At 49.8% G+C, this 72,089-nt stretch overlaps 3 protein-coding genes and 2 non-coding genes across 5 annotated transcripts; 1 reads left to right on the top strand and 4 right to left on the bottom strand.

The window, feature by feature from the left end:
* Positions 1 to 8,587: 8,587 nt before the first annotated feature.
* EI90DRAFT_3199693 (uncharacterized protein) lies at positions 8,588 to 11,790 on the bottom strand (the record flags this gene model as incomplete). Its single annotated transcript, XM_039066416.1, has 4 exons — positions 9,563 to 11,790; positions 9,268 to 9,435; positions 8,757 to 9,212; positions 8,588 to 8,614 (listed from the first exon to the last, which is right to left on the bottom strand). The coding sequence occupies exons 1-4, from the start codon at positions 11,726 to 11,728 to the stop codon at positions 8,588 to 8,590; spliced, it is 2,817 nt and encodes a 938-aa protein (XP_038915867.1). The 5' UTR covers positions 11,729 to 11,790.
* A 4,203-nt stretch (positions 11,791 to 15,993) lies between these two features.
* On the bottom strand, positions 15,994 to 16,067 carry EI90DRAFT_t130. Its single transcript has one exon. It is a non-coding gene; the product is annotated as a tRNA-Ala (tRNA).
* A 19,598-nt stretch (positions 16,068 to 35,665) lies between these two features.
* On the bottom strand, positions 35,666 to 35,924 carry EI90DRAFT_3123750 (uncharacterized protein; the record flags this gene model as incomplete). The annotated part of the gene is made up of 2 exons (XM_039063643.1): positions 35,666 to 35,749; positions 35,796 to 35,924. 2 exons carry the CDS (start codon positions 35,922 to 35,924, stop codon positions 35,666 to 35,668), a joined length of 213 nt encoding a protein of 70 aa, XP_038915866.1.
* A 5,150-nt stretch (positions 35,925 to 41,074) lies between these two features.
* Positions 41,075 to 41,148, bottom strand: EI90DRAFT_t129. Its single transcript has one exon. It is a non-coding gene; the product is annotated as a tRNA-Val (tRNA).
* Positions 41,149 to 70,064: 28,916 nt separating this feature from the next.
* Positions 70,065 to 71,120, top strand: EI90DRAFT_3123742 (uncharacterized protein; the record flags this gene model as incomplete). The annotated part of the gene is made up of 2 exons (XM_039063642.1): positions 70,065 to 70,542; positions 70,603 to 71,120. 2 exons carry the CDS (start codon positions 70,065 to 70,067, stop codon positions 71,118 to 71,120), a joined length of 996 nt encoding a protein of 331 aa, XP_038915865.1.
* Between the last annotated feature and the right edge of the window lie 969 nt (positions 71,121 to 72,089).

The raw sequence follows: 72,089 nt of genomic DNA, 5'->3' as shown, positions 1-72,089 counted from the left end.
GAAGGTGCAGGGAGCGTTGCAGTCTCCTTGCTGCATCGTGTTCGAGTTGTACGTCCCGTGGGGCGTGGAGAATGTCGTCCTATGGACGTCATCTGGATCTACGCGTATTTGTTCATACGTGTCCGACATATCGATTTTAGATCGGTATGTTGCTCTGGCGACTGATTCCTGGATCAGTCGCATGTCTGGCATTGGTGTGATGTCGAGGATCATGTTTGAGTTACGGTTCCTCGCGTCTATTACCGTGTGCAAAGATCCATCTGCTTTGCGGATGCACAGTAGCGGGCATGCTCGCTCGCTGTTCGCGGGATACCACCATCCTGCTTTTACATAGCGATCTATTTTGGTCGTTAGTGCTTCCTGCAGTGTTGTGGGACATCTTGGGGTGTTTTCCCGAAATTTCTTGTTCGGATCCTTCAACGGGATTCAATAGTTCACTTCCCTCAGGGGAGGCATTTCTAATGGCGCTGGTGCCATTACGGTTTCAAATTTTTCTCTCCACCACTCCCTGAGTATTTTGAACTCGGGGTTGTTCATGGAGAGACCTCCCAGGTGTGGTATGTCTGGAAGTTCTAGTCCTTCCGGACTAGGATTGGGCCAACCTTCAGGGTATTTTCTTGTGATTACCCTGAGGTGTGTTTCACTCCCACCTCCCTGTCAGGGGGGCTTCTTTTTTGGTTGTTCTCGGGCTCTTGCTCGAGTTTTCCATCCGTGTGATCTCGTCACACGGTCTTCGCTTATTCCAAGGGTGTCTATGTCGCCCTTGTTCGCCGTTCTCACTTTGTGGGACTGGAAGTCTAAGCTTACCTGGTTTTTGTTTAACCAGGGGGTGCTGAAGATGGCGTCGTATCTGTTGATGTTTATTACATCGAAGTAGTGTTTTTCTACGTGGCCGTTGATTTCAACGTCCACATTGGTTCCGAACAGGATCTGTGATCTTGTTCCTTTCATCCCCATTTGAAGGACAACTGGGTTCTCCAATTGGAGAATTGGGATGTGGACCACACGGACAAAGTCCGGCGATAAAGCGTCCATTTCGGCTCCACTGTCAAATAGCACATAGGCTTTTATGCCTGCTATTTTTATGTGAGCCGTTAACGTTCTCTTCGTTGAGAGCGGTCTGTTTGCGGGGTATTTTCCCGCGTCTTTTGAGATGCGGAATTTCGCATCGAACAAGGGGGACTGGGTTTCAATGGACTTTTGGTCCTTCTTCCCTTTGTCCTTGTTTTCCTTGGGTACTTTGGTGTATTTCCCCAAGGCGTCTTTTCTTGGTGCTTCCACCAAGGCTTCGGCAACTTTTTCGTCTGCCGTTTTTTCTAACTGGTGTGCTACAGCCAGTTTGATTTTATAATTTATGTCATCGTGGTCGATGACTGACATTGGGCCCATTCTTATGGTCCCAACGTTGACTTCCTCACCCTCTGAGTTGGGTGAGTATTGAGGTCCTTCGTATGGGTCCTCTACTTCGAAGCTTGATGCTTCGGAGTTGCCAGAGTTGTTCTCTGGTTTCTCATCTGATGAGTCTTTCGACTCTTCATCCATTGAGTTCGCGATTTCCATGGCAGCTATGCGCCTTGGTTTTTCATCGCTCATTATATTGTGTCTTGGGCAATCTTTTGTTTGCCCTATTTTGCCACATTTGCCGCAAATTGGAACTGACTTTTGGTCAGTTTTCCTCGAGTTTTTCGAGGGTGTATCCTCTTTCCATCTGGGTTTCGGCTCTTCCACCTTCTTTCCTGATGGGAGGGCTCTGCCGCGGCTCGTGGTTGCCGTGGTAGTTGTTCGGGTATAGTAACCTGATTTGTAGGCTGAAGACATCTTCAGCCCGTCGATTATCTCGTCTACACGAGATATTGCTTTTAACATCTCCTCGTTTGAGGAGAAGTCTGCTCTGATTTTATCATGAGCAATCATTTCCCTCTTCCATTCAAGGGGAATGTAGTTTAGGAACCTGGCGTTGAAAGACACCTGGTCTGGCGGCATCACCATCTGGGACGCTGCTTTCAACAGTTCTAAGTAGAACTGTTTTAGGCCTTTTTCCGCTTCGTATTTGACGTTGCAGTATTTCTTTGTCGCGTTCAACGCGGCGGAGGCTTTGATGAAGGTTCTCATCAATATGTTGAGAACTTCGAGGAACATGCCCTCGTCTCCTCTGAGGAGAGTTTCGTCTCAGAGTCTAATTCCGAGGTCAAACGCGGGCCCCCCTAATCCACGAATCAAGCAGTCCAGGTGGACTTCATCAAATTGGGGACCTTTGCATCCTTGCGAGGTGAGGAATCCCAGTAGTTCTGTGAACCACTGCCAGAATGATTCCATGTCGTTCTCCCCTGACCATTTCTTGTCAGGGAATGCCGGCCCATTCTTTAGGGCTTCTGGTTTCACTCCTTCTGGGTAGGGAGTGAGTATTCTCACTTCGGCCATTCTTATGGCCTTTTCGTACCATTTCTCCAGGTACTCTTCTTGCTCCCCTGCCTTTGTGGGGTCGCTATCCAATGGAGATCTCTCCTTTGGGGGGGTTTTTGCTGGGGGAAATCTTCCTCGCAGCATTTCTTTGGTTTCAGGTGTATTCACCTGAAGTTGTATTTGTATTCTCTCATTGTTTTGAGAGGGTGTGAATGAGTTACCTCTCTGTTTGAGAGGTCTGTCATAAGTGGACGTTTGGCCGAACCTTTGGTACGTGCCAATTCTCCTTCTAATTTCTGAACGATGCCTTCTTTCGGCATCGTCTTCTCCTATCCTTGGGAGAAGGATCTCCTTAGCGTCTCTGTCAAGTCGCTGATGATATTCCAGTGTGCTTTCACTGGTAGTTCTTTTCGTGAATTTTTCACGAGTTCTATTTATGTCCTGGACCGTGGTCCAGGGGTGTTTATTTGTTTCCTCACTTTTTTGTGAGAAATTTATTTCCTTCAGCAAATCTGTTTGTTCGCTGATTTTTTCAGTCAACGCGTCGATTGCATTGGCCATTCTTTCTAGAGTTATCTCTAGACGAGCCATGCTATTATGGTTCGTTTCCTCAATCTTTTTTTGGATCGAGTTTATCGCATTTATTATGCGTGATTCCTGGTTTTCCAGGAGGAAGTTTGGTTGGGCGAGCAGCGACTCTCCCCAGTTGACATTTCCGCTTCTGGGGGTTCCAGAATGGGTTCTTGGAGTGAACACTCCACGCTCGCTTTGTTTAGGCGAGGCCGTTGCAGAGGGTGCTTCCCTTTCATAGAGGGGTCTGTTCGCTGGTTTCTCCTTACTTTTACGTAAGGCTTCCTCCACGAACTCCCTCATTTCAGTTCGCCTCCTCTTCATTATCTTGGAGACCTCCTCCGAAGTTGGCAACCTTGCCTTGTCTGGCATGGTGTGTGGGAGTGTAAACAGTGGAAGTTCTTTTGGAGCTTCCACGCTCTGGGAGATCCTGCTCTCAGGGCGTATTTTCGTGCCTTCTCGGGCTTTCAGCCTGAGAAGAAGTTGATCTTCACTTTCCGTCCTCCATTCAGACGGAACCTGGAACAAGTCCAGTAGTTTTTCGGATAGCCGATGCGGGGGCTCTTCCCTTTGTTTCCCTTTGTCTGCCTTTGGGGCTTGACTTTGGGACGTGAGGGGGGACTCCAGGGGATAGTGGGGCCCTGGAGTTTCCTGCGACTCTATCCGATCAGCTTTTTGGGCTGATCGTTCGGTGCTTACGCGTTTTTCGCGCAAGTCGATCACCTCATGAGGAGGTGATGGATCTTCCCCAGCTTGGGTTAGATCGGTATGTTGTGGAGTTCTGGGGGTATTTCGCCCCACACTTACTCCACGTAAGTTTCTAGAACCTTCAGGGACCAGCCCTGAAGTGGTTGCTAATGCCAGATCATGTTGATCCTCGTCACCGTCTGATGACGGCTTTTGGTTTGAATCTCCCTTGATGGGAGATTGCGGTTTCTTTATAAACCGCTTGTTTCTTTTTAGTGTCGCTGCAGATGCGACCTTGCCCCGCAAGGGCATGTTTAGGCGCCATAGGCGCTTCCGAGTCAGATGTTAAGATTGTGTAGTTGTGGGTTGTGTTGTAAAACACACCTCATGCACTTAAAAAAGTGTGAGGTCTTAGGGTTGCTCAGCACACAAGGCCGTAAGTGATACAAGATAGTGTATTTTACGGTGGTGTGTAAGCGGTTGCCTGGAGGTTCCCGCTTGCCCACATGACTATGTGTATCTAATTTACATGTGACTCGGGGTTTGGGGCTATTGCCCTGACAGAGGGCCCAGTAGGGTGTGACACAGGCATGTGTGGCAGCGGGCCCGATACAGACAGACGTCCCTGGCCACTCAGGCTGAAGTGGGAAATGTGAGAAGAAGGCTACTTCTCAGTTCCCACTTAGGCTATGTTTATATACATGCAGTTGAGGCCATGTGGGAGGCACCATGTCATCTACAGACACAGCCATGCCCATCCAGGTATCTCTGCAAGAGATCCTAGGAGTGCCTGGTGCATGGGAAGTCACCCGGTGCACCCGGGTCCGGGCATGTTACATCGCAGTTGGGTCAATGGTACATTGATATAAGGAAAGTCGTCCATGTAATGAAAGAAGAGAAGGAAAAGGAAAGAAGAAAGAAGAGAAGGAAAAGGAAAGAAGAAAGAAGGGAAGAAGAAAGGAAGAAGAAGGAAGAAGGGAAGAAGAAAGGAAGAAGAAGAAAGAGGGGAGAAGGGAGGAAGCAGGGGAGGGGGAGGGTAGAGGTAGTGGGTGGAGGACAATGGGATTGGGTGGGTCCGGGCCAGGCAGAGCAGGGTCAGGTGGGTGTGCCCTGACAGTGTAGGGGAGCCTGCTGCCAAAAGTGCCTTGGTGCATTGTGTCACCCATGCCCCTGCAGTCCCTTCCTTCTTGTAAGAGAGGACAAACAGGACTTGGGAGAGGGTGCTGGGGAATTCGGCCGCACGGACATAGAGGTAAATTCTGCACTCAGCCCTGAAGCAGTCGAGGTCCTCGCTGACTCCTGAGAAGGGGGTGGGGGGGTGACCTTAGGTGGTCTGAGGGTGGGCGCAGGCATGGACATGGGTATGTGGGCCAGTTCCAGGCCTGGCTTTCCATGATGGCCTGGAATTCCTGGAACCGGGCCAGCAAGTCATCATATTGCTCTTGCATCACCATGGTAGGGAGGGTCAGTAAGGTTGAAACCTTCTTCTGCTGTCAGGGAGCAACCTGGGGTTGAGAGCGCCCGGATGTGTCGCCCAGGACTGAGGGCCCAATAGGGTGTAGCATGGGTGTGCATACTAACAGTGTTACAGGAATGGGTTCCGGGGAACCCAACCTGAGCCGTTCGGCTCACTAATGGAGGTGGCTGCGTAGCCATCGGAGGGAGAGCGGAATGGGATGAGTGTCTGGCAGTGTAACCTGTGTGTCGGCCAACGGTAACTTGGCGCTCCTGGGAGCGTACCGGTAGCGAGTATGATGTGGGCTCCTTGAGGGAGCCACCTGGCTGTCTGCTAACAGGGACTTGGCACTCCTGGGAGCGTGCCGGTAGCGGGTGTGCTGGGAGTGTGTGGCTAGCGGTGACTTGGCGCTCAATGGAGCGTACCGGTAGTGAGGGATACTGGGACTCCCAAAGGGAGTCACCCAGATGGTGGCTATCGGTGACTTGGCGCTCATGGGAGCGTACCGGTAGCGGGAGTTGTTGGGGAAAGCGGGCTGGTGGACCAGTACACGGTAGTGGGTGACCGTGGGAAGTGGGACCCGCGGGTGCGTGGCCAGGCATCCTGGAGCTGCCTGGACCGTATCCTTCTCCTGAGGAGGTGGGATAGGTTACTGTTCCTGATAGGGAACTTCTGGTTGGATGGGAGTAACCACTCGACCACCCGGTGGACTGGTGGGAGTGGGCAGCAGGAGGTTGGGTGTGGGAATGCCCACCTCGTTGCGGTTTTGTCATAGAGAGGAGGAATAGGGAGGTGGACATGGTTCCAGGGTTACAGGTTGAGTTTACAGTGGTGGCACAATGGTGAGGATGTTACAATTGCGGTACAAGGTTTTAGGGTTATGTATTCGATAATGAACAACATCCTCGGCATTTGCCTTTACATGTCATATGACTGGTTTCTATCTAATATCAAAGTCTCAATGGTCAAGGGAAGTCCCTTGAAACTTAACAATTCCCCCAGCCAGCACCAAAACCCAGTGGGAAAGCTTGGCATGGAGTTTGACAGAGAAATATAATGGAGGGCAGAGACAACCTACCTACTTGCAGTCACGGACCATAAGAATCTAGTCCATCTCTATAACATCACCCCCCAGACTCTTATGGGCCAGTGTGCAAGTCCAAAGGGGCAAGGTGGTAATGCCAGACTGGTACTCCATACTCTAGGTCACCGAGTGGAGCCTTGTCAATTTCATCTCTGAGGAAGGGAACTTGAAAACAGCATTGTGGGTGTGGGCTGGGCTCCAAATGGTTCCGGTTCTAAGGTGAGGCCTCACAACTGAGTGGCAGCACCTAGCCCAAGTCCACTGGTCAGCCCGGACTGTATGATCCTGTGTGAAATTGTGCTCTGGTCATCCTAGCTTTGAAGGAGGCAAATGGTTTGTAGGGCCGCTTGACCAGAAATCCTGCTCCTCATGTGGGACTTCCATGCAGGATCGGATTGACATGGATTATAACAGATAGGTAAGTCCGCCAGGCTAATCGACAGTTGACTACATCATATCTCAGGGGTCGGCTGTTCCAGCAGGCAGTGTAGCAGTGAGCGGAGTGAGTACATGTGCTTGGGAGATACCCTGAGAATGTATGAGATGTTATGATGAGAGGGCAGTGCATCATGGGATGCGGCGTATGCAGAGGTTTAGCCAAGGAGTGCTGAGAATGTCCGGGAATATTCAGCAGGTAGAGAGGACATATCGTGGTCAACCAGCACAAGAGCGTCGATAGTGACACCAACATAAACACATTGGCTTGAGTGTGAACTGTGGTTGGGTTTCCCATCGACCAAAGGACCCCTTCGCTACAGCCAGTCGCTTAATGATCCAGGTGGGTACAGGGATTGGCCACAACATTCCTTGGTGGGGCCGGGGATGACCAATAACTTGAGTGAAATCATACCGAAACCGGCGCAAGTAGCAATGTGAGTGGCTTGCATACCAAGATGCAGGGTGTATCGGGAAGGACGGCCAGATGTTGCTATGCATTGGGAGTTTCAGAACCGTGAATCGAACCAACCGGCATCCAGATCGAGACAATTTGGTGGCCCTAACAACGCATCAGGATGTCTCCCAACGAGATCTGCGAGGAAAGAGGGCATAGGCGGGTGACTTCCCTAGCCAGGCGGCTGCCAAAGGCATCCCCGACATTGCGAGGGTGCCGTAATGTCCCGCAAGTTGGGTAAACGACACTCGAGATACACCTCTACGACCTGGCTTCCCGGTTGGGTGCACAGAGAACTACGTGGCATAATAACTCCTCTTCAGCTGGCGGTGATCGCGACCCCTCCGGTTGACTGGAAACTCGGGTAGACGAGGTCCTCTCCACTCTACACCCACGTTTGTATGCCTGCGAACTATTGTCAGCAACAGAGTCCTTGATGTGTGTGTGGGCGAGGATGCAGATATGCGGCTATCACACATCTGTCCACAGACGCTAGGTCTCGACCAGGCTACCGAGCGACAGTGGGGACGTGTTGATACAGTCTAGTGCTAAGAGGTAGCAAACTGTGTCAGCAAGAGCAGGTGGTCCCCTCCAGACGAACGACTCGGAGGACATGAAGAGGCCGTCGGAACGAGGAGCCTTGCTGGCTTTCATGGATGCATTTGACAACACTCACTTTTGGTGGCGAATGTAATGAGGGCGCGTACGGGTTTTCATACTGTAATGGTGCGCATTCCTTTCCTCGTTGATATCCTGTCCTGTAAGGATCGTAAAATAGCGCGCAGACGAGCCTTTCGGTGCGCGTCGACTCTGGCATGGGCGGAAGGTTCATAGGGTTCGGAAGAAAGGCACTCTAGTATAAGACCGCCTGACCCAAGGGACATGGCAACGACTGGGTTAAGCGCTAAGATACGTGTATGGTACAATTTTGGGGTGGGATTAGCCTCCACCGGGAGGTGACCACCGATGGTTTGGGACTCGATGAGTCTGGTCGTAATTGAGACTGCGATGTAAGAATGTTTGGTGCAAGAAAGCACGGGAACTGCGTGACTGCTAATGCTGGATGCGGATAGAACGATAGCAATTGGGCAGCAGACAAAGGGTAGCCCACTGAGCTGGTGTCAGTCGAAGGTGCAGACAGCTCCCCTCCACGACCAGAGGTATGAGGGTCCCCAGGCCGTCGGGAATTGTGATCGGTAGCTCCTGATGCGTCTTGACTGTACTGCGAGGTCTAACTCCCATCCCAAACCACTGACGCTACCCAGCGAATTTCGATCGGCCATGGCTGCCTCCAGGGTTAGGAATGGGCGCTGAGAGAGAGAGAGCACGGAGAAGAACTATGACAGAAGGTTTCGAACTAAACATTGGTAAATGGGTTCGTGGGACCGCGTGTCCCTCCCTTCGCACAGCAACCCATGTGGGAACTGAGGTGGAGACCAGGGGTCTCAGCGGTAGCTCGGGGAGGAGGAGGGAGAGGTTAGTCCGTTTAATACACTTAATCCCAAGTTGGATCTTTCATCCCCTGTATTGAGCGAGTACGAAGACGGGGCCTTGCCTATGACTTGTCTGGTGCAAGTAACCTTTTGGGTGATCCTCTGGCGGTGGTCCCGACCTCCTGGGAACCCAGTCACTGAGCCTCGGGGACTTGACGCCCTTTCACACACACCGGGCCCACCTGGCAGGAATGCAAACGACCGAACGGTGGGTGAGTGTGCAAGGACACGGGAGGATTGTGCTAGTTTGGAGGCCGGTTGAGATGGGCCGGTCTTCTCGCAGTATGATGCTGGGGTAGCAGGAGTGACCTGACTGGGAAAGGGATTCTTCAGATTGATCGGACGATGAGACCCTTTCAGAGAGTGCATCGGGACAACTGGAATCGGCTGATATGATGACCTGGCTATGGGCACAAGAGTACCTGAGGGCGCTGAGATAAACAGGCGGTTTGCGCGAAAAAATAGGCACCACTGCAAGCCTTTGGGCTGAGTCTTGACGTAGGTTTTCTTGCCGGCCCTCGGGCTCGTACTGTTATGTCTATAATGCCCCATAGACGATATTGGTCTCCGGTCTGAACAGCTCCATGCAGCGCGTAATCCATCGGGCTTGGAGTAATCGGGAACAACCTGCAGGTGGGGACGTCCTTCCCACTGACATCATCGATCGGGCCCGACATATAACCATTTGCAGTGGTGGTCTGAGCGAAGATCTGAACTGCTTCGCATAACGGTTCAACGAGGGTACAAATGGGATGACATAACCCGTTGAGAAACCTGTCCAATGTGAATTTGGCTTCAGTTTGAGGACGCGAGGTTCTTCCTTTAGCGTATAATCGTTCCCACACCAATGCTGACGGCAGAGAAGCAGGCAGACATGCAGGAGACGACTGTCACGATGACTTGGAGGCGAGATGTACCAAGTCCGGTGGGTACAACATTTCACGTGGATGGTGCCACGGTGCACGCGTCGTGCTTACCATTTCCAAGCACAATGACAAGGTGTGTATCCATTTGTGAAGTCCAAGACGCGACCTGGGTGGCTGTGCCAGGAGTGGCTCCGTGTGCTTCAACTCATATTCTGGCTCCTTTTGCATATGCGAACACGAGTCCCAGCCGTCAATGGGTGAGGCAATTGTGAGATGGCCGCCCTTGACATCAGGGACGTAACCTAGCCACATCAGCGTCATAACCCGAGATCCGCCCAGACGGGGATCAGTCATGTAGATGTTGCATATGGGAACTTTGTTGAGAGCCTGAGTGCCTGTAAAGGTGGGGCGCGTAATCATTCGGCATGTCGTACCAGTAGGATTAGTCGCAATCAGTGACCCGGCACTGACTGAACGGTGCGGGCTGAGCGAGTGTCCCCGCTTGTGAGGGTGTCGTGAATAAGCTGCCAAGATGTCCAACAAACCCAGCGAGGGTAAGGGTCCGAATACGTGACATACTAATACGCATGCTGACTCTGGAGGGTGACCAACAGGAAGGTCCAGCTGATCATGCAAGGACACATTGACCCTGCGTCGCGCTGAACTGGCAGTAGACATTGCGAACGAAGTACAAACCACCACTGAACCAGGCAGACACTCTTGCTGGAGAAAATAGTACGTAACTACAGCTGGAGGGTCCGAACGGACGTATGAGGGAGCTGGCCCAGCCGCATGGTGCATCATCCCGGGGGAATGCCTCGCGATCGGCGGGGGGGGATTTGACCATTCGTGAGAGGATGCAATCTCGACGGTACGACACACTGAATTAATGAACTGCTCTGTGGTCAGTGAATGTGCTGCCGCTGGGCGATGTAACGCGAGCCAGCTCGCCAACTCGAGTGGGGAATGCAAGGGATCCGCTGGAGAGTCCGACTGAACTGGAGGAGACGTCCGCTCACGATTCCAACCGTCGATGGGCGAGGTAATTGGGAGATGTCCGCCCTTGACCTTGGGGTCGTAGCCAAACTGCATCGATATCTTTGTGGTTCTCTCGGAATTACTCGATTCCAGCCAATGAGAGTTCCCATTCTTATGCACAATCTGAGTTCCACCCAGCCAGAGGTCAGACGTGTAGGTTTCTTGGCTGGGACCTTTGTTGAGAGCGGGTTCACCTGTGAGGATGATGAGTTGCCCTTCAACCTGAAAGGATTGACATGCTGAACCGATGACGTGTATCGGGATTAGCGGATGGATTGCCGTCGAACGATATGGTCCGTTCAAGCGTGCTAGTCTGGGAAGTCGACGCTCAGGGGCAACTGGAGAATCCGATTGGTCATGCGATGATGCCAATTTGATTGCACAGTGCGTCAAATCGATGAAAGATGTCGTGGTTGGTGTGCATGTTGCCACCGGGCGATACAACACATGCCAGCTCGCTGACTCGAGCGTGGAGCACGAAAGGGCAGCTGGCTGACCAGGCGATGTCATTGGCTCAATCACTTGACCCACCAAACCGAAGGGACCCGTTGTAATTGGCAAACCAACCACGGCTGAGTAGCGCAATTCGCAAGAGTGTTTTAGCTCGCATGGGTGATGTGGAGGATTTTCCAGAGGATCCAACTGGGCAAGTGGGGACAACAGTTCATGGGTCCGGCCGTCAAAGGGCGAGATAATTGGGAAACAATTGTCCTCATCAGCAGCGTAGTCTGGCCACATTAGTGTCACGATCTGAGTTCTGCCCAGCTGGGGTTTGGACGCGTTGACTTTGCAGCTGAGAGCTTTGTTGTGAGCCTGAACACCCATGCTGACTGAACGTACGATCGCTTGATGCGTCGAAACAATAGAATTCGTCACAATTGGTGATCCAGCACTAGCTGGATGGTACGGATCATACCAGTGCCCCAGCTCGTGAGGGTGACGTGAATAAATCGATGGGTCATCTGCCCCTGAGAGATTCCGCGCATACAGGCATACCAGCTCAGTAGGACGACACAACTGATCGGCCAGGGAGTCCAACTGGAGAGACGCTATGGTCAACAGGCGGACCACCATTGAGTGTACTTGTGAGGGCGTCAGCTCGATCACCTGGCACGCTACAGTGTCGGTATGCATCATGCATGGTGAGTAGGCCATGGGTGAGTGTTGCAGTTCATGTGAAAACACTAGCTTGGGAGGACGACGCAAAGGGGTGAACGGAATATATGACTGGGCGACCATTAACGTTGATTTGACTACACAACCCGCCAAACTGATGTGGTGCGCTATGCTCAATGCGTGGACTGCCCCTGAACGATCCAGTACGGGCGAGCGCGAGGGCTTGGAAGGATGATGTGCAGGAGCAGCGGGGGAGTTTGACCAGACGAGCGATGACGTCGGCTTGGCCGACAGACACATCAAGCTGCCAGGGAACATCACCATGGATGAGCGGGTGGCAGTTAAGCTATCTGGCTCATTCAAACACACTGGATCCGGTGGGCGCCATGAGGGTGCAGCCGGGCCATCTGATTGGGCCGTCGGGGACTTGGATGATGACTCGACCACATGACATGTCAAACCAGCGACACACATCGCAGTCGATGACTTGGCAGATATTGAGCCGTCCGGCTCATTCGAGCGTGCCAGCTTGAAGGGGTACCATGAAGGTGTCACCAAGCAGTCCAACTCTGAGTGGTGCGGTGCACACAAGCGTTCTGGCTTGAGAGGACAATCCGATGGAGCGGCTGGACGGATTACCTGGGTGGATGTTGACGCCTGCTTGATTGTGTAACGTATCGTCCCGGTGGTGTGCATCATAGTCAATGAGCTAGTTGCAACTGATCTGTCTGGCTCATGCGGGCACTCTAGCTCACGTGGGTAATACGAAGGAGTAGCCAGACAATCTGACTGAACAATCGGGAACGTCGATTCAGCTATGCGACGTGTTGAACTGGTGGATTGCACCACACTCGATAAACAGGCCGCGACAGAGCAACGCAACTCGTCTGAATGTGTCAACTCGGGTGAACGCCGATCAGTAGGGAAACCTAGTTTCGATGGGCCAGCTGGTTGATCTGATTGAACAGGCAAAGAGGATGATTCAGCTTTGCAGTACGTCAAACTAAAGGAGTGAGTCGCGCTCGGTGAACCAGCCTGAACCGAATGAAGGGGTTCAAATGGGCATGCTGGCTGAAATGAGTGCTGCAAAGGGGCAGCGGGTCGACCCAACTGAGTGTATGAGGACGACGTTTCGGCCTTATGGTCGGTTGGACCAACGAAGTGTGTCGTGCTTGTTGAATGAACCACAGCTGGACAAAGCCACTCTGACGGACATGCCAGCTCCAGTGAATGCTGCGAAGAAGCAACCGGTTGGACTGGCTGGACAGTCAGGCGCTTGGACATCGGTTTTCGTGGGAGTGTTGGCTCCAGTGGGTGCTGCGAGAGAGCAGACAGTCGGTCCATCTGGATAGTCGGGAGCGTCGACTCTACCGCATGCTGTGTCAAGCCGTCAAGGTACTTTGCGCTCGATGGATAGGGTGCGATTAGATGGGACAACTCGTGTGAGCATGATAGCTCGGGCAGGCATTGTGAAGGGTCAGTCGAGAGGTTCGACTGAATGGGCAAGGACAAAAGCTCGACCTCGTGACGCGACGGACCAACAGAGCCCATGGTACTTGTTGAACGGTCTGCAGCCAGACAATGCCCGAATGGGGACATTGGACCAAATGAGTGCTGTGAGGAGGCAGCAAGTCGATCCAACTGAGCGGGTGATGACAACGATTTGGCCTTGCGACAAGTTGGGCTAACGAAGCGCCCTGCGCTTGATGAACGAGCCACAACTGGATGAAATTGCACGAACAGACGCGCAAGCTCAAGTGAGCACTGCAACGAGGCTGCTAGCTGATCTGACTGTACAGTTGGAAGCGATGACACAGCTGTGCGATGTATCGAAACATCAAGGTGTGCTGCACTCGTCAGACATGACACGTCTGGGCGGGGCAACTCCTGTGTGCGTGATGACTCAAGCAAATGTTGTGGAGGATCAGTCAGATGGTATGACTGGGCAGGCCATGGCAATGTCTTGGCTGCATGATACGTCGAGCTGACAGAGGATGTTGCCATGGATGAGCCGGTAGCAATTAAACAGTCCAGCTTGTTCGAGCGCACCAGCTTAGGTGGGTGCCCTGAAAGTGCAGCCAGACAATCCAACAGGGTAGTCGATGAACTAGCCAGTTGGTCTGATCGGACGAGTAAGGATGGTTCAGCCATGCAATGTATCAGGCTAGTGTTCGGAGAACCCGCCTCAATTGAACGATGTTGTTCAGATGGGTGTACTGGTTTGAGTGGGCACTGCAAAGGGGGAGCTGTTTGACCCGACTGAGCAGATGAGAACGACGATTCAGCCTTGCGGCAGGTTGGGCCGATGGAGGGTGTCGTGCTTGATGCGGAAACCAAGACTGGACGGCAACGCTCTGATGGACGTGCTAGCTCGGTGGAGTGCCGCACGGGATCAGCTATTCAAAGTAGCTGGGGCATTGAGCTGTTGGAATGCGTTGAGCTTGATGTATGGGCTGCGACTGTGCCACCTGGCCCTGAGGATGGACGCAGTTGGGACAATTCTGATTTCGCTGCAGCAGGTGAGGTTGCGACGACCTCGGGATTGCGTGGCTGTACTGATGCCAGCGAGGGGCTGGTTGTAACGAAGTGGGATCCCGGTGCTCGGGACTGTATGAGGGCAAGAACCCCTTTAACGCGTTTGAAATGTATAATGAAATCAGCTAGTTTTCGTTGTAGATAGCTCCAAGTTCGATGTAGAGTGCTTAACTCGGTCCAGCCCAATGTGATCAAGGTCGAATGGATGATCTGTCCTGGGTCTGCCTTAAGCATGGCGGGGATGAGATCGGAACTGGAAGTGGTTTGGATGAACCGATCCATCGCCTGAAGGATCAGTATCAACTGTCGACAGCGCTTGTCAATGAGACGGTAGGAGGTGGAGGAGCCTGTAGTCAGTTGACGGAATGACTGAACCTCTATGTTGTCTGGGCCCAACCGCTGCCATTCACATAGCAGGTCCATAGGCGCGCGCTCATAATAGAATCTCTGTGATGATGAAAACTCGTCTAGCGCACGCTTCAGTGGGATGGTAGAATACTGATAGTCTGAGTTGACAGTGCCTAAGTTAGATGAGTAATCCTCCTGTGCGTGAGCTCGAGGTCGCACGATTGAGTTTGATGATGGTGCGACCAGGGTTGGGGCACCAATGTTACAGGAATGGGTTCCAGGGAACCCAACCTGAGCCGTTCGGCTCACTAATGGAGGTGGCTGCGTAGCCATCGGAGGGAGAGCGGAATGGGATGAGTGTCTGGCAGTGTAACCTGTGTGTCGGCCAACGGTAACTTGGCGCTCCTGGGAGCGTACCGGTAGCGAGTATGATGTGGGCTCCTTGAGGGAGCCACCTGGCTGTCTGCTAACGGGGACTTGGCGCTCCTGGGAGCGTGCCGGTAGCGGGTGTGCTGGGAGTGTGTGGCTAGCGGTGACTTGGCACTCAATGGAGCATACCGGTAGTGAGGGATACTGGGACTCCCAAAGGGAGTCACCCAGATGGTGGCTATCGGTGACTTGGCGCTCATGGGAGCGTACCGGTAGCGGGAGTTGTTGGGGAAAGCGGGCTGGTGGACCAGTGCACGGTAGTGGGTGACCGTGGGAAGTGGGACCCGCGGGTGCGTGGCCAGGCATCCTGGAGCTGCCTGGACCGTATCCTTCTCCTGAGGAGGTGGGATAGGTTACTGTTCCTGATAGGGAACTTCTGGTTGGATGGGAGTAACCACTCGACCACCCGGTGGACTGGTGGGAGTGGGCAGCAGGAGGTTGGGCATGGGAATGCCCACCTCGTTGCGGTTTTGTCATAGAGAGGAGGAATAGGGAGGTGGACATGGTTCCAGGGTTACAGGTTGAGTTTACAGTGGTGGCACAATGGTGAGGATGTTACAATTGCGGTACAAGGTTTTAGGGTTATGTATTCGATAATGAACAACATCCTCGGCATTTGCCTTTACATGTCATATGACTGGTTTCTATCTAATATCAAAGTCTCAATGGTCAAGGGAAGTCCCTTGAAACTTAACAATTCCCCCAGCCAGCACCAAAACCCAGTGGGAAAGCTTGGCATGGAGTTTGACAGAGAAATATAATGGAGGGCAGAGACAACCTACCTACTTGCAGTCACGGACCATAAGAATCTAGTCCATCTCTATAACAAACAGGCCCAGCACAAAAGGGTGTCCCTGGCCACTTAGACTAAAGTGGGAAGTGTGAATTATTATTAACAGAGAAAGAGGTAAGCTACTTGCCTAAAGTGGGAAGTGTGAGAAGAAGGTTACTTCTCAGTTCCCACTTAGGCTGTGTTTATGTACATGCAGTTGAGGGTCATGTGGGGGGTGCCACATCATCTATGCACACAGCCGTTGTTGGAATTTGCACATGGTCTTTTAGGGAAACCTAAAAGTTGGACATACTGGGAATTGAACTCCAGTCTTCTGGATCGCAAACTCAGTGTGCACAGCCATTACACCATATGCCCTGTTAGGCTGAGGTGGTTATTTCAACAGCCGTATCCACCCAGGTATCTCTGTAAGAGATCCAAGGAGTGCCCAATGTGTAGGGCATCACCTGGTATGTCTGGGTCTGGGCATGTTGCGCAGCTGGGTTAATGGTCCATCAATGCAAGGAAAGTTGTCCATGTAGGAAAGAAGGGAGGAAGGAGGGCAGGGGCACCAGGTGAGGGTAGTGGGATTGGGTGGGGCTGGACCAGGTGGAGTGGGGTCAGGCTGGTGTGCCCTGACACTCCGCCACTGTTCCAGTTCACCTCTGGTTTGTCCTCTCCCTCACCTCTGCCATATCCTCCAGTATACTTCTGGTCCACCTCTGCCTTCGATCTCTGGTACCTTCTCCAGTACCCCTTATCCTCATCATAGAAGTTTATTAATATTTCTACCTACCCAACATTACTACGGACCTGTCAGGGCACACACCCTGACTAGCCTGGACCTGGACCCACATCCAGACCTGCATCTGCCCACTGCGCTTCCTGCATGTGCGCATGCTCTGCATGCTGCATGTTCTGGGCCCAGTTCCCACCCCTCATGTGACTTCTGGGTATCCCTGGAAGTTTGCCTGATATTGTGGCCACTGTGGGAAGATGAGAAGTTAGCTTCCTTCTCATCTTCTTACCCACAGTAGGTTGTGCCCTGGATAGGGCTGGTTATACCAGAGGTTGTGGGCCATAGGGGAGGGTCATGGGGACCCAGGAGTCATCCCCTGACAGGGCCTCCTAGGGCCTCTGCCAACCCTGCAAAGGTTTTCCCATTACCCAATAGCTGTTGCTAATCCCACCATTCATCTACCCACTCCACAGTGCTTGATAAGGTGATTCTCTCATGAGCTCACCAACCTGGCAAGTGGGTAAGTCCATCTTGGGTTTTCCCTTTGTTCTCATTTGTCTTGTATTATGTATATAAGTCATGTACCATAGTTGATGGCACTTCAGTGCAAAATCAATGACTAGATCCCCCCAGAGTTTGCACCCCCTTGTTCTGAAGTTAAGGACCCAGTACTAACGTTACTGAACGTAGGCACAGTGCTCCTCTCCAAGTTGCTGAGGCCATGGTCCCTCCACTCATCCTCTACCTCCAGCCTCCCTTCTGGGGAAAGGTCCAGACACACTTGTTCCCTCCTTGCTGTGTTCGGACACTCACCATTCATTATGTCAATTAGGTACCACTGTGCATTTTTGGTAGAGTGTATAGAAAACCATAGGGATGAGGCTGCAATGGGGCCAGGGTTGGACCAGATGAGAGTAGACCACTGAATAGAATTGTCAGCACAAATATATGTAAATACATGTTTTGAGGTTGATTTCCAACAGAGTGCTGTATGTCACTCCAGGGAGTGAATGATAGGAATCAATATCAGGGATGAGTCAGCAATGCAAGCCCACACAGGTGTGCATGCTCGGAAATTAAGGCTCTGTATGGGTTGAAGAAACAAGTTTCTTTTGCCTGTTTCTTTCTCGTTTCTTTGCCCAATTTCTTTCACTTTCATCAAGAAACAAGAAGAAACTGGCAACTGTTTGGTATGGTGGTTTCTTTACTGTTCCTTACCACAACTTCTTTTTTTATAAAACCCACATGTAAAATTAATTGTGAAATGTCATTTCAAGAATGCCTCTGAAGCGGAAACAAGCTGATCCTGATCCTTGCTGAAGGAGAGAACAAAGGAAGGTCAGTTGGGAGGTTCAAACAAGACCACCACCAAGCTGTTCCCTGGTTCTTTAGTTAGGATGGGGAAGTGTACTAGTAATATTTGTTGTAATTATAGTACCAATCCAAGTGTTTTGGCAAATTCTATTTTTATGGGTTAGTGTTATGGAAATGGGAATTTCCCATTCTAGACTCTTATGGGTTCTGTATCACATGATTTGTATAGTAATTAAGTTTAACCAATCAATAATCAACAAAAACCCGCTGCCACACTACCTGTTCAACTACATGTTAAACCATCTGTGAAACAACCTGTAAACCCTTATGTCCAACCCCCTTCCCTATTCCTGCACCAGAATGGATGAAAATCGGCGCCTCCGGCCCCATTTTTGTAACAGTTAGTCTAAAGGTTTCTGGGAATTGACTTACTTATATGGGGAACTGGAGGAGCCCACCTACATGGAGCAGCCAGAGGGATTTAGGGACGGCACCTCAAGAGTATGTTTGCTTCTCCATGCCCTATATGGCCTCAAGCAATCCGGGCGTTGTTGTGGGGACAACTCCGTGTACCGCAAAAAGTCGGATTCTGCGGAATTTGGTCACCAACACGCAGTACATATCCGCTGACGCTCCCGATACTTATTCTATCACTATCCAACACTCCATACACTTACCCCATATTTTTCCATATTTTCCCCATCATTCCCGACAACCCCAAGCAAAATTCCCATGCCCAACCATGCCGCCAATTTCACCCCCACTCCAGACCTCAATACCCACACTCACAACCCAGCCGTTTTTCCACCCGATAGTGATGCTCTACCACCCTTCTTCACCCCCGGAGCATTTCCCAGAATGGCAATCCCATATCCGGATGGTTCAGCACGGAGTATACTCTCACATGGTCTTGACAGCACCTGTCAATGGCCACATCTCAAGAAGTACTGCACCAAATGGGACGAATAGGGGCTCGTTGGAAAGCTGGAGACGAGGAGATTGCTGGCGGGAGGATAGGCGGGCGCTGTGGCGAACTGTTGCGGAGATAACTTTTACAATTTCCATTTCGGATCCATTATCACATATTGCCCATTCATTCATATTTCTTTTATTGTTTCTTTGTTCCCAATTGGATATTCATCATTTACGGTTGCCTAACGGCTCGTTTACATTCCCCCATGCCATTCATTCCATTTCAAACATATATAAACTAGATAACAACTTGTACATAACAATTGAGTATTGAATAGACCCATGAAGGGACAAGCAGAAGTTGCATCCAAGTGGCAAAGACGCCATCCACGACTCTAACGCCCCCATTGAGCTAGTTGCTTACGTCTAAGACCCCTCACATCATAATACTCAGCCTTGACGTCCAAGAGAGATGTAGGTGAGTGTTTGTTTGAGGTTTTTACAGACTCAGTAGCACCCACGGACCAAAACCCAGCCCAACGAACCACACCTGCGCACACTACCACCCTCCCCCTTCTCTCTGTCTCGAGTCTAGGTGATAGACCCGTTACAGCATGCATGGAACAAAACTCTCGACACTCACCTTAAATCCCTGGGACTTAATGCCGACTATTGCATTTACATCTGACAAGAATAACCACAGATCTTCGACATATTTAGTCTGTGGGTCGATGACTTTGCCTTATTCTGCACAAAGGGAAGAACAGAGAAAAATAAACAGGAAATCGCAGAAAAATGGGAAACCACGGACCAAGGAGAAGAACCCCACATTATTGTTGGGATCCAAATATATCGGGAGAGGGAAAAGAGGCATATCACAATCCACCAAGGGTCTTATATATGCAGAATCCTTGAGCGTTTTGGGATGGCAAACGCAGATACTGGGGCAACCCCAATGGACCCTTCAAGTAAACTGGAGCTTGCGACCGATAATGACCTTTTGGAACACCCTACCTTATATTGTGAGGCCCTCCTACTGTATATGCCTCTATGGCCGCTAGACTGGATATTACTTATGCGGTCCAAGTGCTGAGCCAATTCTGCTCACAGCCCTCCAACAACCATTGGAGAGCTGTAAAAAGGGTCTTGAGGTACCTGCACGGCACGGAAGATTTGGGGATTACTTACGATGACCTAAATGGGTACGCGGACATACAGTTCTCCAATAAACCGTTGCAATGTTTTGCACTTTTGACTTCATGACCTTATAGCATGATGATAATGTATTCTAAATTTTCAAAAGAATATTCGAAACATGTAATAGTATCCCATTTAAATATGTACCAATTATGTAAGCAATATGTCCATTTTTGGTAATGTTATGTAATTTACAAACCACCCAGGTCATTGCAATGGTTTATTGGAGTACATTTTTGGGAAGGGAAAATGGCATTAATTAATACTTTGTATAGCCACCTTTTGCTCTAACCACTGCCTCAATCCTCCTAGGCATACTCTCAATCAGATTCTGGCAAATACTTGGATCTATCCTATCCCACTCCTCCTGGAAGCGATCCCACAGCTCCTGAACACTACTTGGAGGTTCTTCATATTCCCCAAGCTTCCTCTTCACATGATTCCAGAGATGCTCGATTGGATTGAGGTCTGGAGACTGTGAGGGCCACTTCATGACCTCAATACAGTGGTTATTGAACCAGTTTTGGGCCTTTTTGCAGGTGTGTTTGGGGTCATTGTCCTGTTGGAAGAGGACATGGGCTGGGTTTTTGTGATAATATGATATGGTTTCCTGTAGTTCCTCATCCAGAATTTGGCAGTACAGGTCCCCATCCATCTTCCCATCAATCTTGCATGCCATTCCAACCCCATACCATGATGGAACCTCCACCAAACTTTTTTGTGCCTTGCACCAACCTGTCAGTGAGAGGCTCCCCCACCCGCTTCCACACCCATTTCCTCCCATCCGAGCCCAGACGATTCACCTTAGTCTCATCAGACCATACAACTCTCTTCCAGTCCTCTAGAGTCCACTCCTTGTGGCTGAGGGCAAAATCCATCCTGTCCCTCTTGTGATGCCTGGTGAGCATAGGCCTTTTTTTCTTCACCACTGCTTTCCAACCAGCTGTTTTGAGCCCTTTATGTACAGTCTCAATGGAGAGGGATGTGTCATTGATGTTTCGGAGTATTCAGGTGACTTGGGATGAGTTGTCAGCCTTCCCAGAGTTGATGAGACAACAAGCATGGTGAATATCAGTGTCAGAAAGCTTGGATGGATGACCACCACTGGGCTTGGGAACATCAGAATGGTGTTTAGACCATAGACGAGTGACAGTGGAGTAATGGTGGCCAGTAAGAACTGAGATTTGGCAAGCACTATGGCCAGAATCAATGAGGGAAAGGAATTGTTCAACTTTTGAAGTGGCTAAAGGATGCATTTTGGATTTGGGGCCTTATCATGTGAAGTCCTTTGGTATTTATGCTTTATTAATGTCATTTTGTTTACTAGTGTGTTCAGTAAACAATATCACATGACATGTCACATGATATTCCTATTTTCTGTTCAGCCTGGGGGTACTCCAATAAACTGTTGCAATGACCTGGGTAGTTTGTAAATTACATAACATTACCAAAAATAAGAATATTGCTTACATAATTGGCAGATCTTTAGATGAGATACTTTCCCATGTTCTGAATTTTTTTTTGAAGTTTTTGAATACATTTTCATTGTGCTATAAGGTCATGAGTTGAAAAGTGAAAAACATTGCAACAGTTTATTGGAGAACTGTATATGTGTCAGGGTTCTCAGATGCGGACTGGGGCTCATCCCCGATTGATCGAAGATCGGTATCAGGGTATGTCTTCCTCTTGGGAGGGGGCGCTGTGGCTTGGTCATTGTTATAAAAATGGGGCCTAATTGGCCCATTTCTATAGTGTCCGGGTGCAGGAGGGGGCCGTGACATTGAGAAGATGTTACAATTAATGTAACAGATGTTGTAACAATGGGGTTTACAATAACATGGACATCAGGTGTTTTGGGTGATAATAGTTGGTTAGGTTGTTATTATATACATGTCACGTGATAATACACTGTACAGAGGCCATAAGAGGCTAAAAATGGGAATTTCCCATTTCCATAACAGTCATCCAAAAAGCAGCCTACAGTTGCCTTATCATCTACTGAGTATATGCCTTTCCCTGCTGAACTCAACCTTGACAACCAATCGGCTATCACACTCGCTTCAAATCCTCAATTCCATGCCAGATCAAAACACATTGACATCTGCCATCATTTCATATGAACCTGCATCGAAGATGGGAAGATCCAACTGTTTTGGTGCCCAACGGACGAGATGATGGTGGACGTACTTACCAAAGCACTTCCAGCACCAAGGTTTGGTCACTTCCATAGCAAATTGGGCATCCTGTCCTGGGGGGGGGGTGTTAGAGCTGTGTAAGCTGGCAGGACTATATTATCACATGTAGATCACATGCAGATATAGTTGGCAGATGCAACTGATACTAATTATCTTCGCTGGCATACTCATAATCTAACAGTGGGGACTTTGTTGGGGGTGAGCTTCCCAACCTTTTCGGAGGGGAAGGATTTGACTTGGTTGCAGGTGTCACACCCACATACGTACTGCCTGATGTGCTCTGCCATCCAGGGCCACCAGTAGTCATGGGAGACGAGTTCCAGGGTTTTCCACCACCCCAGGTGTCCTGTTGCCCATGTGTTGTGGTGTAGCCATACCAGGTCGTGGCAGAGCTGTGGGTCTTTTGGTACGTACACCCTCCCCCAGTACAGGACCAACTCTCCCTGCTTCTCCCATTCATCCGACCTCAGTGTCCCCTCTCCCAGTTCCTACATGGCTTTCACTACCCTCTCATCATGGTCTTTTGCCTCATGTATCTTTTCCAGAATGCCTGCCTCTTCACCCTCTACTGAGATCGCCTCCATCACCTGGGCTTCAAACCAGGTTGGCTGGAGGAGGGTTAACCCCTCATTGTCATATCTTGTCAGGGCACACCCACCTGAACCGGCTCCACCCGGGCCCACCTCACCTGCTCCCCCATTACCCATCCTTCTCCCTCCTCCTTCCTCCTGTCAGGGACACGTCCGGGGTCGAGGGGGCCCGGGTGTAATGCCCGGCACTGAGCCCGTTGCGAGGTATAGAGCAGGTGTGTGTAGTGCCAGGCCCAATCCGGGACGACGATCCCTGGCCACTCAGACTGAAGTGGGAATTGTGAGTTGTTATTAAAAGAGAAACTATGCTACTTACCTGAAGTGGGAATCGTGAGAAGAAGGTTACTTCTTTGGTTCCCACCCCAGGTACTTTTATGTACATGCAGCTTGGGTCACATGAGGTTTGCCATGTCACCCCACATACAGCCGCAGTCATCCGGGTGTCCCCATGGGGGATCCCGAGGGTGAGTGCTGCACACGCATGTGCTGGGTTGCACTGTGAGGCCATCCAGGTCGTCTGGGGCTGGGTGCGTCATGCACGCATTGCAGGCGGGTCAATAAGGGGAAATGTTGTCCATGTGGATAAAGATAGAAGGAAGGGCAAGAGAGCAAAATAATAGAAGGACAAAAGGAAGAAACATGAAGTGAGAAACAATGCTGAAGAGTGAGGGGTGGAGGTGGGCAGGGTACCAGGTGAGGGTGGGTGTAGGGCAGGTCTGCCCTGACATCACCCCCTCCTTAAGCCGCTTCACCTCAAAGCGGCCAGGGGGTTCGTTCTCTCCCTTCCTGGGGCATGGGGGTGTGTCTGGTGGAACTCTTCGGTCCGGTCAGGGGCATGGGTTAGTTGGTCTTGGGGGAGCCATTCATTCTCCGAGTTCGGCCAGCCAGCGAACTTCACTAAATACCAGAGCTTCCGGCGTAGCCTCTTAGAGTCCAGTATTTTCTCCACTTCATATTCCTCCTCTCCATCTATGAATTCTGGGCCCGGGTGGGGGTCAGGGGGTCGCTCTGCAATCTCATCCAGGCGGTATGGTCTTACGTTTGTCACGGATACAACCAGGTGTATTCCCTTCTGCCATGCGGTGAGCTGGAGTTTGACAGCAGCTGGGGAGACAATGTTGACGACCTTGGAGGGGCCTAGCCACTTATGGTCCAGTTTCTTGGTCAGGCAGTCAGTCGTGTAGTTTTGGGCACTGAGCCAGACCCGGTCACCCTCCTGATAGTTGGGGGCTGTCTCTCGGTCCCGGTCGTAGTAGTGGGCCATCTCGTCCACTGCATGCTCCAGAGCTGCCTTCGCCTCTTCCTGCATCTTCATCATCCTGGATGAGAAAGCGTCAGCAGCTTCTACCTCAGATGTACGTGTGGGCTCCGTCCCCATCCTGGGATGCTGCCCGGTGTCGAGTTCAAAGGGGGTTTGACAGGTGGATGAGTGGACGTGGTTGTTGTAGGCAAACTCTGCCAGTGGGAGCCAGTCCGGCCAGTCGTCCTGGTGGTGGTTGACAAACACCCGGAGATAGGCTTCGATTTCCTGGTTGACCCGCTCTGTCTGTCCATCAGTTTGGGGGTGGTAGGGCGTTGAGGGGGTCAGCTTGACCCCTAGGAGGTCTGTAAGTTCTTTTGAGAAGCATGAGATGAAGGCACTCCCTCTGCGCTGAGGATCTCCTCTGGGAGTCCGTGGTGCTTCCAGACATGCTCCAGGAAGAGCCAGGCGATACCAGCCGAGTCTATGGACGTCACGGTGGGGATCGCATGGATGCGCTTGGACAGACAGTCCACTACGACTAAGTTGGCATTATAACCCTTCAACTCTGGGAGCTCTCCCACCATGTCTACTGAGATTACCTGCCAGCGATGGGTAGGGACTTTGTTTGGGGTGAGCTTCCCAACCTTTCGTGTGGGGAAGGATTTGATGCGGTTGCAGGTGTCACATCCACGTACATATCGCCCAACGTACTCTGCCATCCGGGGCCACCAGTAGTTGCAGGAGACGAGTTCCAGGGTTTTCCATCACCCTGGATGTCCTGTCGCCCACATGTCATGGTGTAGCTGTACCAGATCGTGGCAGAGTTGTGGGTCTTTTGGAACATATACTCTGCCTCGGTAAAGGACCAGCTCTCCCTGTCTCTCCCACTCATCCGACCTCAATGTCCCTTCTCCTAATTCCCTCATGGCCTTCACCACCCACTCATCATGATCCTTCGCTCCTCGTATCCTCTCCAGAATATCCGTTTCCTCACCCTCCACTGAGACTGCCTCTGTTGCATGGGCCTCAAACCAGGCCGGTTGGAGGAGTGTCAGCCCCTCGTTGTCATCTCTTCCCTTCGGGTGGTCAGCGCAGTGGGAGAGTGCATCCAGTTTCCCCATGAGCTTCCCTGGGCGATGGACGAGGGTGAAGTGGAAGCGGGAGAGGAAAAGGGACCATCAAGCCTGGCGCCGGTTCAGCCTCTGGGCTGTCCGGAAGTAGCCCAGGTTATGGTGGTCGGTATAGATCTTGACTTTCTCTTCAGCACCTTCCACAAAGTGCTGCCATTCCTCGAGGGCTCAGACGATTGCAAGCATCTCCTTATCGTACACCTCATAGTTGCGCTCCATGTCCGTGAAACTTTTGCACATGAATGCCACCAGGTGGAACTCCCCATCCAGTTGAAGTTGGGAGAGCACCACGCCGGTTGCAAAGTTGGATGCGTCGCACTCAAGCCTGAAGCGGCCATGGTCAGTGGGGAAAGAGAGGACAGGGGCCATGGTAACAGCTTCCTTGAGGGCGCGGAAGGCGTTGTCTTCGCTTGGGCCCCAGTTCCAGGCTTGGGTCTTCTGGGTCAGCCTGTGAAGGGGGCATGCCTTCTCAGAGAAGTCCCTGATGAACCGGCGATAGAAGTTTACGAATCCTAGGAAGGATTGTACCTCCTTCACCTTGGTTGGGGGTGGCCAGTTGAGGACTCCCTGGATCTTTACTGGGTCCATCGCGATGTTACCCTCCGAGATAACAAGGCTGAGGTACTCAATCCGGGTTCGCTCGAACTTACACTTCTCTGGTTTAAGGAAGAGCCTCCTTCTCCTCAGCGTCTCCAGGACTTCACGGACGACCCTCCGATGTTCCTCCAGGGTGGCTGTGAAGATTAGGATATCGTCCATGTAACATATGACAACCTCCCAGTCGATGAAATCCCTCAGGATGTCGTTCATCATGGTCTGGAAGGTTGCTGGGGAGTTGCACAGGCCGAAGAACATGGGCTCGAACAGCCAGCCGAGGAATTCCATCTGGCCTACTACTACACAGACAAAGAATTCAGGGACATATACCGCAAAACTCTTGACGGCAGTGTAGCAGGAGGTGCCTACCAAATGTCAGAGGAAGGGTTGCTACTTTGGGATGACCTGCAAACCAGCCGACACCTATGTGTCCCAAGAAGTCTGAGGACCACGATCCTCAAGGAAATTCATGACACCCCTCATGAGGCCACCCACGTGGGCATAGAAAGAACACTCAAGCACCTGAAATCTAAGTGTTATTGGAAGGACCTTGGAAAGGATGCTCGACAGTATGTGGAAACTTGCGACATCTGCCAGAAGATCAAGCATTACAGAGGCAAAGCGCTGGGTCTGCTGAAGCCCTTGCCTGTCCCAGACTTGCCATACCACACGATAACCTTGGATTTCATGACGGGATTACCCCTCCTAAAGGAACCATGCAGCCAGATGCCATCTTGGTAGTGGTAGACAAGTTCACGAGATATGGGCATTTTATCCCATGCTCTTCCACCACAGACGCGATGGGCACTGCAGACTTATTATGGCACCATGTGATTAAACATGTGGGGTTGCCTGCAGTAATAGTCAGCGACCGGGATCCTCATTTTCTCTCGACATTCTTTCTGGTCATCCTTAGCACATCACTTTAACACTAAGCTGGCGATGTCTTCAGCTGCACACCCACAAACGGACGGACAGACGGAAATAATGAACCAGCAATTGGAAGTCATGTTACGAGCTTATGTCAATAAGGACAGGGATGACTGGCATGAATTCTTGGACGTTCTGATGTTAGTGTACAATAATAGTGCTCACACTACTACAGGAGAAGCTCCTGCTATGCTACTGATGGGTTTCTGACCCTGTCTGCCCAGCTCATTCCTAGTTCCTGAGGAGTCCCTCAATGTCAAAGTGGAGGAAAGAGTGGATGCGTTGAACGTACGCAGAAGATGGGCATGAGAAGCGATCCATCTGGCACAACTGCGTCAAGTTAGAGCGCACAACGCCAAACACAGGAGAGCAACATACGAAGTGGGAGACTTGGTACTGATTGATCCTCATAAACTCAACCTCCTGGAAGTAAAGGGTACAGGGAGGAAGCTAATGCAGAGATGCATTGGACCATTCGAGGTGATGGAGGTGATAAACGAGAATGCCTACCGATTAAAACTTCCCAACTCCTACCCTATGCATAACATGGTGAATGTAGCATACCTGAGGCCTTATCGTTCACCCAGTGACATCTCAAGACCGTTACTGTCCAACCCCAGGGACGATATGAAAGCCTCGGAAGAGTTTGAGGTAGAAGAGGTGGTGGGGCACAGGAAGTGGAAAGGGAAACTCCTGTACAGAGTGAGGTGGAAAGGATATGGGGTGCAAGAAGACACCTGGGCAACCGAAAGAGACCTCCAAAACGCCCCCGAGATCCTCGGAAGGTATAGATCGAAGGCAGGCCTGAGCAGACGTGAATAAGTGCCCACTTCCTGATCGGGTATTCACACAAAGTCGATTAACGGCACGTGATCAGGATACACTTCGATCACCTTCCATCATTTTCCTCTTGCGATCCCATCAATGAACCTAACTGACAATGTCTCTCGGGCTGGCAAGTATGAGCTGCAGGCCCACCCCACATAACTCTGTTGCGATCATGGATGAACACAGACAGGACTGCCCAGGTCTCGAGGCAGCCGAAGTATCGTCTGAGCCCTTCAAGAGAGCCCCATCCGACCCTATGTGGTTAAACGGGCAGCTGGGACCTCTGGACCCGACCTTCTCATACATTGCTTTGCACCACATAAGACCCGGTGCTCGATCTCTGGATCGATTGTGGCTCTTACTACCTGAAAATCACCACCTCAACGAGGCCAAAGTGCTGAGAGAAAACAGGAACCAGAACATTCCACCTCGATCTCTGACCCCATTGCTGGAATGCTGGGAGTCTTCAAAGGCCGCCACGCTCAAGGCTGAGACCCTCACGAAATTGTGATTGCCTAACAAATTGAGGGAAGTAATATTGTTACGGGGATGGGGGAAATTCCCCATTCCTCGATCTGTTCTTATTGTGGGATGAGTGAGGTCATATCTGGTCTGTACCATAACAGGATATGTAATCGATGAGTGATCCCAGTCTTGCCTGGGGGTGGACGATCGAATTCCCATCGATCATGATTGGTGATGTAGTGAGCTATTAAGGGATTGATGGTAGGTAGTCGGAGATGCCAGGATGGACGGGTCAGCCACGGGTACTTGGCGCTCCTCAAGGGAGCGTACCGTGTGTGAGGTCGCGACTTGTGAGATGGGTGAGAACTTCATATAGTTGCCATCAGGTACTTGGCGTTCACAGTGCGAACGTACCGGTAGCGGGTTGATGTCATAGGCGTGCAATGAGGATTGACTGGTAGGGCCTTCAGTGACTTGGCGTTCCCAAAGGGAACGTACCATTGGCGGGGAAACATGATGACTGGCGAAGGAAGGAACAGATGGTGGATGGGCGGCGACTTGGCGTTCGCGTAGCGAACGTGCCGGCATCATGGGAAGAAGGGCTTCAAAGTATTCATGATCTCCATGATCGTGAGGTGACGTCGTAGGTTGAGTACTGGGGGGAGAGCGGAGTGATGAAGACCCATAGGGTACAGATTCAATAGGACGATACACATGTCGAGAGTCTTTGACTCTCGACCTTGAGTTCTCGTGGCGAGGGCCGTTAGAGGACTCGATATAACCAGACTTATAAGACATATTGAGAGTTGTACAGTCACACGGGTTCAGTTGAGTCACAGGGAGGGTTGTTACAGAAGACGGTACACGAGACAGTTGTAGAGCAGTTGTTAGTTAGTGGGAACCGCCTTCGGCGGTTTCCGTACAAGACGCGTGACTATCTACAAATGGTAAGGTCGCAGGAAATCCCACGAAACACAAACAACCTCGGCCAGCACCAAAACCCCAATGGGGAAAGCTTTGCACAAGGGGGGGGAAAGGGGTAGAACAGGTAAGGAGGATAGGGTATCGGGATAGAGGACGGAAGGGAGAAAGAGGGGAGGAGCGATAGAGAGGGGAAGTCTTTGACCATGTGATGGATATGGTCGTTGGAGACTCCATATCCGTAACAAATATACAAAGTCGAGTCCAAGTTGGGCAGCGAGCACGAGTTGGACAGTCACATCTTTGCCTTCCAGTTCGCTCCCTGGCAACACCCCTTCACCATAATATCTCGATATACCTACATACTCCGGATCATTTCCCTCCTTACCGCTTTCATCAATTACACCCGGATCCATGAACACCTGATGGAAGTAGAAGTCCAAGAGGGACGTAAGATATCCTGGTTGGAACCCCTGAAAGGAATTTTTCTTGAAGAAAGTTCGACTGATGATCGATTGATGGCAAGTTCACCCAAGTTCACTGTATACCTAGCTTGTCAGCTGCCATGTTGCGTAATCAAGAATGGATTGTTCAAAGAACTGAACCTGAGCGGACATGCCGAGGCTGCTTGTAATTATTGACTCCCATTGGCTCAAGGGACTGAAGTTCCTTGGTTCCTTGACTGGCCCAGATGGGAAGATGCGCCCGGACCATTGCCTGGTGCTGAAGATAGGGAGGCCTATGAATTCCGACTCATGTGGCCTGGTCCACCCCCATCCAACAAGGACCCGTCCACCCTCAAGTTGGTGGAGAAACATTGTCTAAGCCGGACATTCTACTACCCGGATACCGGACACTTCATGACTCGCACCGAGGCACAAGAGGTGGTCATGGATGACGCTGAGTGACAACTGGCACAGCCAGATTCACTGACTCCTTTCGACGAGGGCTCAGACGAGCTGACATCAGGAACGTTGGGTTTGAACCTAGGAGATGCTTCCATACTGCCTCCATCTCCCAACTGGCCAGGTGCAGGGAGTTCAGTCTTCCTACCCCCTCCGAATGTGGTGGTGCTGCAACCAAGCGTTCATCCTACCAACACCCCATCCGCCCTTTCCACTGACAACTCTTCCGCCTCATCCTCTCCCTCGGGTTCATCAAACCATAACCGCTGGAGGAAATTGCCTCGAGAAGAGAGAAGGTCCCATCCGTATCCCAGCCGAAGAGAAGGATCAGTCTCGGGTCATTCAGGACAGGCTCGTTGGCAAATGGGGAACGAAACCCATTGAACTTGGATGGACTCATATCACCCCAAACCTAGTCGATCCGACTACAACAGAGATGCAGATAGAAGGTGGTCTTCTTGACCTACGTCTTGGGAATCAATTGCTCAAGGGGACAGCTGCCCTAACCCAAGAGACTTGAATCCCGATCCTTCCCCTTCTAGTATGGTACCATATAGCACCAGAGGGCCACAGTCAATTCCACGGACACCAACTTTCGCAATGCTGGTCAATCCTACATGGGTGGTGGACAGCAACACCAACACCGCCATGCCCGCCTTCGTCATCAACCTGGCAGCTCCTCCAATGACTGTTCATCCTCCTTCTATGAGCTGGCCCTACCCCCCGCCCGTGCAGTACCCGGGATCGGATCCACACCCATCCTCCTCCTCCAGTGGAACTCAGTACGATTCCCTCCATCCGGATTCCTATCACGAGCGTTTGAGAAGCTGGTCACCCTGGAGAGACGACCTGCAGAGATATGCCCCTTGGGGACCGCATCATGGTCATTAGGAGACTGGGGGGCAATGTTACGGATACGGAGTCTCCAACAACCATATCCGTCACATAGTCAAAGACTTCTCCTCTCTATCGCTCCCCCTCTTTCTCCCTTTCACCCCCTATCCCGATACCCTACCCCCCTTACTTGTTCTACCCCTTTCCCCCCCTCATGCAAAGCTTTCCCCATTGGGGTTTTGGTGCTGGCCGAGGTTACTTGTGTTTTGCGGGATTTCCCGCGACCTTACCATTTGTAGATAGTCACGCGTCTTGTACGGAAACCACCGAAGGCGGTTCCCGCTAACTAACAACTACTCTCTACAACTGTCTTGTGTGTCATCTTCTGTAACAACCCTTCCTGTGACTCAACTGAACCTGTGTGACTGTACAACTCTCAACATGTCTTATAAGTCTGGTTATGTCGAGTCCTCTAACGGTCCTCGCCATGAGAACTTGAGGTCACGAGTCGAAGACTCTTGACATGTGTATCATCCTATGGAATCTGTACCCTATGGGACCTCATCACTCCACTCTCCCCCCAGTGCTCAACAGACGACATCACATCACAATCTTGGAGATCGTGAATACTCTGAGGTCCACTTTCCCATGATGCCGGCACGTTCGCTATGCGAATGCCAAGTAGCTGCCCATCCACCATCTGTTCCCTCCTTCATCAGTCATCATATTCCCCCACCAACAGTACGTTCCCTTTGGGAACGCCAAGTCACCGAAGGCCCCGTTAGTCAATCCTCATTGCACGCTCATGATATCAACCTGCTACTGTGTCAGGGGACGACTCCCAGGTCCCCATGACCCTCCCCTATGGTCCACAGCCTGTGGTGTAACCAGCCCTATCCAGGGCACAACCTACTGTGGGTAAGAAGATGAGAAGGAAGCTAACTTCTCTTCTTCCCACAGTGGCCACAATATCAGCAAAACTTCTGGGGATACCCGGAAGTCACATGAAGGGGTAGGAACCGGGCCCGGAGCATGCGGTGTGCGGAGCATGCATGCGGGAAGTGCGGCAGGTGGAAGCGGGTCCGGGCTCATCAGGGTGTGTGCCCTGACATACCGGTACGTTCGCACTGTGAATGCCAAGTACCCGATGGCAGTTATACAAAGTTCTCACCCACCTCACAAGTTGCGACCTCACACACAGTACGCTCCATTGAGGAGCACCAAGTACCTGTGGCTGACCCATCTGTCCTGACGTCTCCGACTACCTACCATCAATTCCTTAATAGCTCACTACATCACCAATCATGATCAATGGGAATTCAATCGTCCACTCCCATACAAGACTGGGATCACTCATCGATTACATATCCCGTTATGGTACAGGCTAGATACGACGTTCGTCATCCTGCTATAAGAACGGATTGAGGAATGGGGATTTCCCCCCATCCCCATAACAACTAGTGTACTCAAATGATCACCACTTCCAACATCACAATGGACCCAAACTGCACCGGCCAAACTAGGTCATGGTACAAGACCAGCAGTCCTACCATCTTGTCTGACTGTCCTCTCACAGCCATCCAAAAATTTGTACGCAATGTCACTGTGTCCCATACCAGGAATATCTACTAGAGAGTTGGAAGGAGCGAGGACAGGCTTTGTTGGGTTTGAGTTGCTGTCCATATAGCCTCCGCCAATGTCTTTGAGGCAACTGTTCCATTAGGGGGTTTCACGGTTGGCTAGATTGGGCTAAACTGTGTGACTAAACTGAGCCTAATCCAGACCCCGGGGGTCTAAGGTTGGAAGCGGGTTTAAGTCACAGTTAAGACACGATTTCAGAGCGTTCACAGTTGAAGGGTCTAAACTAAGGGTCTAAACTGGCTCCCATCCCAGCATCAAAGCTTTGCATAAAGTCCGTCTAACAAGTCAGGTGCTTTGGTTTATGTAAGTTGATGCCATCCTTGTCTGTGCGCCAGCATGTCATCTCAGCAGCATTGGACCATGCTGCGCACCTCCGGATCCAGTACCAACAGCGACGATGCGAAATATACATGTCAGAAGACTTAAGTGATAACTCTGATTCTAGTATGAGTAATGGGAGCGACACTGACTCATATGGTTCGAGTTCTAGCAGCAGCAGCAGCTCTTCTAGCTCAGCAGCCAGCACTGGCTCCCATCATCAATCTCTGTCCGAGCCCTTGTCTTTGGACTCTGATGATGCTGTTGATGCAGTGCTATCGCGGCTTTATTGTTCTTACATCCTTTCCACCTACCATGTTCGGACCTTCCTCATGCAGCTCCTCAGCACCCGCCGCCTTTTCCCTCACAATGTACCTAAGCGCAGCCAGGTTGGACTTGTGTTGGACTGCTACAAGTTTGATGATGCATATCGCTTCTGTCTGAACTTGTGTGTCTCACCTCACACTTTTGATGCCCTCCTCATTCTCATCAAAGGTCACCCCATGAATCTCACCAAGAACAAATGCCCACTTCTCATCAACTCGCTATTGCTCTCTATCGCTTCGGACATTATGGAAATGCATCATCTGTGGAGAAGGTTGCCCAGTGGGCCGGGTGTAGTGTAGGCAGTGTGGTCAAGGCAACTCGGTGTGTTATCACCGTGTTCCTACCACTTCATGATCAAGCTATCTGATGGCCATCTTCAGAAGAGAAGAGAGCAGCATCAGATTGGGTGGAGAGTGTTTCATGCCACACATGGAGACCTGGCTTCTGTATGGTGGACGGAACACTAATACCATTATTTTCGAAGCCGGGGCACTATGGTGAACAGTTTTTTGATCGGAAGTCTAATTACTCGCTGAGCCTGACAGTATGAATTTCCTATCCATTATCTTCTATTCCTCATTCTTTTGACAGCTTGTCACACTCCCAAACCTCTGGATAATCGACTATGTCTTGGGGCCTCCTGGAAGTATGCACGACTCTACCGCATTTAAGGAGTCACAAGCATTCAAGGAGTCTGATCAACTTTTCCAGAATGGTGAATGGCTCTGGGCTGACTCAGCGTACCCAGCTAGCACCTGGTGTGTTGTGCCATTCAAGTGGCCACACTCTGATGATCCTGCTAATAGACAATTCAACTACCACTTATCTAGGGTATATCATGTGTTATACTCTTGGATGTTGTTTACTTACTGCCATTCAGGTATGCATTCAATCAGAACATGCTGTTGGCTACATCAAGGGCCGATTCCAGTCATTGTGGGGACTCCACCAGCAGATCAACTCTGCCTGTGATCATGCACTCACGCTGGCATGGGTACATACATGCATTATTATTCACACCCTCGCTGCACAGTATGAGGGGGCAGGGGAAGAGGCTGACTTCTGGGAGTGGGTTCATGATGGACTGGTCAATCAACTGGATGAGGGGGATGATTGTGAGCCAGTCAGTGGTTTCACTTGGGGGAATGGGGAAGCGGCAGTTCCTGGTGAGTCACCTCAACGGAAGCACTGTCATGTCCAAGAGGCGCTATTTGCGCAACTGTATTTGTGAATCACATGTATGCTGGCTCTAGACATGAGGTATGAGTTACAAAAAGGGGCTTTCATGAGAGTTTGAGGGGTTGTATGTCCCCAAATCAAGCTGAAGCCCGTTATTAGTATGAGAATGAGAAATGAGAGAAACATTATTTGAAGGTCCAGGCAGCAGTGAATTTACTGCCTGGAGTTGTAGCTGGAGCTGGAGCCTTTGCAGCTCAATCTCTGCCATTTTCCGACTATATTTTGCTTCCTGTTTACTCTTTTTCACTGCAATCCATGCCATCCGTTCAAGGTGTCCATACTGAGCCTCAACTGCTGCTTGCTCCTGATCATGCTTAGTCGCTAGGTGGAATTCACCAAGGATGTCACACTTGCAGTTCTTTTGCTGAAGGGAATGTGATGGGACTGGGGAACTGGACGGAAGGTTTTGGAGTGTGTTAATAAGTGTCAATGGTGGTGATGGCATTTCGGCCATTTTCAGTTTTTGGTCAATGAGTTCTGGGTCGGACTTGGGGGGAAGAGTTGGTGTATGGATTGTTGGAGAGCTGAATGGTGAAGAGAGGTTCATCGGAGTGTGAGAAGAGAGGTCTGCTCCATCCTTCTACAAAGTTGCGAAAATTGTTTCAGTAATTCAAACAGAGATACAAAATATACCTCAGGATCACTTTGACCATCTAGAGCGGCCTCGCTGCCACCTCCCTTATCACTGAGCAGAATGGAGGAGGGGTGATCGGGAGAGTCGGTGGATTCATCCAACAACTTCTCATATGCAGCAGACAATTCTTTTCCTGGTGCTGACGAGTTTGAAATCAACACATCGGAGTACTTTGGTTGGCCATCCCACCAGGAATCAAGGATGTCAAACCAGGGAAACTCATCTAGAATTTGTTCTTTCAGGTCATGTCAGTGGAGTGGGGGAGAGCGCGTAGCCACCAGGGAACTCACCATGCAAATTATCAGCATTTCCCTCATCATGCTTGACTCCTGTTCCAGTGACACGCTTAGATTTCTTTAGTCTACTGTACAGCTGCCCCAACCTAAACAGTTGCTGTGAGGAAAATGCTATAAAACTGCATACACTCACTCACGTTGCAATGCGTCCCATTACTGATGTACTATAATGGGCTTTGTTAGCAAGAAAAGATTCTTGCACAGGCTCATCTTTGACGTCAAAAATGGCTTCGGCAAGGATCGGATAGTAGTAAGTTTTCGGCTTGCCATTTGTAACCTAGTTATCACATAAGTATAAGCTTGAGATTTGGCACACCTGCACCCAAACTGGCTACATACTTTCTTCCTGTTCTGGGCTGCAGCTTTCTTCTGTGAGTCACTGAAGAGTTTTAAACGCACATCTTCATGTTCTTCAAGGTACTGGACAAGCCGCCATGTCCACTCAGGATTTTCATCCCACGGAACCTTGTGGTGTACATCTGTCAGGGGACATAGCGTAAGCGGTTCTCTGTTACCCTATCGATATTGCGTAAGACTATATCACCGCATGTAGCCACATCGGCCCTCATATATCGTAAATCCCTCACCTTCTCCTGATCCGACTCTGCCCCCTGATCCGAGTGTTCCTTCATCTCTATTCACTTTGTTTTCTATCGGATCATTGTTTAGTTCCTTTGATCCTATCTCTTCCGATTGATTGATGTCACTCGTGTATATAGCTCTATGTGCCGCTGAGGGTTGGAACCTCAGCTTTGTCTACGACTAGGTTTTCGGGCGATATTTGACTCGGACTGACGAGCGATCCCTGACAACATCAGTCCTCATCGGCTCAGATGCAAATTGTGAAGTACCTTGAGCTTTTCTTCCTTCACATCTATTGCGGGTTTTGTTTCAGTGCTGTTGTGTACCCATTTCAGTGCCTGCCTCTGGTCCTCAGGCTGGGGATCTTCATTTTTACATTTACGGCCCCTTGGTGGCATGGGAGTGACCAAGCGTGTGGGGACAGGATGAAGGGATGTGATGTGATGGGGAAGACAACTGTATTACTGTATTGCAACTAGTAACTGTACAGTAGCAGATGGAATTTACAAGATGATAAGTCCGAGTTTGGAGTATAGTCGTGAGATGAGTCTAGAGTCAGTTTAGACCAGTTGGGCTGAGTGAGCCCCAACAGCTAAACTGGCAAAACTATCCATTTTTGTCACACGGTTTCAGTTTTGACATCAGTTTAGAATTTGAGTTTAGACTGCTGTTTAGACCTGTTTAGCTAACTGTGAAACCCCCTATTGTAGAGAGCTGGGGACTACTGTTTTGAGGGAGTGTAGAGACTCAACTATTTCATCGCCTTTGCATCTGCTTCTCCGATCCCTCTGCTGATCAACAGGGAACGGATCCATGTCCTAAAAACTGTAGACTCTCTATTTCTATTTCTATTCTACGGTCGATTTCCCTTTCTCTATGTACCACTACATACCTAACCCTGCCCCCCTGATCACCGCATGCTGTAATGGGTCTATCCAACTAGACTCGCAACAGGAAAGAGGGGGGGGATAAGGATCTCACTACAAGTCAGGTCTGAAGTGGGTATATTGGTCCAGTGCTGATAACTCTCTACCAAACTGTACAGCGGGTCACGGAAGAGTCTGATAGACAAAATAGGAAAGAATATCACATGACAATAAGAAAATGGAAACATCGGCCTCTAGACATTGGAAATGGAATCAGAAAAATTAGGAAAAATAGGAAATGTGTGTAAAGAGTGTGAGTGTCATGACCGACAAATCCTGGGGCTCCATCAGCGGCGAATCAATGCCGATAGGCAAATCCGCCGACCTGAAACCCAATCTAACCAGCCCCCAATCCGATGTCTGGCCCCCTGCCCTATCAACCATGCACTGCATCCAGACCTCCACCCGCATCTGGACTTCTGCCCGCATCCGGACCTCCACCTGCATCTGTACCTCTGCCCACCTCCACACCCTCTGGACCTCTGCCACTCCTGGTTGCCCTCCACACCCTGTGGTCAGGCCAACACTCCCCTCCGACTTTGCTGGCCATCACGCTGCCCTTGTTTGTGACGGCACTGATGGACCACCCTCTGTTGCGGACTTGTCAGCACCGTGCTGATTTCCATGTCCCTTCACGGACCTGTGTCGGCACCGCACCGACCCCGCTTATTTGCGGACTTGTATCGGCGCCGCGCGCTGACCTCCACTTTTCTCTGGCCATCTTGTCACTCGGCAGCATACCATTCATTCCTTGCCGAGTGCCTATATTGTTCATCCATTCATTCGCTTAACTTGCCAATATTGGCACTTGATCCATGTGCTGATGCACTTCTTATTACCTGTCAATATTGGCACTTGATCCGCTTTTGTTTAGTTCATTGCCTCCCATTTCCTGGGCTCTTGTCCTTCATTCAGTTTGACAATCCCCGCTTATTTCCGCGCCGGACCGTGCCGGACTGACCGGTCCTTCTGTGTTTCCCTCCTGCCTATTTATATCCTGTAAATACTTTCGGGGACCTTAGTCTGAAATCAACTAGAGTACCCCCCTGTCTGTTCTGAGTCTCTTCTTCTGCAAAGGGGCTTCCCCCCCTCTGAGTCCGTGCTCGCGGAGTCCACGCTCCTCCTACAGGTCCGCTCCGCCCGCAAGTCTTGTTTGAAGTCCGCTGTGAGTGTCAATCCGTAAATACGGGATCTCCCCCAAACGTCAAGCTCAGGGCACAGCGCTCCACCTGAGTCGCTGAGGCCGCGATCCCACTCTGCTAACCTTGAACAGCACTTCCGGACGCGCCGCATATTTCCGCCCGCATATCCGCACGCATGCTCCAACAGACCTCTGCCACAATCTCCGACCCCGACTCAGACAGAACCCAATCCATCGTCTATCTGTCTTCTGACAGTCTGCCAGACTCCAACAATATTCCCAGTCTCTGACAGCATCCCAGATCTCTGACAGTACTTCGACTCCGACAAGAATCCCGACTCTGACAGTGAGGGGATATAGGCTACATGTGATGGATGTGAGGTGCTTGCTGAGGGTGGTAGAATCACGGGATTTGGCTCGTTTAGGGTACACCAGCAAATCCCTGTTACAACGCGCCGCACACACTCCCACCTACTGAGCAGCCACCTCCGGGATCTTCTGTGGAGACACCCAGGGAGGTGCGGCTGTGTGTGGAGATGACGTGGCTTCCTCCACGTGACCCTAGCCACATGTATATAATAGTGCCTGGGGTGGGAACAGAAGAAGCAGCCTTCTTCTCAACTTCCCACTTCAGACTAAGTGGTCAGGGACACTCACCCTGTGATGGGATTGCCGCTATGCACAGCCGCTATTCATCCCACTGAGTCCTGTGTGCAGGGACCTCGCCGCTTTCGGAGCTGTCCCTGACAGAGAGAGAAGTGGAGAGAGGTGGAACGATCTACAGAAGTAGTCAGAGGTGGAGGAGGAGAGAGTGGTACATCAGCAACACTATCTACAATGGGTAGAACATCAACTGAAGGGTCAACATTAAGAGGAGAAAATAGACCATCAGAAAGAGAAAAAGAAACAGGAATATGGAGGGAGGATAAGTCGGAGATGGAAGGCGTGTTTAAGCATACTTCTTTGAGCGCATGGAGGGAAGAATTGCAACCCCCGGTCCATGTGGAGTCCATGGGGGTGCAGACTAATTTTTTGCCTCTGCAGAAGTGGAACCTTGCTCCTCGGTCTGGGCCATACAGGCCTTAGATGTGCGAGAAGAAGACTTGGGGCAGTCCTTGACCATGTGGCCAGACTGACCACAGAACATGCAAAGTTTCTCGTTGAGATGACACTTATGCTCTTGTGGCGTGAGCTTGCCATTGTCTCCGAGTTTTGATGAAAGATCCGGCTTAGTGGAGCTGGCCTTGGACTTTTTGTTGTCCTTTGGAGGCTTGCTACTGGAAGTGGAGTTGAATGAGGAGGAGGAAGGAACAGGGTCGGAGCGAGAAGAGGTGGTGGCCTTGTGTCAGGGACATGTCCGGGGTCGAGGGGGCCCAGGTATAGCACCCGGCACTGAAGACCTCGCAGGGGGTAGATCGGGCGTGCATGCTGGCAGGCCTGATATGGGACAGCTGTCCCTGGCCACTCAGACTGAAGTGGAAAAGGTGAGAAGAAGGTTACTTCTTCGGTTCCCACTTCAGGTACATTTATGTACATGCGGCTTGAGTCACATGACAGATGCCACGTCATCCTCGGAGACAGCCGCAGCCATCCGGGTGTCCCCATGGGGGATCCCAAGGGCATCTGGTGCAGGCATGCATGCTGGGCACAGCAGGGAGCCGTCCAGGGAGTCTGGGTCGGGCAGGTCAATAGTACATTGATGCAAAGGAAAGTGGTCCATGTAAATAGAAGGAATAAACAGGAGGGGAATGATGGGAAGAATGAAATAAAGAAAAGGGAAAAGAGAGAGAAGAAAGAAAGAAAGAGGAGGGGAGCAGGGAGGGAAAGGATGGGGAGCAGGGTAGCAGGTGAGGTGTGGCCAGGTGGACCTGGGTGGGCCCAGGTCAGGCGGGTGTGCCCTGACACCTTGTCAAAGATGTTGGAGGATGAGGGTTTTGCGTGACATGTCACTTCGGATTTACACTCCCAATAGTGCAGAAGGTTGCTTCTCTGGTTCCTGTCAGGGCACACCCACCTGACCTGGTGCCCCACCACCGACTCCTCCCCTGTTTTCTTCTTCTTTTCCTCCCCCTCTCTTCCTTTCCATTTCCTCACTTTCTCCCTATTCTACTTCCTCTTTATTTCCTCTTTATTTTACATGGATAACCTTCCTTGTATCAATGTACCATTGACCCACCCACAGCATGCCCACGACACACCCAGCACATGCACTTGCACCGGATGCCCTTGGGATCTCCCATGGAGATACCCAAGTGGTCATAGCTGCGTGCAAGGGTGATGTGGCACCTGTCATGTGACCCAAGCCGCATGTATATAAACATACCTGAAGTGGGAACTGAAGAAGTAGCCTTCTTCTCATCTTTCCACTTCAGTCTAAGTGCCCAGGGACTACTGTCCTGCATTGGGCCTGCCAGTACACACCCCATCCTCTCCTTCCCCTCAGACTCCGGCCACTTCAGGCTCAAATGCAATGCCTCCAACTTCGCAACCGGTGCAGTCCTCTCCCAGCTCCAGTTGGATGGGGAGTTCCACCCAGTAGTGTTCATGTCCAAGAGCTTTATGTTGGAATTTGCACGTGGTCTTTTAGGGAAACTGTCATATCCATACAATCCCAACCTCTGCTCCGGGCTCCTGGAACTCCGAACTCCGACTTCCGGAGCCCTACTTCCCTTCCATCACTTTCTCCTTGCCGACTCCCAAGAGGTTATCCCACCTCCGGCTCGGACACCACCTTCGGTCCAACTCCGGAACATTCCGGGTCCGACCCCAACCTCGACACCTTCCAGATGAGTATGCAAAACCTATGCTCCCGACTCCGGACCTCCGCTCCGGTATCTCGTTCATGTCTCGTCTCCAGAACCTCCGGTCTTAGCTCTGACCGCAGACTTTGACCCCACCTCCGCTTATACCCATTGTATTGGTTAGCTCATTCCATTTAAATACCTTTGCCAATATTCCGGAGCTTAACCTCCGAGTTCGGACTTTCCGGACCTACTCCGGACTTTGCAACTATTGCATTGTCCATTTCAATTCCGCTATTCTCCCTCATTCCTATTTGGGCTGCTGCTTCCTTTCTATTCAGTCAGCTAGCCATTCCCCACTCCCAACCTCCTTCCTTCCTCCTTGGGCCTTGGCCCTTCATTCCTCCTTTGGGAAACACCATTGAGTCAAACACTTGACCCTCGGTGTTGTTCCTCTTTCCATCTCCCTTTGTCTCCTTTCGTCCTACCCTTGTTCCTTTTGATTCCGGACCCCTCCTTATATACAATGTACCTAGTAACCTGTAACCTCAGTCCGAAATCAACTTGAATTCCCCCAAGAGACTTTCCCTCTGCTAGATCCGAAATTAGGGACCCCTAGGACAACCAGCAATGGCACAGCGCTCCACATGAGTCGCTGAGGCCAAGGTCCTTCCATGATAAGTCTCCGATTCCACTCCGGAGTCGTCCGAGTCCGCCGATTCTAACAGAAACCTAAAAGTTGGACATACTGGGAATCAAACTCCAGTCTTCTGCATCGTGAACTCAGCGTGCACTGCCATTACACCATACGCCCTGTTAGGCTGAGGTGGTTATTTCAACACTTTATGGATGTGGAAAGCAACTACAAGGTGTATGACAAGGAGATGCTTGCAATCATCCAAGCCCTTGAAGAGTGGCAGCACTTCCTAGAAGGTGCTGGGGAGAAGGTTGAGGTCTACACCAATCACCACAACCTGGGCTATTTCCAGACAGCTCAGAGGCTGAACCGATGCCAAGCCCGATGGACCCTCTTCCTCTCCCACTTCCACTTCACCCTCATCCACCATCCTGGAAAGCTCATGGGGAAGCCAGATGCACTCTCCCATCATGCTGACCATTGGAAGGGGAGGGACAACAACAAAGGGCTGATGCTCCTCCAACCCACCTGGTTCAAGGATTGTGCAACAGAGGCAGTCTCAGTGGAAGGCAAAGAGGCAGGTATCCTGGGGAGAATGACCATGATGAGAGGGTAGTAAAAGTCATGCAAGAGCTGGGAGAAGGGACATTAGAGTCAGATGAGTGGGAGAAGCAGGGTGACCTAATCCTGTACTGGGGGAGGGTGTATGTCCTGAAAGACCCCCAACTCTGCCACAATCTGGTATGGCTACACCATGACCCATGGGCAATGGGGCACCCAGGGCGATGGAAAACCCTGGAACTCGTCTTCCATGACTACTGGTGGCCCTGGATGGCAGAGTATGTCAGGCGATATGTACATGGGTGTGATACCTGCAATTGTGTCAAGTCCTTCCCCTCAGGAAAGGTCAGGAAGCTCACCCCAAATAAGGTCCCCACCCATTGTTGGCAGGTCATCTCAGTAGGTATGATAGGAGAGCTCCCAGAGTCAAAGGGATACAATGCCATCCCCATTGTAGTGGACCGCTTGTCCAAATGTATCCACATGGTCCCCACCATGATGACTGTGGACTCAGAAGGTATTGCATGACTCTTCTTAGAGCATGTCTGGAGGCACCATGGGCTCCCCAAGGAAATCCTCAGTGACAGGGGGAGCGCCTCTGTCTCCTGCTTCTCAAGAGAGCTTGCAGACCTCCTAGGCATCAAGTTAACCCCCTTGATGCCCCACCACCCCCAGACAGATGGACAGATGGAGCGGGTCAAACAGGAGATCAAGGCCTACCTCCGGGTGTTTGTCAACCACCATCAGGACAACTGGGTGGACTGGCTCCCACTAGCAGCATTCTCCTACAACATCCACAACCACTCCTCCACCCACTGAACCCCCTTCAAACTCGACACTGGCCAACACCCCAGGATGGGGACAGAACCCACATGCACATCCAAGGTGGAAGCTGCTGATGCATTCTTGTCAAGGATCATGAAAATGCAGGAGGAGGCAAAGGCAGTGCTGGAGCACACAGCAGACAAGATGGCCCATTACTACAACCGGGACCATGAGGTGGCCCCAAAGCATCGAGAGGGCAACCAAGTCTGGCTCAATGCCCAAAACTACATGACCAACCACCTGACCAAAAAGCTGGATCACAAGTAGCTTGGCCCCTTTAGAATCATCAAAGTCATTTCCCCAGCCGCCATCAAGCTCCAGCTTACTGTTCGACAGAAGGGAGTCCACCCAGTTGTATCTGCAACTAACATCAGACCACACCACCCAGATGACATCCCAGAACAACCTGCTGACCCTTGCCCAGGCCCGGAACTTGTAGATGGGGAGGAGTATGAAGTTGAAAAGATACTGGACTCTAAGTGGCTACATCGGAAACTCTGGTATTTGGTAAAGTTCACTGGCTGGCCAAACTCAGAAAACCAATGGCTCTGATGGGACCACTTAACCCACACCTGACTGGATCGAAGAATTCCACAGGACACACCCCCAAGCCCCAGGGAGAGAGAGAGAGAACCACCTGGTGTCAGGGCACATACCCTGACTTAGCCCGGACCCGGACCCATGTCCGGACCTGCTCCACTTCCCGTGCACTTCCTGCACCACATGCTCCGCACGCCACATGATCCGATCCCAGATCCCACCTCATGTGACTTCCGGGTATCCCCGGAAGTTTTCGCCATATTGGGGCCACTGTGGGAAAGTGAGAAGTTAACCTTCTTCTCACTTTCTTACCCACAGTAGGCAAGTGTATCTACTTGCCCCTTTGTTTATATCACTTTCTTACCCACAGTAGCATTGTGCCCTGAGATGGGCTGTTACAGGTCAGGCTCTGGGTTATAGAGAGAGGGGTCATGGGGACCCAGGTTTGTCCCCTGACACCTGGCCGCTTTGAGGTGAAGCGGCTTAAGGAGGGGGTGATGGCAGGGCACACCTGCCTGACCTAGCCCCACCCAGCCCCACCTCACCCAGTCCCCTACCACCCACTCCTTGTCAGGGATGCGTCCAGTGTCAAGGTGGTCCAGGTATAGCACCTCGTGCTGAGGACCTCACAGGGGGTGGATCAGGTGTGCATACTGGTGGGCCTGATGTGGGACAGCTGTCCCTGGCCACTTAGACTGAAGTGGGAAAATGTGAGAAGAAGGTTGCTTCTCCAGTTCCCATTCTGGCTGTGTTTATATACATGTACCCAGGGTCATGTGCAGAGTGCCACATCACTCTCGCACACAGCTGCAGCCATCTGGGTGCCTCCATGGGAGGTCCTGAGGGTGTCCACTGTGGGTGCATGACAAGAGTGCACCTGGGTTGACTGGTGTGCCCAAGACCAGGTGCAGGTCATGCACCCAGGTTGCAGGTTAGTAGTACATCGATACAGAGAAAGTCATCCGTGTGATAAAGAGAAAGAACAGGAGTGAAGAAAGGGGATGGGGATGGAGGAGTAGTAGAGAAAGAGAAGAAGAAAGAAAAGAAGAAAATGTTAGACACGGGTCCGGGGACAGCACCGAGGGTCGCCATTGCAGGCTGCTACAGGCCATGATGGCCATGATGCTGTGAACAAGGCCTGAGGGTAGGGCATTTGGCCTCAGCAACTCTAAAGGAGTGCTGTGCCCCCTAGCTGTCTCTTGGCCCTCATTTCAGACTCACTGGGGTTGCCTTGCTGGGGTCAGGACTTGGGGAGTCATGGTCAAATTGATATTAGAGCTAAGGTATCATACTGGATATATATAGGGAGTGTCATATCCATCCCTGGCCATCGACTTCCACTCCCTCCGATCCCTCCAGTCTACCTCCACTCCTTCTTCACTAACCTTGGAGCTCCTGTATTCTGCAATCACCTCAGTACCCCTCGATGGTCACCACCCCCTCTTTTCAATTTATTACCTATGCCTCCCTAAGTATGGAGCCCCGAAGGCTTCTGGACAGCTCCGATGTCTGCTAGCGCACTCCTGCCTCTGCTGGGCAATACACTCGCTTGCCCTGCAAGCCCACCTTTGGGCCTATCCCTCCTTTCCATTTCTGGGTTATCGCCTACCATTCCATTAACCCCATAACCCGACTTGTCAGTAATATTTAATCAGCTAATGTTTAAACCCCATTAGCTCTGCTCTGCTCAGCGCCACCATTTGCAGGCCCGCCCTCATTGTAACTATATATACTCAACTTGTCCATAGGTTTCACCTCAGTAATAAAATCGACTAGAGTTTACCCCCCTTCAGTTCTGGTTGCCAGTTTAGTAAGTTAGGGCACGGACATGTTACTTGGCACAGCGCTCCTGGCATAAGTTGCTGAGGCCGAAGCCCTCTGCCACAGAGACATTCCCTCGTCTTGACCTGGTCTCTGACAGGGAGAGAGATTGAATGAATGGAAGTGGACCCAGGCCAAGGCCGAAGGGTCCGGAAGCAAATATGAATAAGGAACGAAGTTGGCTGCATAGTGGTCAGCAATGACTGTGGGTCAAAACAAACAATAATAGATAAACAAGCAGGAGTGTAGGACCATGATAGCAGCAATGGTATCAAAGCAGCACCGGACTGTCAGGGACTGACCTGGGGTCAAGAGTGCCCAGGGCTGAGGGTCCGGTAGGTATGACACGGGCACACATAACAACAGGCCTGAAGCAGACAAGGGTCCCTGGCCACTCAGGCTAAAGTGGGAAATGTGTTATTGTTATTAACAAGGGAAATGTAAGCTACTTGCCTAAAGTGGGAAATGTGAGAAGAAGGTTGCTTCTCAGTTCCCACTTAGGCTGTGTTTATATACATGTGGTTGAGGCCATGTGGGAAGCGCCATGTCATCTATGCACACAGCCACATCCATCCAGGTACCTCCGTAAGAGGTCCTAGGAGCGTCCGGTATGTGGGAGGCCATCCAGTGTGTCCGGGTCCGGGTGCATTACACTGCAGCCAGGTCAATGGTACATTGATACAAAGGAAGTCGTCCATGTGATAAGAAAAGAATAAAGAGGAAAGAGAAGAGAAAAGAGAGGAGAGAAGAAAGAGAAGAGTAAAAGGGGAAGAGGGGGGAGGTCGGGAGGAGTGGATGGTGGGGCACCAGGTCAGGTGGGGCCGGGTCAGGTGGGTGTGCCCTGACATCATCCCCTCCTTAAGCCGCTTTGCCTCGAAGCGGCCAGGTGGTTCTCCCTCTCTCTCCCTGGGGCTTGGGGGTGCATTCTGTGGAATTCCTCGATTCGGTCAGGGGCCTGGGTTAAGTGGTCCCGCTGGAGCCACTGGTTCTCCGAGTTTGGTCAGCCTGCGAACTTTACCAGGTACCAGAGTTTCTGGCATAGCCATTTGGAGTCCAATACCTTTTCAACTTCATACTCCTCTTCTCCATCAATGAGTTCCGGGCCCGGGTGGGGGTCGAGGGGTTGTTCTGCAATTTCATCTGGGTGGTGCGGCCTGATGTTTGTTACAGATACAACTGGGTGGATCCCTTTCTGTCATGCGGTGAGTTGGAGTTTGACAGTGGCAGGGGAGACAACTTTGACTATCTTGAAGGGGCCAAGCCATTTGTGGTATAGTTTTTTGGTGGGGTGGTCGGTTGTGTAGTTCTGGGCATTGAGCCAGACTTGGTCACCCTCTTGGTACTTGGGGGCTGCTTCACGGCCCCGATTGTAATAGCAGGCCATCTCGTCTGCTGCATGTTCTAGTGCCGCCTTCGCCTCCTCCTGCATTTTCATCATCCTTGATGAAAAGGCATCAGCAGCCTCTACTTCGGATGTATGGGTGGGTTCTGTCCCCATCCTGGGGTGTTGCCCAGTGTCAAGTTCAAAGGGGGTCTGGTGGGTGGACGAGTGGATGCGATTGTTGTAGGCGAACTCTGCTAACAGGAGCCAGTCTGCCCAGTCATCCTGGCGGTGGTTGACAAACACCTGGAGGTAGGCTTTGATCTCTTGGTTGACCTGCTCAGTCTGCCTGTCCATCTGGGGGTGGTAGGGTGTCGAAGGGGTGAGTTTGACTCCAAGGAGGTCCGCAAGCTCTCTTGAGAAATGGGAGACAAAGGCGCTCCCTCTGTCACTGAGGATCTCCTCTGGGAGCCCGTGATGCTTCCAGATGTGTTCCAGGAAAAGCTGCGCAACGCCCGCTGAGTCTATCATCGTTACTGTGGGGACTGCATGGATGCGTTTGGACAAGCGGTCCACCACAACCAGGATGGCATTGTACCCCTTCAACTCTGGGAGCTCTCCTACCATGTCCACTGAGATTATCTGCCAGCAGTGGGTGGGGACCTTGTTTGGGGTGAGCTTCCCAACCTTTCGTGAGGGGAAAGGTTTGACTCGGTTGCAGGTATCGCATCCACGTACGTACTGCCCAACGTACTCTGCCATCTGGGGCCACCAGTAGTCATGGGAAACAAGTTCTAGGGTTTTCCATCACCCTGGATGCCCCGTTGCCCATACGTCATGGTGCAACCATACCAGGTCATGGTGGAGTTGCGGGTCTTTTGGTATGTACACCTTTCCTCGGTATAGGATTAACTCTCCTTGCTTCACCCATTCATCCGACCTCAGGGTCCCTTCTCCCAGTTCCCGCATGGATTTTACCACCCTCTCATCGTGCTCCTTCGCTCCACGTATCCTCTCTAGGATCCCCACCTCTTCTCCCTCTACTGAGATCGCTTCCGTTGCCCGGGCTTCAAACCAGGTGGGTTGGAGGAGTGTCAGCCCCTCGCTGTCATCCTTCCCCTTCGGGTGGTGAGCGTGTCGTGAGAGCGCATCTGGCTTCCCCATGAGTTTCCCTGGGCGGTGGATGAGGGTGAAATAGAAGCAGGAGAGGAAGAGGGACCACCATGCTTGGTGCCAATTCAGCCTCTGGGCCATGCGGAAGTACCCCAAGTTGTGGTGATCCGTGTAGACCTCAACCTTCTCCTTGGCGCCCTCCAGGAAGTGCTGCCACTCTTCAAGGGCTCGGACAATTGCGAGCATCTCCTTGTCATATACCTCGTAGTTGCATTCCACGTCCGTAAAGCTTTTGGACGTGAACGCTACTGGGTGGAACTCCCCATCTGACTGGAGCTGAGAGAGGACTGCACCGGTTGCAAAGTTGGAGGCGTCGCACTCGAGCCTGAAGTGGCTGGAATCGGTGGGGAAGGAGAGGACGGGGGCAGTGGTGACAGCCTCCTTAAGGGCATGGAAGGCATCGTCCTCGTCCAGGCCCCAGTTCCAGACCTTGGTCTTCCGGGTCAGTGCATGAAGTGGGCAGGCCTTCTCAGAGAAGTCTCTGATGAACCGGCGATAGAAATTCACAAACCCTAGGAAGGACTGCACTTCCTTTACCTTGGTTGGGGTGGGCCAGTCAAGGACTCCTCTAATCTTCACAGGGTCCATCGCAACACTTCCCTCAGAGATGACAAGTCCGAGATACTTGATCTGCGTCTGCTCAAACTTGCACTTCTCTGGCTTCAGGAAGAGCTTCCTCTTTTGCAACATCTCCAGGACTTCTTGGAGACCCTCCAGTGCTCCTCTAGGGTAGTGGTGAAAATGAGGATGTCATCCATGTAACAGATGACAACCTCTCGGTTGATGAAATCCCGGAGGATGTTGTTCATGGTTTGGAAGGTTGCAGGTGAGTTGCATAGCCCGAAGAACATTACCATGGGCTCGAACAGCCCCCGGTTGGTTGCAAATGCGGCCTTCCACTCGTCACCATCCTTCATTTGGACGTTGTTGAACCCCCAGCACAGGTCTAGCACTGAGAAGTACTTGGCATTGCGGAGGCAGGCAAGGACATCAGAGATGAGCGGGAGTGGGTACGAGTTCTTTACCGTGATCTCGTTCAGTTTCCGGTAGTCCTGAACTAGCCATAGTGACCCATCCTTCTTCTTAACAAAGAAGACTGGGGCCCCCATCGGGGACTTGGATGGCTGGATGCATCCATTCTGCAGGTTCTCTCGCAGAAACTCATCCAGCTCCTTCTGCTCTGGCCATGAGAGTGGTGTCAGGGCACACCCCACCTGACCCCACGCCGCGCCGCCCTACTCTGCTCCCCCACTATCACTCCCTGTTTCTTCTTTCCCCTTTCCTTCTTTCTTTCTATTTCCGTTCCATGGTTGACTTCCCCTTCTCTATGTATTACTACACACTTAACCCCACTCCCCCAATCGCCACGCCTGCTGTGTGCACTCCCGCTCACAGAGCGGCACACCTCTGGGATCTCCCACAGAGATACCCAGGGGAGTGCGGCTGTGTGCAGGGATGACATGGCTCCTCCCACGTGACCTCAGCCGCATGTATATAATAGCACCTGGGGTGGGAACAGAAGAAGCAGCCTTCTTCTCAACTTCCCACTTCAGGTAAGTACTGTAGCTTCCCCTTTTAATGATAATTCAACTTCCCACTTCAGACTAAGTGGTCGGGGACGCTCACCCCGCAATGGGACTGCCGCTACGCATAGCCGACATCTGTCCCATCGAGTCCCTTGTGCCGGGACCTCGCTGCTTTCGGAGCTGTCCCTGACAAGTGGGAAGGTCTTCCCTCTGGGGAGCTTGGCATCTGGCACTAGATCAATGGCGTGGTCCCAGGGTTTCCGGGGGGGGGGGTAGTTGATCGAAGGCCTCTTTCGAGAACACATCCCGGAAATCCTGGTATTGCTTCTGCCTCCGGGTCATGGGCTTCTTGGGCCATCTGCTGGGGGGGTGTAGTAGTCGCTCTCAGCTCATGTCCCCACTCTGGAGGAATGATCACAGCATAGATCCCGTCTCCAGGCTCTAGCATGGGGTCTTGGTCACCTTGTGCTTGTGGTGGCCGGCAGGAGGATGGGCAGCAGGACATGATGACCTTTTGCCATACCCAGTCCACCTCCGGGTTGTGGTGCAGCAGCCATGAGTGTCCTATGATGAGGGACTGTCACCTGAGGTTTGCGACTGCAAAGCGGGCCCACTCTGTATGGCATCCAAATGTCAAGAGGGTGTTATAGGAATGGAGTCTCTCGTGACCATGTTGACTGAACATCAACCACAGCGGGTCCTCCTTCTCCACATCCTCCCTTCTCTTTGTTACATTCTCCCCGCTTCCCCCCTTCTTACATGCTCACTCCGCACTAAGCTTTCCCTTATTGGGTTTTGGTGCTGGCTGGATTATTTATTCTATTTCGCGAGATTTCTCGCAATCATTTCTTATTCAATAGTTAGCGTCACGTTCATGTATGGCTACAGCCGAAAAGACGGAACTGAACGAATAACACACCATCATCTTCTGTGCAACAACTGTAAACCTCCTTGTGCCAACACTGTAACATCTGTGTAAGATTGTGTATGTCTCAGTCACCATCTATATGGGTCATCCCTGCCGAGGTTGACAACTCTAGCCATGGATCGTCGAGTTCGCGTGCAACTCAACTCAGGTATGCGTGAACACCTTTTGTTATGACTCACGTCGCTCACCCAGGGACTGGGCTCACATCTGTCTCACCTTATGGTGAGCATCTGGTTAATTCTATGGATGGATTGGTATTCGATACAAGCCCGTTCCCCTCATCGCCAGTACACTCTTGCGAGTGCCAAGTAGCCATTGATCCCACCACATGTCGTTCGACCTATGATCGACTAACCCCTCCATCACCGGTACGCTCTTACGAGCACCAAGTACCCATTGACACGAATACAGACCGTTCGCTAGATGAACGGTCTCATACCTTGTTGCTGGTATGCCCCTCTGGGTGCCAAGTATCCGTCAACCCAGCCTCTAGTAGCTCCCTCAAGGAGCTAGAACCTCACTCGTTGCCGGTACACCCAATTGGGTGCCAAGTACCCATCAACCAAATCTCAGGAAGCTCCCTCAAGGAGCTGTTATATCACTTGCTACTGGTACACTCCCTCGAGCGCCAAGTACCCACTAGCCCTTTGTCCTTGACCGGTCCCGTTCTGGACATTCCCTTAACCTGTGATCCTATACACCCGTGCACGGTATGCTCACATAATGAGCGCCAAGTATCTGTCGTAGCAGACTCCCATTCACTGCGAGGTCTCAGCTTTCTGTCAAAAGCTCCAAGGCTATCGGACAATTACAATTCTAATTACACGACTAGGCTGCCCTACATACATGAGGTGGACAATTCCAAGTCATCTATAAGGATGGAAAGAAATGGTTTACCCATAACCCATTTCTTTAACAGAGGGCCTCTAATTCTTTGGTTATGGCCCCATTCTTGTTTGGGGTTCCATCGACGTTACAGATGGGGATGGGTGTGGGGAGCGGGGTGGTCTCGAGCTTGTGCCTCCGGACGCACTCAGGGCTCACAAGTTTCCGGTGGCTCCCGAGTCTAGGAGCGCTGATACAGACACAGAGGCCAGGGAGGTCAGGGAGGTCAGCCTCATGGCAAGGTTGAGGGATCTCGGGGACCGTTTGGAGAGGACGTAGATAGCAGGTGGGGACACTGCTACCTCTGGGGTTGTCTCTGTGGTTTCCTCATCCTTGCGGGCCCAGGGTGCTCCTTTTCTCCTTTTCTTTGCAATGACTCAATGGAGCTTCGGTGCTGGTGGCAGCTCATGGACATCGTGGCATCTGCGTGAGCTATCCCTTGTGGGTGGCTGGCGTGTGCTCCCTACAGGCTGGGTCTCCGGGTGCTGTAGGCAGGATAATTGCCCACACACAGAGCTGGCTCAGATATCTATTTTCACCATTCAAAAATCATCTTCATTCGTTCCATAAATCGATACAAATTTGGTACCTAAAAATACTCCTAATTCCTACGAATCCGTCGATGTCAAGATCGTCCCAATCGGTGGAGATTTGGTGGAGTTAAGTGTTGGGGAGGTTAGCCACAGCACGGGTCATGGGATCTGGTCATGTGTGGGCATGGGAAGTTCAATTTAGGCAAGCGGGAAGTCAGAAAAGCATGCTTCACACATTCCCAAGGCATCAAATAAATTGGGAAAAATGTTCTTTAGCCGTGTAAAGGTTATTCCCAGCCACATTTCCAGTTTCGGGTACTAATTCTGAGAAATCATTGAGAAATTCCCGATTTTCCTCATATTTTCACATTTTTACCATCATTTTGATATATTGGATGATATTCTTTTATTCTTCTGATGCTCTTTTCAAATATTTCGCTTACAATGGGGTCCAGGAGCCATATGGCACCAATATTTCCCATCAATCATTTCTAAAAAATGTTTATTCTTTAAATTCCTGTACATACCGGGATTGAAAAAAATCAAGTTCTCCCCTCCCCCATTTTCTCGAAGGTGCTAGGACACCTCAGAATTAGTGTGAGTGTGTAACTCCAATAACTGGCTCGTGGTCAGCATTGAGCAATGATGTGCAAGTGTCAGGGCATACCCACTCGACCCGCCTCCACCTGGGTCCACCTGAGTCCACCTCACCTGGTACCTCCTCTTTTCTCATCCTGTGTCCTTCTTTCCTGTTCTTCCCCCTTCCTACCTCCCTTCTATTTCTGTTTCTGTTTCTATTTCTATTTCTATCTTACATGGACAACTTTCCTTTATATCTATGTATTATCGACCTGCCTGCGATGCTGTTGTGGGGACAACTCCATGCACCGCAAAAAGTCAGATTCTGCAGAATTTACCCACCAACACACACTACATATCCGCTGATGCTCCCGATGCTCATTTTATCACTATCCAACACTCCATACACTCACTCCTTATTTTTCCATATTTTCCCCATCATTCCCGACAGTCCTAAGCCAAATTCCCATGCCCAACCATGCCACCAATTTCACCCCCTCTCCAGATCTGCATAACCACACATACAACCCAGCCGTTTTTCTACTCGCTGGTGATGCTATAGCTTCCTCCATTTCCCAGAATGGAAACCCCATATTCGGATGGTTCAGCACAGTGTAGAGCCTCACATGGCCTTGACAGCACCTGTCAATGGCCACATCTCAAGAACTACTGCACCAATTGGGATGAATGAAGGTTCGTTGGAAAGCTGGAGACGAGGAGATTGCTGACGGGAGGATAGGCGGGCGCTGTGGCGAAGTGTTGCGGAGTTAACTTTCACAATTCCCATTTTGGACCCGTTATCATATATTCCCCATTCATTCATATTTCTTTATTGTTTCTTTGGTCCCAATTGGATATTTACGGTTGCCGAATGGCCTGTTTACATTCTCCCATTTCATTCATTCCATTTCCAACTCATATAAAATAGATAATAGCTTGTACATAACAAGTTGGTACTGAATAGACCTGTGAAGGGACAAGAAAGAGTTGCATCCAAGTGGCAAAGACGGCATCCATGACCCTAACGCCCCCCTTGAGCTTGTTGCTTACGTCTAAGATCCCTCTGCTCATAACTCTCAGCCTTGACGTCCAAGAGAGACATAGGTGAGTGTTTAGTTGAGGTTCTAGCAGACCCGGTAGCACCCCAGGACCAAAACCCAGCCTCATGAACCACACCCCCACACACTACAACCCTCCCCCCTTCTCTCTGTCTCGAGTCTAGGTGATAGACCCGTTACAATGCACACATGACATGCCCAGCCCTGGATGCCCTGGATGGCTCTAGGGTGCAACCTAGTACGTGTGCATGCAGCATATGCCTTTGGGATCCCCCATGGGAACACGGGTGACTGTGGCTGTATGCGGGGTGATGTGGCAGACCTCATGTGACTCAAGCTGCATGTATATAAACACACCTGGGGTGGGAACCAAAGAAGTAACCTTCTGCTCAACATTCCCACTTCAGTGGCCAGGGACTGCTGTCCTGCATTGGGCCCACCGGTATGCATGCCCGATCCACCCCCATGAGGTCCTCAGTGCTGGATGCTACACCCGGACTGCCTCGACCCCAGACACGTCCCTGACAGCAAGCAAGGTCATGGTTGTGAAGCAACCTTTCTAGTGCTTTCATCTCCCCATTATATACAGGCACTTGTACATACTTGATTAGACCCTCAGCCTAAAACCGACTAGAAATGCCCTCTAGAGACTTCCTGCTCATTGCTTCTGAAATTAAGGACCAAATGGACAAACAGCAATGGCACAGTGCTCCCCTTGAGTCACTGAGGCCAAGGTCCCTCCTTGCTAAGTCTCTGGTTCCCCTCCAGAATCGTCCACCCTTGCCCAGTTCTAACAAGAATTAAACTTATATTTCTACCTGAGGTTTGAGAGGGGCAGAAGTGGTGGCCTTTTATGCTTTTCAGAGACCTCTCTACTCCCACACCTCACACTAGTTACATGTGCTACATTTGTATTATAGATAGTTATAGAATGATATAGGGGCTTGGGCTGTGTAAGCTTAATAATGGACTTAGGACATGACTCAGCAATAATTAATTCAGTTCTTTGCCTATCTTTAGAAATGACTCAGCTATAAAGGAACTTTCTAGAGTGTTCTCTAATTCACCCCTTTTTGTGAAGCTGCATCATTGCCAATGTTCTAGAGCTTTCCCAATTAATTAAAAGATCTGTGGACTTCTGAATCACTTTATGCTTATGATCCGAGATCCAGATCATCAATCATTCCCTTTGTTCCGATTTATTTGATGAATCATGAGAAAATATACAAGATCCGGTTTTTTAGCATTTTCTCCTCTTCTGATGTGATAAAAAAAGTGTCCGTCTGCGCTGGGGGATACTGTGCCATATGGTATTCGGTCTGCCAGACTTCCAGGCGTCAATATATTTCCCTTGAGTCACATTACTTTTTGTAAGAATTAGCAAATAAATATATGTGAATTATAAGGTGTTTTGCCATTTGAGCTATATCTCTGTCAGTGTTAAAGCTTTTAGAATAAAACAAAACCGTGGATAAAGTTAAGAAACAGTCCTTTCAGATGGTAAAAAGATTACAGTCAAAGATTCTTTGGTTCCCAAGATATTCACATTTCTTTTTCAATGTTCCCTCTTATTCTGCTGTCTATGTGCTATTTTCTTGTTGTAGGGATATATTCTTTGAAGATTATATTTTCCTACACCTATGCCAGGTTCTAGGCATGCTTGTAGTAGCTTAAATCTCATGCTACATGGGTGTGGATAATTACAATGAGCTTCTAATGTGTGTCCAGTCTCATAAAGACCATGAGATCTGTTAAACATTTGAACTTGTCACCTGATTGTTGACTATTCTGATACATCATTGTTTTATTCTTGGAATATTATTTCTCCTACAGTGCGCTTAGAAACACCTGCCCATGCATATCTGTGTCAACTGTGATATCATTGCATGCTTGTATTCCAGACACATACTCTAGTGCCTTCCAGGCCCCCTGCACACACATGCATGCACCTGCTTTGAGAAACTCACAATGTACTGGCTTGACAAATGCAACATTCACCCTGATGAAATTTTCCCAGTGTCAGGGCACACCTGCCTGACCCTGCTCTGCCTGGCCTGGACCCACCTGATCCCATTGTCCTCCACCTGGTACCTCCACCCTCTCCCTGCCCTGCTTCCTCCCTTCTTCCTTTTCTTCTTCCTTTCTTTCTTCTTTCCCTTTCCTTCTCTTCTTTCATTACAGTGGGCAACAAAACTGTTCACATGTTTTGCTGTTTTGAAAAGACACACTCATACAGGCTTAGGAAAAATTCTGAAATTCCTGAGAAATTCATAGAAGATGCTCTGACATCACAAAATGTTGCTTCCATCAGCCCAACGTCATATACCCATTTATGGCAATGTAATTGTCAGATGAAGTCACCCATTGCATGTGAACAGTTTTGTTGCAGGCAATAATACTACTATATTAATACTTGGAATACCCCCCCTTTGCCTTAATTACAGCTTGTACTCTTCTAGGCATACTTTCTATTAAGTTCTGACACACCTCCTTTGGTATCTTCTCCCATTCCACCTGACAATGATCCCAGAGCTCCCCCACACTGCTTGCAGGAGTTTCATAGTCAGCCAACCTCCTTTTCACATGCCACCAGAGATGCTCTATGGGGTTAAGGTCTGGGAATTGTGCTGGCCACTTCATGACAGTGTATTTATGACCTTGGAACCACTTTTGAGCAAGTTTGCTGCAGTGCTTTGGGTCATTATTCTCTTGGAAGATAATGTCCTCAGGGGTTTTGTTGTAGAATTTGAGGGATTGCTGGAGTTCATCTTCCAAAATGGAGCAATAAAGCTGTGCATCCATCTTCCCTTCAATCCTAGTGGCATACCCAACACCCTCCCACAGCATGCAACCCCACATCATCACATTTCCACCACCAAACTTCAATGTTCCCTCAACCTGCCTATCAGTAAGACCCTCTCCTGCCTCTTTCCACACCCACTTCCTGCCATGTGACCCAAGGCGATTGATTTTGGTCTCATCAGACCACACCACCCTCTTCCAGTCATCCACAGTGTACTCCTGGTGCCTCTCAGCCCACAGCAACCTTGCCTTCCAATGGGCTGGTTTCAGAAATGGGCGCTTCTTCTTCACCACAGGCCTCAGACCAGCCTTCTGAAGATGACAATGAACAGTTTGAGGAGAGACAGAGGCTTGTGACATCCTGAAGAGATTGGGTCACTTGGACTGCATTATCAGCTTTCTGCATGCAAATGAGACGCTTTGCATAGGTGATGTTGGCAGGTGTAAGCTTTGTTGGATGACCACCAGTGGACTTGGCAGCATCAGGGCAATATGCAGAGTGGATTTTTGAGATAGCTCCAATGCTAGCACCAGTAATCTTATGAATGGAGTGCCCAGAGGTGCCAGAGAGTAGCAGAGTAATGATGTGTTCATGAGTAGCAGGGGCAAGAGGGTGCATGGTGGAGTGTGAGGGGGAGAATTAAAAAAGGGCCAGTATTTATGCTGTGGAACAAACCAATCATGTGACCAGAGTCAAGTATAGCCCTGCTTCTGCATTAAGAAAGCCAAGGCAACAAAACTGTTCACATGCAATGGCTGACTTCATCTTACAATTACATTGCCATAAATGGGTGTATGACCCTGTGCTGATGTAAGCAACATTTTGAAATGTCAGAGCATCTTCTCTGAATTTTTCAGGAATTTCAGAATTTTTCCCAAGCCTGTATGAGTGTGTCTTTTCAAAACAGCAAAACATGTGAACAGTTTTGTTGCCCACTGTACATGGACGACTGTCAGGGCAATAGCCCCGAACCCCAAGCCACATGTAATTAGATACATATAGTCACATGGGTAAGCGGGAACCTCCGGGTAACTGCTTACACACTACCGTAAAATACACACACTTGTATCACTTACGGCTCTGTGTGCTGAGCTACCCCAGAGACCTCACACTTTTTTAAGTGTATGAGGTGTGTTTTACAACACAACCCACAAAAAACTATCCATTATTAACATCTGACTTGGTAGCGCCTATGGCGCCTAAACATGCCCGCAAGGGCAAGGTCGCATCTGCAGCGACACTAAAAAGAAACGAGCAGTTTATTAAGAAACTGCAATCTCCCATCATGGGAGATTCAAACCAAAAGCCATCATCAGATGATGACGAGGATCAACATGATCCAGCAGTAGCAACCACCTCAGGGCTGGCCCCTGAAGGTTTTAGAAACTTATGTGGAGTAAGTGCAGGGCCTAATACCCCTAGAACCCCACGACATACCGATCTAACCCAAGCTGGGGAAGATCCCTCACCTCCTCACGAGGTGATTGACTTGTGCAATAAATGCGTAAGCACTGAATGATCAGCCCAAAAAGCTGATTGGATAGAATCGCAGGAAACTCCAGGGCCCAACTATCCCCTGGAGTCCCCCCCTCATGTCCCCAAGTCAAGCCCCAAAGGCAGACAAAGGGAAACAAAGGGAAGAGCCCCCACGTCAGCTATCTGAAAAACTACTGGACTTGTTCCAGGTTCCGTCTGAATGGAGGACAGAAAGCGAAGACCAACTTCTTCTCAGGCTGAAAGCCCGAGAAGGCATGAAGATACGCCCTGAGAGCAGGATCTCCCAGAGTGTGGAAGCTCCAAAAGAACTTCCGCTGTTTACACTCCCACACACCATGCCAGACAAGGCAAGGTCACCAACTTTGGAGGAGGTCTCCGAGATAATGAAGAGGAGGTGAACTGAAATGAGGGAGTTCGCTGAGGAAGCCTTACGGAAAAGTAAGGAAAAACCAGCGAACAGACCCCTCTATGAAAGGGAAGCACCCTCCGCAACGGCCTCACCTAAACAAAGCAAGCGTGGAGCGTTCACTCCAAGAACCCCTTCTGGAACCCCCAGAAGCGGTAATGTCAACTGGGGAGAGTCACTGCTTGCCCAACCAAACTTCCTCCTGGAAAACCAGGAATCATGCATAATAAACATGATAAACTCGATCCAAAAAAAGATCAAGGAAACAAACCACAATAGTACGGCTTGTCTAGAGATAACTCTAGAAAGAATGGCCGACACAATCGACGCTGTAGGCGGGGTAATCGCCCACGCACAGAGCTGGCTCGGATACCCGCTTCCACCATTCAGAAAACCCCTTCCATTCATGCGACAACTCGATACGGATTTGACATCTAAAAATAGTGCTAATTCGTACGATTCCGACGATATCAAGAATGTCCCAATCGGTGGAGATTTGACGGAGTTCCATGTTGGAGGAGTTAGGCACAGCAGGTCACGAGTATGTGCGGGCGTGGGAATCTCAAGCGGCAACCCAGAATTCCAGCCTCACTCGTTCCCACAGCGTCTAATAAATTGGTAAAAATGCTCATTGGCTGCATAATAGTTCTATTCAGTCACATTTCCAATTTCGGATCTTAATTCCGTAAATCCGTTGAGAAATCGCTTATTTTCTTTTATTTTCATATTTTGCCATCATTTCAGATATTGATTGATATTCTTTTATTATTACTGTTACCCTTTTTTATTATTTCGCCTAATAAGGTATCCAGGTGCCATATGGTACCAATATTCCCCATCTATTATTTCTAAAAATAATTATTTCTTATAATCCTGTACATACCGGATTTTGGAATAGAAGTTCTCCCCTCCCCCATTTTTCTCTAGGACGCGCTAGAGTTGGAGTGAGTGTGTGGAATCCAACAGTAGGAATAAGGGCAACTGTCTAGCCCACAACGAGTGGGTAGTAGATTAGTTGAGCCCGGACCTTGCGGAATCCCAGAGAACCCACCATGGAGTTTTAGGATCGAGCATAGCGAAGTCAAGAGAGAAAGTAGAGGTTTTGGAGAGTTTGGCCCCACGAGCTTAGTCGGCATAGAGAGCTGCAAGCCCTCTTTCAACACGTTGACTGAAAAAATCAGCGAACAGATGGACTTGCTGAAGGAAATAAACTTCTCACAAAAAAGTGAGGAAACAAATAAACACCCCTGGACCATGGTCCAGGACATAAATAGAACTCGTGAAAAATTCACGAAAAGAACCACCAGTGAAAGCACACTGGAGTATCATCAGCAACTTGACAGAGATGCTAAGGAGATCCTTCTCCCAAGGATAGGAGAAGACGATGCCAAAAGAAGGCATCATTCAGAGATTAGGAGGAGAATTGGCACATACCAAAGGTTCAGCCAAATGTCCACTTACGACGGACCTCTCGAACAGAGAGGTAACTTAAACACACTCTCTCAAAACAATGAGAGAATCCAAATACAACTTCAGGCAAATTCGCCTGAAACCAAAGAAATGCTGCAAGGAAGATTTCCCCCAGCAAAAATCCCCCCAAAGGAGAGATCTCCATTGGATAGTGACCCCACAAAGGCAGGGGAGCAAGAGGAGTACCTGGAGAAATGGTACAAAAAGGCCATAAGAATGGCCAAAGTGAGAATACTCACTCCTTGCCCAGAAGGAGTGAAGCCTGAAGCCCTAAAAAATGGGCCAGCATTCCCTGACAAGAAATGGTCAGGGGAGAATGACATGGAATCATTCTGGCAGTGGTTCACAGAACTACTAGGATTCCTCACTTCGCAAGGATGCGAAGGTCCCCAATTCGATGAAGTCCATCTGGACTGCTTGATTTGTGGATTAGGGGGGCCCGCGTTTGACCTTGGAATAAGACTCTGAGACGAAACTCTCCTCAGAGGAGACAAGGGCATGTTCCTCGAAGTTCTCAACATCAACATTTTGATGAGAACTTTCATTAAAGCCTCTGCCATGTTGAACATGACAAAGAAGTACCGCAACGTCAAATATGAAGCAGAGAAAGGCCTAAAACAGTTCTACCTAGAACTGTCCAAAGCAGCATCCCAGATGGTGACACCGCCAGACCAGGCATCCTTCAATGCCAGGTTCCTAAACTACATTCCCCTTGAATGGAAGAGGGAAATGCTCATGATAGAATCAGAGCAGACTTCTCCTCAAACGAGGAGATGTTAAAAGCAATATCTCGTGTAGATGAGATAATCGACGGGCTGAAAATGTCTTCAGCCTACAAATCAGGATACTATACCTGAACAACTACCATGGCAACCATGAGCTGCAGTAGGGCCCTCCCATCAGGAAAGAAGGCTGAAGAGCTGAAACCCAGATGGAAAGAGGATACATCCTTGAAAAACTCGAGGAAAACTGACCGGGAGTCAGTTCCAATTTGCGGCAAATGCAGCAAAATAGGGCAAACAAAAGATTGCCCAAGACACAATGTAATGAGTGATGAAAAACCAAGGCACATAGCCACCATGGAGATTGCAATCACAACGGAAGAAGAGTCGAAAGACTCATCAGATGAGAAACCAGAGAACAACTCTGGTAACTCCAAAGCATCAAGCTTCGAAGTTGAGGACCCATACGAAGGACCTCAATACTCACCTGACTCAGAGGGTGAGGAAGTCAACGTTGGGACCATAAGGATGGGCCTGATGTCAGTCGTCGATTACGATGACATAAATTATAAAATCAAACTGGCTGTAGCATGCCAGTTAGAAAACACAGCAGATGAAAAAGTTGCCGAAGCCTTGGTGGAAGCACCAAGAAAAGACACCTTGGGGAAATACACCAAAGTACCCAAGGAAAACAAGGACAAAGGGAAGAAGGACCAAAAGTCCATCGAAACCCAGTCCCCCTTGTTTGATGCGAAATTCCACATCTCAAAAGACACGGGAAAATACCCCACAAACAGACCGCTCTCAACAAAGAGAACACTGACGGCTCACATAAAAATAGCATGCATAAAAGCCTATGCGCTATTCAATAGTGGAGCCGAAACAGATGCTTTATCGCTGGACTTTGTCCATGTGGTCCACATCCCAATTCTCCAACTGGAGAACCCAGTTGTCCTTCAAATGGGGACGAAAGGAACAAGATCACAGATCCTGTTCAGAACAAACATGGACATTGGATTAACAGCCACATAGGGGGACACTACTTCGATGTAATTAACATTGATGTAATTAACATCGATAGATATGACGCCATATTCAGTGCCCCCTGGTTAAACAAAACCCAGGTAAGCTTAGACTTCCGGTCCCACAAAGTGAGAACAGTGAACAAGGGCAACATAGACACCCTTGGAGTAAGCGAAGATCGTGTGACAAGATCACACAGATGGAAAACTCGAGCAAGAGCTTGAGAACAACCAAAAAAGAAGCCCCCCTGACAGGGAGGTGGGATTGAAACAAACCTGAGGGCTGTTAGAATGGGCAGATTCGGATGACTCTGGAATGGAATCGGAGACTTAGCGTGGAAGGACCTTGGCCTCAGCAACTCAGGTGGAGCGCTGTGCCATTGCTGGTTGTCCTAGGGGTCCCTAATTTCGGATCTAGCAGAGGGAAAGTCTCTTGGGGGGAATTCAAGTCGATTTCGGACTGAGGTTACAAGTTACTATGTACATTGTATATAAGGAGGGGTCCGGAATCAAAAGGAGCGAGGGTAGGACAAAAGGAGACAAAGGGAGATGGAAAGAGGAACAACACCGAGGGTCAAGGGTTTGACTCAATGGTGTTTCCCAAAGGAGGAATGAAGGGCCAAGGCCCAAGGAGGAAGGAGGTTGGGAGTGGGGAATGGCTAGCTGACTGAATAGAAAGGAAGCAGCAGCCCAAATAGGAATGAGGGAGAATAGCGGAATTGAAATGGGACAATGCAATAGTTGCAAGGTCCGAGGTAAGTCCGGAAAGTCCGAACTCGGAAGTTAAACTCCGGAATATTGGCAAAGGTAATTAAATGGAATGAGCTAACCAATCCACTGGGTATAAGTGGAGGTGGGGTCAAAGTCCGAGGTCGGAGCTAAGACCGGAGGTTCCGGAGACGGAGATGTGAATGGGATTCCGGAGTCAGGAGCTTAGGTTTTGCATACTCGTCTGGAAGGCGTCGAGGTTGGGGTCGGACCCGGAATGTTCCGGAGTCGGACCAAAGGTGGTGTCTGAGCCGGAGGTGGGATAACCTCTTGGGAGTCGGCAAGGAGAAGGTGACGGAAGGGAAGTAGGGCTCCGGAAGTCGGAGTTCGGACTTCCGGGAGCCCGGAGTGGAGGTCGGGATTGTATGGATATGACAAGGGCAATCGAAAGAAAGTACCCTGAAGGTTGGCCCAATCCTAGTCCGGAAGGACTAGAACTTCCAGACGTACCACATCTGGAAGGTCTCTCCATGAACAACCCCGAGTTCGAAATACTCAGGGAGTGGTGGAGAGAGAAATTCGAAACCTTAATGGCGCCAGCGCCATTAGAAATGCCTCCCTTGAGGGAGGTGAACCATCGAATCCCATTGAAGGATCTGAACAAGAAATTTCAGGAAAACACCCTGAGATGTCCTGCAGCACTGCAGGAAGCACTAGCGACCAAAATAGATTGCTATGTAAAAGCAGGATGGTGGTATCCTGTGAACAGCGAGCAAGCATGCCCGCTACTGCATATCCACAAAGCAGATGGATCTACGGTAATAGACGTGAGGAATCGTAACTCAAACACGATCCTTGATGTCACACCAATGCCAGACATGCGACTGATCCAAGAATCAGTCGCCAGAGCAACATACCGATCCAAGATCGATATGTTGGACACATACGAACAAATATGCGTGGATCCAGACGATGTCCATAGAACGACATTCTCTACGCCCCACGGGACATACAACTCGAACACAATGCAGCAAGGAGACTGCAACGTTCCCTGCACCTTCCAGTGCGCACTGACCTGGGAACTACGAGGAGAAGTAGACAGATGCCTACATGTCTGGTTCAACAATATACTCACCAGCACAAGCTCGGTGGAGAACCACAATAAAGCATTATTGTGGTTGTTCACTCACCTGAAGGGGGCAAAATTCTACATAAGCTGGAAAAAGTTCCAGCCATTTGCCCCAATCCTAGATGTTCTAGGAAGCCGCATGGACAAACAGGGCATCCACACTCAAGCAGATAAAATGGAAAAAATCCGCAACTGGTGAGAGCCAGTAGACCACACAGGTGTCCTAAGATTCCTGGGAATGGTAGAATATCTATCGATATTCATGCCAAACGTCAGTGGCTACACAGGATCACTGCAAACAATCTGCTCAAGCAAGCAGACATTCAGGTGGACACCACTCCACCAGAAATGCTTTGACAAGATTAAACATCTAGCATGCAGGGCTCTGATCCTGAAGCCTGTCCAGTGGAATCCACTGGAAAGCCTCTCAGAAGAAGAGAGGACCAAACTCCACATCTGGGTCATAACAGATGCATGCCCAGTGGGCATGGGTGCACTAATTGGACAAGGTGAAAAGTGGCAGACTTGCCGCCCAGCCACATTCATGTCCAAAAAGTTCACCAACACACAATGTAGGTACTTTGCCTACAAGCTCGAGGCACTGGGTGTCCTCGAAGCACTCATGAGATGGCAAGACAATCTCATGGGAGGCTGTGAATTCACAGTAATCATGGACCACAAAGCTTTGGAATATTTCAAAGCAAAAAACCACAAGTCAGGTAGACACCTGAGATGGCAAGCCTTCTTCGCAAGCTTCAATTGCGAAATAAAATATGTGGAAGGCCACAAGAACAAAGTGGCAGATGCACTCTCACGGTACTACAACTCGTCAATGGACGAGGATCTGCATTTCGACAACTACGTGTCAGCAGACATCCATCTGGACAAAAATGCAGAAGACACTATCCCCGACAGAATCGAGGAATACGAAGAACTGCTACTAAGCAGTTGTAAGGGATTAACCTTACTTCACTATAATTCCGATTATAGTGATATTTATATTATGTTGCATCGCTATAATTCCCATTATAGTGATGCTGTTCTTTCTTTATTTATTTGTGCCGAGATATGTAAATTACATATATATACCTCGGAGTAGTTGTAAAGGCCTGGTAGCCTTTTACCTCTACCCTGTTGAATATACAGCACATTAAAGCTTATATTTAGACGGACTACCTGAGGCCTGAGGCGAACGGGGGAACAGAACGTACCGTCCCCAAAATAGTAAGCAAACCTTTCAGCAGTACCCTGAGGAAAAACTCAGAGAGAAAGAGACTCGCAGCAATACATGTGAGAAATACCCTAGAGGAAGCTCTAGGGGGGAGCGATAACCTAGAGGAAACTCTAGGGGGGAGCGCCCAAAATCTGGAAGAAATCATAATTCCAGAAGAGAACCTTCGAAAACAATTCGAAGAGAAAGACCTCATTGAGGCAATAAAATCTGGATACTCGCAAAGCCAGATCCACCAGGAAATCCTAGAGAATCCGGGGAACTTCAAAAACTTCTCCATAAAAGATGGGCTGATAACCTGACTTGGAGAAGGAGGAACGACCCAAATAGTAGTCCCGAAAGGGAACTACGAAAGGAAGTCCATTCAAGGAATAATCCTCGAAGGCGTCCACAAAACACTTGGACACCTAGGATCCAAGAAAACAGTGGAAACCCTCCATCGACACTTCTGGTGGAAGTCGATGAGGAAGGATACCCACAAGTTCTGCAGGTCTTGCGGAACTTGTCAAACAACAAAGAAAAGCACCAGGAGAAATCCCAGACTGCTTCACCCACTCCCGACCCCAGAAACACCATGGTTGTCAATAGCTATGGACTTCACAGGTCCATTCCCAACAAGCTTGGGATATGATTACCTCTGGGTAATCATTTGTAGGTTGACATCCAACATCCACCTAATTCCAATAAAGACAACAACCAATGCACTAGAACTAGCATTCGTATTCCTTCATGAAGTTGTAAGACTCCACGGTGAAGGAGCAGAGCTGGATCACCTTATGTAACCAGTTTCCTACGTCCAATAACGATATTAGAGTTTGTGCTGATTTGTGTACTGACTGTGTTTTGGTTGCCAAATATATGATTGTTCACTGTCTAAACAACAATAAACACCCCCAACGATCTCACCTGATGTATAGATCATCTACGGATAAAATTTTATATTGACTTTACTATGATTTCTAGTCAATATTACACCCATATTTACCACTTTTCAGTAGGACGTGATTTTCCTGATAATTTACTGAAGGAAAACTACTAATAAGATAATTCCGCAATAAATGTTACTCAATACAGGAGTGACCAAACTGCTCTTTCTATCGCTTAGAGTGCGTGCTAGTTATCTAGCAGGTTCAGGATTGCTCACTTTTCTCCTGTGGTGTGATAACCAAATATTGCTGAGAGATTATTCAATTAAGAAGTCCCTCCACCAAATTCTCACTAATTCTCACTATGACACTTTTGTTCAGCTGTGTCTAACTGACCCTAACTCACGCTTAGAGTGACGTGTTAGTTTTATATTAGCTAACAACTAATATTTGCTTTTATCTTTTGGAGCAAATGAACCAACCACTGGTGAGGAGAATTAAACTTTTATTTCTACCTGAGGTTTGAGAGGGGGCAGAAGCGGCGGCCTTTTATGCTTTTCAGAGGCCTCTCTACTCCCACGCCTCGCACTGGTTACATGTGCTACATTTGTATTATAGATAGTTCTAGAATGATATAGGGGCTTGGGCTGTGTAAGCTTAATAATGGACTTAGGACATGACTCAGCAATAAGTAATTCATTTCTTTGTCTTTTGGGCCGATCCTAGCGGGATCTTGTAGCGCTGAAGCTATGCTCTACACCGCCCTAATTACGAACGGTTATCTTTAGAAATGACTCAGCTATAAAGGAACTTTCTAGACTGTTCTCTAATTGACCCCTTTTTGTGAAGCCGCACCATTACTAATGTTCTAGAGCCTTCCCAATTAATTAACTGATCCGCGGACTTTTGAATCACTTCATGCTTATGATCCGAGATTCAGATCATCAATCATTCCTTTGTTCCGATTTATTTGAGCTTAAAGTCAAAAAGTTTTGATGAATCATGGGAAAATATACAAGATCCGGTTTTTTAGCATTTTCTCCTCTTCTGATGCGATCAAAAACTGTCCGCCGGGGGGGGAAATACTCTATCATATGGTATTCGGTCCGCCAGACTTCCGGGCGCCAATATATTTCCCTTGAGTCACATTACTTTTTGTAAGAATTAGCAAATAAATATATATGAATTATAAGGTGTTTCGCCGTTTGAGCAATATTTCCGTCAGTTTTGAAGCTTTGAGAATGAAACACAGCCGTAGATAAAGTTAAGAAACAGTCCTTTCAGATGGTAAAAAGATTACAGTCAAAAGTTTACTGGTTCCCGAGATATTCACATATCTTTCCCAATGTTCCTTCTTATTCTGCGGTCTATGTGCTATTTTCTTGTTGTAGGGATATATTCTTTGAATATTACACATATTCCAGGTTCCAGGCATGATTGTAGTAGATTAAATCTCATGCTACATGGGTGTAGATAATTTATAATGATCTTCTAATGTCTGTCCAGTCTCATAAAGATCATGAGATCTGTTATACATCTGAACTTGTCACCTGTTTGTTGACTATTCTGATAGATCATTGTTTTATTCTTTGAATATTATTTCTCCTACAACGGTCTACCACACTCGATCATATCAGATCGAGACTCGAAATTCACGTCAAAATTTTGGCACGAACTACACTGAATACTTGGTGTGCAGTTGAAATTCACAACTGCATTCCACCTGCAAGGCGATGGCCAAGCAGAAAGAATGATACAAAAAGTAGTACAAATACTATGCGCGATGGTTAGACCAGATCAACGCAACTGGGCAGCAAAACTGTCGATGGCAGAATTCGTGATCAATGCGAGCTCGAACACATCGACAGGATTTGCCCCATTCAAATTAATCTACGGCCATATGCCAAAGATGTGCCTAACAGCACCACTCTTGGACTACCCGGGAGTAAATGACTTCGCCCAAAAAGCGAAGGAAAACCTCATGACAGCACACAATGCAATAATACACAATCGCGCTGCTCAAACAATCCAGGCAAATAAGAAATGATGCCTGGACCCGCCTTTGAGAAAAGGCAAGCTTGCATACTTATCCACGGATAAGCTGAACCTACCCAAAGGAAGGGCAGGAAAACTAAAGCCCTTATACATAGGGCCTTTCAAAATTCTGGAAACATTTCCAGAGACATCAAACTACATCCTCAAGTTGCCACCACAACTTGAACAACACGGAATCCACCCAAGATTCCACATATCCCAGCTTGTACCTCATGAGCCGAATGACCAAGAGATCTTCCCAAATAGGGAAGTAAACACATTCTACGATTTTGGGGAAGACCCCAATCGCAAAGCGCTAGTTTGTGAAATCTTAAACCACACGTGGGTTCACAATGAACTCTGGTTTAAGGTCAAATGGGAGCTAGGGGACACCACATGGGAACCCCTAGGAAATTGCAACGACCTCGTCCACCTGGATGAGTACCTCACTTTACAAAATGTAAGGGTACCAGAAAAACTCCCTATCAAAGAAGACAGGGAACTCTCGGCATCACTATGCCCCCAAAAACGGAGGCGGAGGAAGTAAAGCTGAGGGACAATGGCCCACAGCCAAGAGCGTGGGAAAGTTCTGGGCAAGCAACTTGCCTGGACAGCCACACCATGTACTAGAGATCACATGGGCCAGGCAAGTAACTTGCCTAGACCATATGAACCACAGGCTCACATGTAAAAGAACACACAACTGCAGCGAATCCCACACATGCAAGAACAAAAACCCCTCCCACCACCATGAGAAACATAATGACGAAATGTCGTTCTCTGGGGGAGGCAACCCTCGGTTCGATCCAAACAAGCCACCAGACATCGAAATACAACAACCTGGGGAGCAAGGCTCCCTGGAACAACAACAACACCAGGCACAGATAAGTGCCATGGACTACATGATGCACGCAGCACAAATGAGTGCCACGAACCAACAACCATCCGCATTGCTAACAGGCACCACATACCCCCAGCCTCCTCAGAGGGGCTTCCAACAATATGTGGGGCAAACTGCACCGATGGCGCAACAAGCACCATTCCAGGGGCAGCATTTGCTGCTGCAGCCCCAGGCATACTCCCCAGGGAACTTCCCTGGCCATATCAACCCCTGGATTGGCCAATTCAGCCCAGGTCCAACAACACCCCAGCCAAATGCAGGCTGGGAATCAGCCATCGCATCAGTGGTAGCTGCTCAGACAGGTCAGCTCCATGAGGAGCTGAAAGAGATGAAGTCCCTTGTAGGAGGGAGACGAGGGAGCGACAGCAGCTCCTTGTCCAGACCGTCCAAATGGGCACGGTCTGATAACTTGAGGGCGTCAGAAGATGCCTGTGACCATTATGCCCACTGGAGGCGCAAATACAACAGAGCATGAAGAGACACAAGGGCATCTTTGACTCTCTGAAAGACACAGAGACAGAGGTCAATCTCCAAAAAAAGGGAGATCAAATTACTGAAACACAAGCTCAGAGAGGCATGTGCACTGGCAGACCTCGCTGCCAAACCCATTATGATGGGGGCCTCCCAGGTCAGGGGGAGGGGATATGGTGCCGGGGCACTGACTATCCTGCCACCCCATGGGCAGGCGACCCTGTCCGGGTTGCATAAGGGCCCGCCCTCAGAAGGGCAAACCCATGTCGAGGGGAAGAGGGAGAGCGGTAGGCAACTGACAGCAGACCCTAAAATGGGGACCACTGCCAGAGGCGGCAGGTTGCTGAGTACCTCAGCACCCTATGGGCAAGCTACCCTGCAGGGAAGTGTCCACATGCTATACAAGACCACTGAACTCAACAAGTTCAGCAAAGTTGAAGCTCCAGTCAACATAACAATCAACCCCAACTTCCCCATGAGGAGAATAGTGGGGTCAGAAGTGGTGCACAACACCACATACACTTGGTGGACAAGCATGAGTGGGAAAGAATTCATACATTGGTACGAACAGGCTGAAGCCACCTTCAAAAGCGGCAAGGTACACAGAACCCTTCGCAAAAAAGCGAAGGAAACCGAGAAATACTTCTTGGGACTCCCAAGTATTGCAAGACTTGCAGAGGAGTATAATTCCCTGGAGAACAAGGGAAAAATCTCCTGGGAAAGTCTAGGCAAAGCTGCCTATATAAAGTCCCAGTTCAAACCCCTCAGGACTCCTGAGGAATGTGCCACAAAAACTGCGGAGTGGGAAGCGAAAGCTTCCAAATAGGGAAAGAGATGCAAGTCTCCATGCTGGACAACCAGCCCAACTACCACCCTTCCCCACAGGAAGAACAGTAGACCTACCATACTCCACACCTGAGCCAAGTAGCTCAGGAACACAACAACCTGCTCCCACCCAGGGAGCACCTACTTTGTCGAGCCCACAGCCCAACAATGTAGCCCAGGCTACGTCATCGCATCCGATGCAGCAATCAGATGTCCAGATGAACAACCCAGAGGAAAACCCTCCTCCAGGGCAATGACTCCACCCTTGAGAAAAGGGAAAGTGACATGGTAATACGCCATCGAGGTGCCCATGAAAACGCCTTCCCCCAACTTGAGGCCCCGCACACAATACTGTATATGAGGAACTGCAAGTAACAATTGTGGAAATCCCTACTCCATCAAAAGACCCACATCCACCACCGCTCATGTGTAAACACCACTTACACACAAACCCTCACAGAACAAGTGAGGAACACCAAAGACATACAACCTTTGGGTCGAAATTCATTTCCGACAATCTCCACTACTTTTCTCCCTGCGATACCCATGTATTGCCATTCACTTCAAAGTAACGGCCCACACTCACTTATTCCCTAAACCCTTTTTCTCTCCTTCACTGACATGTACAAAAATCGCCGACTTTAAAGTGGCAACAACAAAACACTCATTGATAATTTCAAACTCAATGTAAATCAATTATTAAAAACTTTGTTTTCTTCACCATCAACCTTGTATGCATCGCAAATGCAATGCAAGGGGGGAGAATGTCAGGGCAATAGCCCCGAACCCCAAGCCACATGTAATTAGATACATATAGTCACATGGGTAAGCAGGAACCTCTGGGTAACTGCTTACACACTACTGTAAAATACACACACTTGTATCACTTACGGCTCTGTGTGCTGAGCTACCCCAGAGACCTCACAATGACTTTCCTTATATCAATGTACCATTGACCTGACTGTGATGTAACACACCTGGACCCGGGTGCACCAGGTGACTTCCTGTGCACCGGATGCTCCTAGGATCTCTTGCGGAGATACCCGGATGGGTGTGGCTGTGTCTGTAGGTGACATGGCATTCCCCATGTGGCCTCAACCGCATGTATATAAACATAACCTAAATGGGAACTGAGAAGTAGCCTTCTTCTCATGCTTCCCACTTCAGGCAAGTAGCTTATCTCCCTTTCTACTAATAACAATTCACACTTCCCACTTCAGCCTAAGTGGCCAGGGATGCCGGCCCTCAGCACTGGGTGATGTACCTGGGCACTCTCAACCCCAGGTTGTTCCCTGACACCCAGACAGTTTTTGGCGATTATGAGATTAGCCCTGAATGTGAGGGAATAGAGGAGGATACTATTAAGGCAATAGATGTGATTTCCAGTGGTCTGAAATCTGCTGTCATTGCAGATGATTACCAGCAATGGTTGATCTTTGCAAGTGAATATGTTGATACTGTCATCTGGTTTGCACATCAAGAAGCTTTGTGGAACCATTGGGATGAGGGCATAGGATTTAACACATGTTATGATGTGTTTGAGTGGCTGGATTCAGTGCATCACCGATGGATTTCAATTCCAATGCAGTGCTTGTATGCACTGGCCTGTGAACGTTATTTGAAGTCACTCCCCACAGAATCCCTTGATCCACCAGCACTCCTCACTCCCCAACAGCCTCTTTCCCCTCTCCCACTTGGGTTCACTAAACCCACACCTGCTGTCACATCAATACCTGGTCCATGACATGCCAAATCAGAGATGTCCTCTGCACATCAACCTTCAGTTGATTGTGCAGCCTCTAAGCCCCAGCTGAATCCCATTGCTGCAAGCTCTGATGCCAATGCATTGCCAGCTGTGGCTCAGCCTTCACCCATGCCTGCTGAACCAATTCTGCCAACTCCAACACTGACTCTGGAGAGTCCAAAAAGCCATTGTCATCGCCAAGGCCAGAAGAAGCACCAATCTGAACAGCATCGACCTTCTGTTTCCACTTTCAATACTCCCCATTCCCCTTCCACTGCTGTTCCATTCCCAATTGTCCTCTCACTCCTCCTACCACCCTCACCTTCCGTCCCTCTCCTGCCTTACCTCCATCCACTGCAATACCTACCTTCAGATGTGACCCCACTCCTCTCATCACCTCCTCTACCCACTCCTCTAATCACTCTCCTCCCTCCTCCCCTCTTCTGCCAACCTCCGCCAGTTACAACCTTCCACCACAGTCCCATACCCCATACTCAGACACTGCTCGTACCTTCACTCCAAGATCCTGTCATGGTTCCAACCTCGGACTTTGACTCCACCTCAGCTTAAGTCCATTGCATTGGTGACCTCATTCTATGTAAACACCATTGCCAATATTCCTTGGACTTCTGACTCTGTCTCCACAACCTCCAAGCATACTCAGTACTTTTGCTGCTTGTAATGTATCTTTTGCACTTTCCCCTCATCCTTTTTGGACTACTGCTTCCTTCCATTTTAGCCAGTTAGTCATCAACCTCACTTCACCTCATCCTCCTGCCCCTCTGGGCTTTGCCCTCCCTACCTCCTTTTGGATTTACTGCAGAGTCTAACCCATGACCTTCAGTACCACTCCACTTCCATCATCCCCTTGTCTCTGTTTGGACACCTTTGTTCCAATTCAGACACCCTTTGATTTCCTTGTGCTTTTGTCTCTCCACTATATACAGGCACTTGTACATACTCATTTTGGACCCTCAGTCTAAAATCGACTAGAAATGCCCCCTAGAGACTTCCTGCTCACTGCTTCTGAAAAATGGAAAAACAGCAATGGCACAGCACTCCCCTTGAGTCACTGAGGCCAAGGTCCCTCCTTGCTAAGTCTCTGGTTCCCCTCCAGAATTGTCCACCCTTTCCTAGTTCTAACAGGTGACAACTCAGAAGACAGGGCTTTTTAAGGCAAGCTTGAGAAGACTGGGATGGGAGCTGGGTTGGGAATGAGATATTATAACTCAGGGAACTGTTTACTGCGAGCTTTACAGGGGTCTGAAGGTAAACAAGCATTACCAAGGGGAAGAACAAGTAAATAACAAAGACTCCACAGGACAAATATAGATTAGCAAAAGGCCTGAATCACATGCAAAGATTGTGGAGTGGGGAGACAGAAGAATACCTGAATGGACAAGTCTGGGCTTGGCCAAAGATGTGCAGGTGTCAGGGCTGTTATAGAAATGGGAATTTCCCATTTTTAGCCTCTTATGGGCCCTGTGTACCATTATTACACATATCATGTGACATGTAAATATTAACATTCAACCAACT

This window comes from Cantharellus anzutake, assembly GCF_015039405.1.
Source record: "Cantharellus anzutake strain C23 chromosome Unknown EI90scaffold_24, whole genome shotgun sequence".
Classification (NCBI taxonomy): Eukaryota; Fungi; Basidiomycota; class Agaricomycetes; order Cantharellales; family Hydnaceae; genus Cantharellus; species Cantharellus anzutake.
This window is presented reverse-complemented; position numbering and strand designations above follow the sequence as displayed.